This window comes from Peromyscus eremicus, chromosome 18 (genome assembly GCF_949786415.1).
Source record: "Peromyscus eremicus chromosome 18, PerEre_H2_v1, whole genome shotgun sequence".
Taxonomy (NCBI): Eukaryota; Metazoa; Chordata; class Mammalia; order Rodentia; family Cricetidae; genus Peromyscus; species Peromyscus eremicus.
In genome coordinates this window covers 283,977-356,065 of record NC_081434.1, presented here as the reverse complement: position 1 = coordinate 356,065, position 72,089 = coordinate 283,977, and the positions used below count along the sequence as shown (strand labels likewise).

At 37.5% G+C, this 72,089-nt stretch overlaps 3 protein-coding genes across 3 annotated transcripts; all 3 read right to left on the bottom strand.

Moving 5' to 3' along the window:
- Positions 1-16,237: 16,237 nt before the first annotated feature.
- On the bottom strand, positions 16,238-17,221 carry LOC131895322 (olfactory receptor 9K2). Its single transcript, XM_059245766.1, has one exon. The coding sequence runs from the start codon at positions 17,177-17,179 to the stop codon at positions 16,238-16,240; it is 942 nt and encodes a 313-aa protein (XP_059101749.1). The 5' UTR covers positions 17,180-17,221.
- A 25,231-nt stretch (positions 17,222-42,452) lies between these two features.
- LOC131895313 (olfactory receptor 9K2-like) lies at positions 42,453-43,418 on the bottom strand. Its single transcript, XM_059245762.1, has one exon. It carries the CDS (start codon positions 43,392-43,394, stop codon positions 42,453-42,455), a length of 942 nt encoding a protein of 313 aa, XP_059101745.1. The 5' UTR covers positions 43,395-43,418.
- An 18,939-nt stretch (positions 43,419-62,357) lies between these two features.
- LOC131895301 (olfactory receptor 9K2-like) lies at positions 62,358-63,326 on the bottom strand. The gene has a single exon (XM_059245742.1). The coding sequence runs from the start codon at positions 63,324-63,326 to the stop codon at positions 62,358-62,360; it is 969 nt and encodes a 322-aa protein (XP_059101725.1).
- Between the last annotated feature and the right edge of the window lie 8,763 nt (positions 63,327-72,089).

Genomic DNA, 72,089 nt, shown 5'->3' with positions numbered 1-72,089 from the left:
TTAATATTCCATTGTGATCAAATGAAATACAGAACATTATTTCAGTTTTCTTTTGTTTGTAGAGACTTGCCTTGTGTCCTGGTATGTGATCAATTTTGGAGAAAGATTCATAGAATACTGAGAAGAATCTGTATCTGTTTGGGTGGAAAATTCCAGAGATATCTGTTAGGTCCATTGATACACGATATCAGTTATTCAGTGTTTATTTAATTTTTGTCTGGCTGCACTGTCTATTGATGATAGTGCTGTCCTTAAGTCACTCAATATTACTATTTTGTGTTTAATATGTTGTTTCATTCTGTTACAAGTTTTTATGAAGTTTGATACGCCTGTGTTTGGTGATTCTGTGTTAGATTTATAGTATCCTCTTGGTGTATTGTTCCTTTGATGAGTATGAAATGACTTTGTTTAGCTCTTTTGACTAGTTTTGGTTGAATGTACATTATATGATATATTAGAATAGTTATATTTAGTTATTATTCAAAAAGATTAATTTCCTTGGAACACATTTCTCAGTCATTTTACCATATCTAAAACTATCTTTTATGGAAGATGTGTTTCTAAATGATAGAAAATTGATGGATCCTGGTTTTTGCTTAGATTTGTTTCTAATTGGCTAGCTTGTATATTTTCATTGTACTATTGAGACTATTAATCAGAATTATTATTGAAAAATATGTGTTAGTTCCTAAAATTTTGTTGATTTGTGATGTTTTCTTTGCTCACTTGTGATTAATAATTCTGGCAGTGTTTTTTTTTTTTTGTTCCAATGACCCTTTGGCTATATGTATTCTTCTATACACTAAAGTACTTCTTTCAGTATCTATGTGGAGTCCACTCACCACTCATTAATAACTTTGATTTGCTTTTATTTGAAAGGTTTTTATTTCTCCTCTATTTTTAATGGATTGTTTTACTGGGCATAATAGTCTGGGTTGACAGGTGTAATCTTCCAGGACTTGGAATTAATCTTTTTAGTCCTTCTGACTTTACATTTTTCTGTTGAGTACTCCCATGTTGTTCTAATAGGCCTGCCCTGTAAGTGATTTTTTCTGTTGCAACTTTCAGTGTACTTTATTCTGCATTTTTCATGTTTTGTCTATAGCGTGTCATGGAGAGTATCTTTTCTCATTCTGTCTATTTAGACTTTTTTGACCTCTTATAGCTGCAAGGGGATCTTTTTATCTAGGCATAGAAAAATTTCTAATATAACTTTAACGAAAATATTTTCTACTCCTTTGGTATTGTCATTCTAGGCCCATAATTCTAAGGTTGGGTCTTTTTATGTCATTGCAAAGCTTTCCAATGTTCCCTTCATGGATGTTTGTAAATGTATCACTGTATTTTACTGAGTAGTATAATTCCTCTGCCTGTCTTCCAGTCTTGTTACTCTATTTTCCACATGATCCATTCTATTGGTGAGGATTTTTATTGAGGTGTTATCTTTATTTTATTATTTTTAAATTATATGTGCATATGTGTGTGTCACTATCAGTGCCTGTACAGACAAGAGGCTTCAGATACCCATGAAGCTAGGGTGGGTGTGAGGTGCTTGGCTTGGGTGTGAGGTGCTTGGCTTGGGTGCTGAGAGATGGATTGTGTTCACTCCAACAGCAGTATATGCTTCTAACTTCTTAGCCATCTTTCCAGCTCTCCATTGAGTTTTTATTTTCATTTATATTTCATTTTTCATTTGCAGCATTATTTCAGCTTGTGTGTTTCTTCTAAAGTTTTTTTGTTTGACTTTCTGACATTTTTATTTTGAATTTTATTTCTGTTTAACTTTTTTCATTTGTCTTTTTATTTATTGTTCTGTCATTCAATACATCCCAACAGCATCCTCCCTTCCCTCTACTGTGGAGACTCACAAAGATTTCCTAGTGAGAACTTACTCAGGGTCTGAGAATCTGAGCTTGCTTTACCCAACAGGGCTGTATAAAGGGATGATTTGACCATGGGCATGGTTACCAGGTGTTTGGAAGGGTCTATACTTGGCTGTGTAGTGTGCTTTGATCTTGCAAGGGAGAGGTCTTTTGCCCCACCCTTGGCTTTTTTATAAAAGGTCCTTGAGAATAAACAGAAGAGGCCATTGGGTATTGATCCAGGCCCTCCTGAAGCTATCCTGTGTTTCTGTCTTTCTTCTCGTTGACTAGGCGTCTCTTCCATCTAATATTTTCTTATCCCTCTCTCATAAGAACCCTTCAAAAAGGTGGGAGCAGGCCTCTCACACTCTACTCCTTTCAGCTCTTCCCACCAACTTCCCCTCTCCCCCAGATCCACTGCTATTCTGTTTCCCTTTCAAAAACAGCAGGCCTCCCAGAGATATCAACATAACATGGCATAACAAGATGCAATAAGACTGGGCACAAACCTCGCATCAAGGCTGGACAAGTAGGGAGAAAAGGGTCCGAAGATCAGAGAAAAGAGCAGAGATGGCCCCACCTCCACAAAACACCAAAGTAACAGCTGTAACATATATGCAGACTTCCTATCTCAAACCTATACAGTCTCTGTGATTGTCACTTCAGTTTCTGTAAGCCCTTATGAGCCCTGCTTAGTTGATTCTGTGGGCCTTTTTTCTGGTGTCCTTGAGCCCTCTGGTGCCTATAATCTTTGCCCTTCTGTAGCAGGAGGCTTTTCTGTGTCTCCCCTGGTCCTGCAGCCACTTATAAAATAATCCTTCTGAGAGTAATATTAATTATAATTGTTTGGCCTATGGCTCAAACTTATTACTAGCTACTTACAACTTAAATTAACCCATTTCTATTAATCTAGGTATTGCCATGTATCCATGGTGTTACCAGTCTGCTGGCATCTTGCTCCTTGGGTGGCTGGATGACATCTCTCTTGACTCTACCCTTCTTTTCTCCCTGTTTTCAGTTTGGCTTTCCCATCTAGCTATATTTTGCCCTGCCATAGGCCAAAGCAGCTTTATTAATAAACCAGTAAAAGCAACACATATTCACAGCATACAGAAGGACATCCCACATCACCTTTCTTCTGTGGGACTCCCCAAGCTCCACTTAATGTTTGCCTATTGGTCCCTTCATCTGCCCCCATCAGCTGCCAGAGAAGGCCTCTCTGATAATGATTAGATTAGGCACTGATCCATGAGTATTACAGAATACCATTAGGAATTATTTCATTTTTTTTTGCCAGTTGTGTTTGGTTCTACCTTAGGTTTATGGACCATCCAGCTATTGGTTCCTGGCCATCCAGACAGTAATGAGCATGGGCTCCCTCTCACATGGACCTCAGGTTAGACCAGTTACTAGTTGGTCACTCTCACAAGCTCTGGGTCACCATAGCCCCAGTACATTTTGCACGAAGGACAGATTGTAGGTTGTAGGTTTTGTGGTTGGGTTGGTGTCCCTGTCCCACCACTGCAAATCTTTCCTGCTTTCAGAACATGGACAGTTCATGCTCCAAATTCTCCATTACTAGGAGTCCTTGCTAGGGTTATCCACATAGGTTCCAGGGACTAAGTTTCCATATCATCCCACAAATGCCCCCAGTTCCAGTCATCTCTCCCTGTACTCTCCTTCAGTCCCTCCCTATCCAACTTGATCCCTCCCATTCCCACCCACCCCAAATCAACTCACAAAATCTATTCTATTTCTCCTTCCCAGGGAGATCCATGCATTCCCTCTAGAACCCTCTGTTGTTTTTCCATCAACACAGTGGCTACAACTGAATCTACTGATGTTTCAGCCAGTAATTGTGGTCCACAGTTACTGGCCCACTTCTCAGGTAGAGACCTGGTGGGACTTTTATGTCTCACCAGATCAGTTTCCTGCCATTGCCACCAAATGTAGTTTTTAACTAAATCTCTATAATACTATTTATGAATAAGACTCAGGAGTCAAAGGCTGGGGTGAAAAACCTGCTAGCTCAGAGAGATTGAGGAGCAACTAGCTGACCTTCCCTCTTCACCCAGCATCTCAGAAAGACAGCATCATTCTTCTCTGCCAAACCAAAATAGACCACCACACTCAAAGTCCCTCCCTACTACATCCTTTGCTTCTCTCTATCCATCTTCCAGACTCCCTCTGACTCTTTATGATTTCTTTATGTTAACAAGTTTCTGGTTCTGCCTCCTGACCCAATGCTGATTTTATTGAATTAATGCAAATACAAACTCGGGGTTCACAATGTGATCAAATGTCCTGCAACATTTCCCCCTTTTGTCTAAATAAAAAGGAAATCTTTTAATTCTAACCCCAGTAAAACTATGCACAATAAGAACAATTATCAGGTAAGAATTACATTCACAATGTCCAGTCTATTTGTATTTGGCAAATTCAGGGAAAGTACTCTATTATCTCTCCTATCTTAATGAGTCTAAAGCTTTATACCTAAACCACTTTCTATCATAATTTGTATTACCAACCTAAAAACATCTTTTTAGACTTTAAAACATTTTCTTAGATTAAAAACTTAAGCTTTTATGTTTCTCAACATTATATGCTTTATATTTCTTTTGGAAGTTTTTTTTCTGAATTTGGTAACAAGGAAAACTGTAAAACTACAACTATCTAGTCTTCAGCCCCATCAGAAACCTGAGAACTATAAATATTACCTGAGTAACAGTAAGTGCAGAGAAAACAACTTCCAAAACTATAGAAATGACAGAAACAGTTGGCTGCCTGGACAGTCACCCAAGGTTCCTCTGCAACATTGGGGCCAACCATCTTCCACCTACAGACCTAGAATATCTGACAGACTTTTCTGTGAAGCAGGAATTTTGAAGGACTAGCCTACCTTGTCTTGGCAAAGTTTGGCAGTTGACCTCTTTTTTGTCCTGCTTGTCCAATTTGGACAGTATACTGTCAGCAGCCAAAGCAGGACAGTTTCTTGCCCAGTGGCTAGCTTTGGCACATTTAAAATAAACTCCATCTAGAGGTTCATCAACGCCCATCATCTTCTCTGTACAGAGGTACAGTTCTTAGAAATGCCTGCTACCCCAATGGTTCTGGGCTGTAGCTGCTGCTTGCCCTTCTGTGAGAACCAAGCCTCATGCCCACAGGCACTGGCTGGGAGCCCAACCTACCCACCCCAGCTCTGGGAAGTTACTGCGCCTGCACTATGGCAGATATTTCTACCTAGTCTTCCATCCCACTCAAGTGCTCAGCTGCACAGCAGGGCTTCTTAAAAGAGCTGCACCTCTGTACACTGAGAGCACCAGGCATGTCTGAGATACTGCAGTTGCTAGGAATCACCTCCAGCTCCATGTCCAGAACTTTTCTTAGCTTTCTCAAGCCCTATGTTTGGATATATGTACCTTCACATTGGATGTCAAACGCAGCAGGTTTTTCTTTGGACTGCCAGCTCCCAAATGACATGTAGACTTCTTATTAATTATGAAAGCTTAGCCTTAGCTTAGGCTTGTTTCCAACTAGCTCTTAAAACTTAAATTAACCAGTTTATATTAATCTATGTTCTGCCACATGGCTCATTACATCTCCTTAACACTGTTTACTTGACTTCCTTTGTGTCTGGCTGGTGACTCTCCTGACTCTCTTCTTTTCCAGAGTTTCTATCTCTACCTGGAAATCCAGCCTATCCTCTCCTGCCTAGCTATTGGTCTTTCAGCTCTTTATTAAACCAATCAGAAGGTGCCTTGGGCAGATAGGTAAAACAGAGACACATCTTCACACAGTGTACAAGAAGATTATCCCAACACTAAAGTTCTGCTTGAAACTTTTGATTTATATCCTAAATAGTCTCATACTGGCATAATTGGTGATGGGAGTGATAAGATAGAAGGCAAGAGAAGGCGACTGACTCTGAAAGTATTAAGTAAGCTTCAGGATCTGGCTTCATGCAGAGCAGAGGCAGAATTATTAGGTGTATCCTGGATCCAAGCTATGTGTGTTGAAGAGTCCCAGAGCAATGTAGATGGACTGTGCAGAGTGGTTTTTGTCTTCTTTAAGTTGCTTGAATATACATAATCTTTTATTAACTTTTTTGTTTAGAAATCCTTTGAAGTTGTTATAATTGGGTCTATTATTATGGGAGAGCTGAAATTTTTTAGAAGAGATATGTTGGATTTTTTAATTGTTTCTGTTTTTCTTGAGATTTGTGCCCTTGGAGTAAGTTGATTGACTAGAAATGTGGACTCAGGATTGATGGTCAAGCAGCACTGGCCTGTTAGCTTCAAAACCTAAGGGAAATGAGGAAGTATTGATAGTGGCAGAGTTTGGCAGTCCCTTTAGGGGTCAGCATCAGGAGACAGACAGACCAAGAAGTCTGGTGTTGTTTTGGGGCTCTCAGTGTTCTTACCTTTATGTGGTGGACAAGTGACAAGAAAGTGGAGACTGAGTGGTTGGGACTTGGAGTGACCTTACTTATCAGCACTGGGGAATGGGCAGACCAGGAACTGTTTGTCACTGATAACCTTTTGAGAGTTATTTTATCTATCACAAGTTACCTTTCTTTTGCTGCTCTCAAAGCTGATTTCTTTGATTTTGACAATTTTATTGTATTTATATGATGATGGATAGATTTCTTTGTGGTTACCTGATTTAGAGGGCAGTCAGATCCTTGAATTTAAATGTCTAGTTTCCTCTTCCAAGTTGTTACCTATTTAGGCATTATTTATTTAAACAAGCTTCTTGCTAATTTTTTGTGTTTTTAAATTTCAAAAATACACATCTTTTTTTATAGTACCATATAAGTTTGGGATACTTTTTTTTACTTTTTAATTACTTTTTAAATGGTTCTTCTGACAAAATAATTTCAAAAGGTATCTTTCAATTTTATTTTAAAATCTTAATTCCAGTTAAAGTCTATTGTTTGACTCCTCTAGTGATTTTTTTTTTCATTTCAGTTATTGCAATTTTTATTTCTAAATTTCTTGTTTTGCTCCCCTTTATACTTCTACTTCTGTTGGTTTATTTTATTTTACTTTCATTTTCCCCTATGTTTGTTCCTTGTTCCTCTGTTTCTTTGTGTGTTTCATAATTTTGTGATGGAATTGTTGTAGTACTTTCTTGTCGGTACCACCAGCTTTCAAATAATGACATGGAGTCTTATTATTAATTACAAAAGCTTGGCCTTGGTTTAGGCTTGTTACTAACTAGTTCTTATAACTTAAATTAACCCATATCTTTAATCTATGTCCTTCTACGAGCTCATTACCTCATCAGTGTACTGCCCATCCTGCTTCCTCCACATCTGGCTGAGGACTCTGCCTGTCTTCTTTCCAGAGTCCTAGCTGTCCCCAGAAGTCCTGCCTAACCTCTTCCTGCCTAGATATTGGCCATTAAGCTCTTTATTAACTCAATTAGAAGGCACCTTATTCACATAGTATAAACAAATATTCTGCAACATGGCAACTTTTTGCATCCTCTGGCATATATACACTGGCTTTGTAAAAGGAACAGACTACCCAATCAATCCAACCAGTTCCTAAATGTTTTTAGGAGAATATGAAATCTCTAAGCCTTTGTACATAATATCACCAAGAAGTATGGTGCATTATTTCTCTGTCTTCTCTTAGCAGCACATAATAACCTGCTGTTGACAGTATCTGAAATAATGGAAGTTCTCTAATTCTACAACATCAGCTTGTAGCTAGCGTTTTCCTGCCTGGCCCACGGTCAGGGCAAATCTCTCTCACCCGCCAGTCCCACAGCCACTCAGACCCGACCAAGTAAACACAGAGACTTATATTGCTTACAAACTGTATGGCCGTGGCAGGCTTCTTGCTAACTGTTCTTACAGCTTAAATTAATCCATTTCTATTCATCTATACCTTGCCACGTGGCTTGTGGCTTACCGGTACTTTACATCTTCCTTGTCCTGATGGCGGCTGGCAGTGTCTCTTTCTCAGCCTTCCACTTCCCAGAATTCTTCTCCTTGTCCCGCCTATACTTCCTGCCTAGCCAATGGCCAATCAGTGATTTATTTACTGACCAATCAGCAACACACTTGACATACAGACCATCCCACAGCACTTCCCCTTTTCTTTTCTTAAAAAGGAAGGTTTTAACCTTTATATATCTCCAAAGTCAGCTTGGTATATTTGGGAATTTGGGCGTAGCTTCTCTTACTACTTCCTGCTGGAGGGGGGCACTGTATCTTATGGGGATACAAAGAAAATTTTTAGGATTATGGAATAGTCCATGAGAGTGTATCGTCTGAGCCAGTTGCCTTCAAACCATTCTGGATGTTGGATCATCTCAGCCATGGGGTCATCGGAGACCTTTCAGGGGGTCTTGGCTGGTCAAACTGGATGTATCTTAATCTGGAACAAATCCATAGCCTCTGGCTTTCTGTGGAAACAAAAGAGACTCTTTTCCAAAGCAACATATCCTTACATCCAAACTTTGAAGTCAAGGTACCTTTAAAATATACATTTTGGCATAACTCAACAGCTTTTGTAATCAAATGTTTTTCTTCAGTTACGAATATCAAAGAGAACATAATCCAAATTCTCTGTGTGGTAGCCATCTTTACGTGGCTTATTTTTTTTTTTTTTTTTTGCATTTTGTCATCATGTACATTAATTCTTTTTTTTTTATTTTGCAATATAATTCAGTTCTACATATCAGCCACAGATTCCCTTGTTCTCCCCCCTCCCGCCCCCCTCACCTTCCCCCCAGCCCACCCCCCATTCCAATCTCCTCCAGGGCAAAGCCTTCCCCACAGACTGAGATCAACCTGGTGGACTCAGTCCAGGTAGGTCCAGTCCCCTCCTCCCATGCCGAGCCAAGGGACCCTGCATAGGCCCCAGGTTTCAAACAGCCAACTCATGCAATGAGCACAGGACCCGGTGCCACTGCCTGGATGCCTCCCAAACAGATCAGGCCAATCAACTGTCTCACCCACTCAGAGGGCCTGATCCAGTTGGTGACCCCTCAGCCATTGGTTCAGATTTCATGTGTTTCCGTTTGTTTGGCTATTTGTCTCTGTGCTTTACCCAACCTTGGTCTCAACAATTCTCGCTCATATAAACCCTCCTCATTCTCGCTAATTGGACTCCCAGAGATCCACCTGGGGCCTAGTCATGGATCTCTGCATCCAGATCCCTCAGTAGTTGGATGAGGTTTCTAGCACGACAATTAGGGTGTTTGGCCATCCCATCACCAGAGTAGGTCAGTTCGGACTGTCTCTCGACCATTGCCAGCAGTCTGTTGTGGGGGTATCTTTGTGGATTTCTGTGGGCCTCTCTAGCACTTTGTTTCTTCCTATTCTCATGTGGTCTTCATTTACCATGGTCTCCTATTCCTTGTTCTCCCTCTCTGTTGTTGATCCAGCTGGGATCTCCCACTCACCCAAGCTCTCTTTCCCTCGACCCTCAACCTTCACTACCCCCACTCATGTCCAGGCTGTTCATGTAGATCTCATTCCATTTCTCTGTCGTTGGGCGATCCCTGTGTCTTTCTTGGGGTCCTGTTTTCCAGGTAGCCTGCCTGGTGATGTGAGTAGCAGTCCAGTCATCCTTGTTCCACATCTAGTATCCTGTTATGAGTGAGTACATACCATGTTTGTCTTTCTGAGTCTGGGATACCTCACTCAGGATGATTTTTTCTAGATCCATCCATTTGTCTGCAAACCTCATGATGTCATTGTTTTTCTCTGCTGAGTAGTATTCCATTGTGTATATGTACCACATTTTGTTTATCCATTCTTCAATTGAAGGGCATCTAGGTTGTTTCCATGTTCTGGCTATTACAAACAACGCTGATATGAACATAGCTGAACAAGTGCTCTTGTGGTGTGGTTGAGCATTCCTTGGGTATATGCCCAAGAGTGGTATAGCTGGATCTTGGGGGAGATGGATTCCCAATTTTCTAAGAAATCGCCATATTGATTTCCAAAGTGGTTGTACAAGCTTGCATTCCCACCAGCAGTGGAGGAGAGTTCCCCTAGCTCCACATCCTCTCCAGCATAAGGTGTCTTGAGTGTTTTTGATCTTAGCCATTCTGACAGGCATAAGGTGGTATCTCAGAGTTGTTTTGATTTGCATTTCCCTGATGATTAGGGATGTTGAGCAATTCCTTAAATGTCTTTCAGCCATTTGAGTTTCCTCTGTTGAGAATTCTCTGTTTAGTTCTATAGCCCATTTCTTAATTGGACTGTTGGGCATTTTGATGTCTAATTTCTTGAGTTCCTTATATATTCTGGATATCAGTCCTCTGTCAGATGTGGGATTGGTGAAGATCTTTTCCCATTCTGTAGGCTGTCGCTTTGCTTTGTTGACCGTATCCTTTGCCCTACAAAAGCTTCTCAGTTTCAAGAGGTCCCATTGATTGATTGTTTCTCTCAGTGTCTGTGCTACTGGTGTTCTATTTAGAAAGTGGTCTCCTATGCCAATGTGTTCAAGACTACTTCCTACTTTCTCTTCTAGCAGGTTCAGAGTAGCTGTATTTATGTTGAGGTCCTTGATCCACTTCGACTTAAGTTTTGTGCACGGTGATAGATATGGATCTATTTGCAGCCTTCTACATGTTGATATCCAGTTTTGCCAGCACCATTTGTTGAAGATGCTTTCTTTTTTCCATTGTGCACTTTTGGCTTCTTTGTCAAAAATTATTTGTTCATAGGTGTGCAGATTAATGTCAGGGTCTTCAATTCGATTCCATTGGTCCACATGTCGGTTTTTATGCCAGTACCAAGCTGTTTTTATTACTGTAGCTCTATAGTAGAGCTTGAAGTCAGGGATCGTGATGCCTCCAGAGGTTGTTTTATTGTACAGGATTCTTTTGGCTATCCTGGGTTTTTTGTTTTTCCATATGAAGTTGAGTATTATTCTTTCCAGGTCTGTGAAGAATTGTGTTGGTATTTTGATGGGGATTGCATTGAATCTGTAGATTGCTTTTGGTAAGATTGCCATTTTTACTATGTTAGTTCTGCCTATCCATGAGCATGGGAGATCTTTCCATTTTCTGACATCTTCTTCAATTTCTTTTTTCAGGGACTTAAAGTTCTTGTCATATAGGTCCTTCACTTGCTTGGTTAGTATTACCCCAAGGTATTTTATGTCATTTGTGGCTATAGTAAAGGGTGATGTATCTCTGATTTCCTTCTCCGCTTTTTTGTCCATTGTATATAGGAGGGCTACTGATTTTTTGGAGTTGATCTTGTATCCTGCTATGTTGCTGAAGGTGTTTATAAGTTGTATCAGTTCCTTGGTGGAATCTTTGGGGTCACTCAAGTATACTATCATGTCATCTGCAAATAGGGAAAGCTTGACTTCTTCCTTTCCAATTTGTATCCCCTTAATCTCCTTATGTTGTCTTATTGCTCTGGCTAGAACTTCAAGTACTATATTGAATAAGTATGGGGAGAGCGGACAGCCTTGCCTCGTTCCTGATTTTAGTGGAATTGCTTTGAGTTTCTCTTCATTTAATTTGATGTTGGCTGTTGGCTTGCTGTAAATTGCCTTTATTATGTTTAGGTATGTTCCCTGTATTCCTGATCGCTCCAAGACCTTTATCATGAAGGGGTGTTGGATTTTGTCAAATGCCTTTTCAGCATCTAGTGAGATGATCATGTGGTTTTTTTCTTTGAGTTTGTTTATATGGTGTATCACATTGACCGACTTTCGTACGTTGAACCATCCTTGCATCCCTGGAATGAATCCTACTTGATCATGGTGGATAATTGTTTTGATGTGGTCTTGGAGTCTGTTTACGTGGCTTATTTTTTTATATTAGCTTGAGCCTATTGCTTTAAACTGCACCCTTCTAAGCCTGAAACGGCGCTGGTGCTATGGCTGCTGGCTCCGCCCACTTCAGCTTCCCAACATGGCGGCGGCACTCTACCACCAGCTCTGGGAGCTATTGTGGGTCTATGCTTCCATCCAAGCAGCGCGTAACCCAGAAACCTCTTTTTGTTTTGTTTTGTACTAGCAAAGGCTAAATCCACCATGCAGCTTAATGTGCCACTTGCAGAGGCCTTATTCCTGCCATACTGCAGGTCGAGTGCACACACTAGGAACCCGCCAGTAGCTCAAACCCGCAGCTGCTGCTCATTTGAGAGAGACAATTAGGAAGCTGTTTTTAGCTGCATTTTAGAATCTTTTTTTTTTTCAGTTTTTAGGTGGAAACTCTTGCCCCACGTTGGGCGCCATTTGTAGCTAGAGTTTTCCTGCCTGGCCCACGGTCAGGGCAAATCTCTCTCACCCGCCAGTCCCACAGCCACTCAGACCCGACCAAGTAAACACAGAGACTTATATTGCTTACAAACTGTATGGCCGTGGCAGGCTTCTTGCTAACTGTTCTTACAGCTTAAATTAATCCATTTCTATTCATCTATACCTTGCCACGTGGCTTGTGGCTTACCGGTACTTTACATCTTCCTTGTCCTGATGGCGGCTGGCAGTGTCTCTTTCTCAGCCTTCCACTTCCCAGAATTCTTCTCCTTGTCCCGCCTATACTTCCTGCCTAGCCAATGGCCAATCAGTGATTTATTTACTGACCAATCAGCAACACACTTGACATACAGACCATCCCACAGCATCAGCTATCTCAGTTTTTCATTGATTCAGAAACATTCAGACATTGCTTCCGACATAAGACACCATTCTTTCTGAGACTCTTCAAAATAACCAGGGTTCTGCAATTCTATATCCTCTCCTTTTCTCCAGATATATAAAACTCAAGCTGTATGCTTTTCCCCAACCGTGACTAGCTATGTGGATGCAGAAAGCCACCCCTACTGTTGTTACTCTGTTTTCTCAACAGTTCCTTAACATCCAAACTATCTTGATTTCATTTGAGCTTCAAATGACTCAAGGAAAAAAAACAATTATTTACTTAATCTTCTGAGAAGTCAGTGTGTTGGTTCTGGTATCCAGTCTAATATTTTCCTGCAAAGTAGAAAGCATGAATAAAGGTATTTTCTAGATACTTAACTAAGCCATCTGAGTCTGAATATATATTCCACATAGATAAAATTACTCATTTTGATGAAGTTACTTTTGACTTCATGGTTTCCTAGGGCTTCTACAACATTTTAACTGTATTCTAGAATTCTCACAAATGTATTTTGTTCTGCATTGTTGTTAAATTTGTGTTTACATAAAGGAACTAGAAATGGAAATTTTTATTCTATTGTCTTGGTGTTTTCAATTCCACAGCATGTTTTACATTGCAAATTGTTCTTTTTGATAGCATATAGAAAATAAATTGACTTTTGAATATTAACCATATTCTAGGAAACTTACTATAACTAATTATTAGTTGCAGGAAGTTTTGTTGTTGCTACTGCTGAGACACTTGAATTTTCTCCATATTTTGTATGCAAGCAAGTGTATTTGTTTGTCTATCATCAATCATCTAATCACATGAGTTTTCTCAGGCTGTCATAACAAAATGCAGCTATATAGGAATAGTTATCACAAAAATATTTTCTTACAGCCATGAAGGCTGATGCCCAAGATGAAGCTACTATTAGAGTGATCTCATCTTAGATCTTTTTCTTGGTTTAAAAGTGGCAATTTTCTTGGTGTCTCTGCCTATGTTCAACTCTATGCACCTATAACTCTGGAGATTCTCTATGTTCTTGTAATTTCTTCCCACAAACATCCTGATATACTATAAATTGTGGCCCACTTGTTGTCCAGCTATAACTTTATTTCACCTTTGAGGACACTATACAAGTTATAGTCTCATTACAAGACATTAGAGATTTGAGAGTTGTCTTAGTCACTGTTCTATTGCTGTGAAAAGACACCATGACTAAGGCTACTCTTATAAAAGGAACATTTAGTTGGGGGCTTTCTTACAGTTTTGGAAAGTAAGTCCATGCTCATCATGGTGGAAAACAGACAAGCATGACAATGGATCAGTAGCTAAGAGCTACATCCTGATCCACAAGAAGCCGGCAGAGAGAAACTGAGACTGCTGTAGCATTTTGAAACCTCAAAGCCCACTCCCAGTGACACAATTCCTGAAACAGGGCCACATCTACTCCCTCATGGCTGCACCTCCTAAACAATTCTACTCCCTGGTGACAACATAAAAATTTTAAGTTATACGCTGCAAAACATTTGTTTCCAGTTCTTATCTTATTGTATCATGTAGAACTTTTAGTACAAGCTTAAAGAGATGTGTTAAAATTTGACATTGTAGCATTGTTACTAATAACATCAGGAGAGCTTCAAGTTTCTTTTAGAGAGGTCCCCAGAAATCCACATAGATACCTCCACTGTAGACTACTGGCAATGGTTGACAGAGTGCCTGAGCTGACATGCTCTGGTGATTAGATGGCTGAACACCTTGGCTGTCGTGATAGAACTCTCATCCAGTGTCTGATGGAAGCAGATGCAGAGATCCACGGCCAAGCCTCAGGTGGAGCTCCAGGAGCCCAATCGGCACAAGAGAGGAGGGATTGTATGAGCGAGAGATATTGAGACCATGATTGTAAAAAGCACAGGGACAAATAGCCAAACTAGTGGAAGCGCATGAACTGTGAACCAATGGCGGAGGAACCCCCATGGAATTGGACCGGGCCTTCTGGATAAATGGGACAGTTGATTAGCTTGAACTGTTTGGGAGGCCCCCAGGCAGTGGAGCCAGGACCTGTCCTTGGTTCATGGGCTGGCTTTTTGGAGCCTGGGGCCTATACTGGGACACTTTGTTCAGCCTTGGTGTAGGGAGGAGGGGACTGGACCTGCCTTGGCTCAGTCTACCAGGCTGGGCTGACTCCCCAGGGGAGACCTTGCCTGGGAGGAGGTGGGAATGGGGGGTGGGTTGAGGGGAAGGCTGGGGGTTGGGAGGAGATAGGATGGGGGAATCCGTGGCTGATATGTGAAATTAAGTTAAGTATAAAATAATATATATATATATATGAATAATACTAGTTATCTTATTTAAAAATGCTAATTGTAAAATTGAGGCATTCTCTTATGTTAGTATACTGAAGGCTTTTTAATTTATTTTTATTACTGATGCTGAAGACCAGAGGGTCTGATGGATTGGGCAGGTACATCTTTAACTTAGTTCTTCTCACTGGCTTTTCTGCTTAGACAATCTCTACAAACATCGATGCTGGTTTTAAAAATGGAGAGCATCTTTTTTCACATAGTTTTGGCTGACTTGTCCTTTTAACTTTTGTTTTTATCTGCTAATTGTGATTTTTTTTTAAATGTTCCTTTTCCTTGGGAAAATGAGTAAACTTTAAGCCCACAGCACCAACATTAGCCCAATCAATCTCCTTACTTTCAATCTTATTCTTTTTAAATACATTTTCCTCACAGACCAAAAAAAGTATCCATGCTTACCAACCATAAGCTCCCAGTTAACTTACAATATGATCTCAAAGAGTACTTTGGCACACCGCCTTTGATATGAAATTGATTGCACAAAGATTTGACTCATATACTACATTGTGAATTTTTTAAAGAGTGAAGTGATCTATTCCTATGCCTATCATGATACCAAGACATGTTGAAATCTATTGAATAAAAATTAATCAAATAAATAAATATACACAGAGAGCTAGAGGAGTACATTTTAGAAAACATTCTATTTGGTGGTTCATCTACTTTACATATTTAAAAATACCCCCATTAATAATTAACACAAGGCATTATTATGAAGGATCAGAGGTAATGAGTACTCAAAACTTGCCTATGCTTCATCTTCCAAGTTAGTTCTTCGTATTCAGATTTGTATTTTGTGTGGCCCAAAGAACTCCACAATGCATCCTGGCATTCTCAAGAAAATTTCAAGTTGGTGTATGTAGTGAGGTTACTTACAGCTTCTTCATTATTATTATTATTATTATTACTTCCTTGTAGAATACATGTAAAATACTTATCAAGCTGAAGTTTGATGAGCACTTAATATGTTAATAAAGTGAAAAACAGAAAGCCAATATATTTTAAACAGTAAAATTTGTCACCTTGTGGATTATCCAGATTCTATGTAGGGGGGACAGAAGAATATTTGATAAGGTCAACATTAGATTAAAAGTTATTTAATAAATACAGTAAAGATTAAAACATTTTAAACACCATGAAACACACAATGATTATGTGAAATAAAATGTTATTAGAGATGAGAAGAAGGGATGATGTATAAAAAGCTTCTGCTATTTCCAGAACATCCACATGTCCAAGAATTTAAGAATTACTGGAGGGGCAAATGTGTCGTAATTCAGGAAGATGCACCATATATGGCAGACTACTAATAGCATTGTTATAATAGTTAGAAGAAAGACTCGTGTTGGCCACAAAAAGTATGAAATCAGTATTCAAAATACTACAGGTGAAGGAGAAGAAAAATCAAAAAATGAATTTTTTCTTGTCAAGAAGTTTGCTTAGAGCATCTTTAACATCTTTGTTTCTCAGAGAGTAAATCAGAGGGTTCAGCATAGGTGTGACTAGGGAGTAGCACAAGGAAGCCAGTTTACTCAGTTCAGGAAATCTGTCAGGGGTGAGATACATGAAGAAGACAGCACCATACAGCACACTCACAACACCCAAGTGGGAGCTACAAGTGGAGAAGGCTTTCTTCCTTCCCTCTGTGGAGTGTATCTTTAGAACAGTGGACACAATATACATGTAAGAAACGACAATGACTAGGGCAGTTGGTAAGATAATGATGCCAGCTAGAGTAAAAGACACTATTTTGTGTATGGAAAGGTCAGAACAGGAGAGTCTCTGAAGGGGACGACTATCGCAGTAAAAGTGGTCAACAGCCCGAGAAGCACAAAAGGACAAAGTAAATGTCATGCTGGTCTGGAGAACAGAGCTGATGCAACCACAGAAATAACAGCCTGCCACCAGCTGAGCACAGAGACGCGTGGACATGTGAACAGAGTACAGGAGCGGGTTGCAGATGGCAATGAAACGGTCATAAGCCATGGCTGCCAGGAGAAATCCTTCAGCCACAATGAAGAGTGCAAAGAGAAAGATCTGGGCCACACAACCTGCAAATGAGATGGACTTGCTCTCAGTCCAAAAGTTGCTCATAGCCTTCGGTGCAATAACAGATGAATAGAAGAGGTCGATGAAGGAGAGGTTGCCTAGGAAGAAATACATTGGTGTGTTGAGCTGGGGATCAGTCATAATAATGGTCATCATCCCAATGTTTCCTAGAAGGATCATGGCATACACAAGCAGAAACAGCAGGAAGAGGAGGATATGGAGCTCAGGGCCAACCCTGAAGCCTACAAGGATGAAGTCAGTCACTCCTGAGTGATTGCTTGTTCCCCTGTCACCCATGGAGGAGACCTGATGAGAGGCACAAGGCAAAATGAACACTTTCAGCTTGACCTTCAGTGTTACAAATAGCTGCTACAGTACTGTTCTATCATCATTTTTAATGTTAGCCTCATAGAAATACTGTGACAAGTTGAATTCAAACAAGTGATACAGAATTCCAAGTACTACATTTATTTCCAGTTCCCAAAGTGGCAGAATTAGGCCTTTACCCTGTCCATTTGGTGACTTTTGTGTTTTCATTATCACCGTATGTTTTTCTTCCTATTTACATACTGACTTCAATATTATGAAGTGATATTGAGATGAAAGTATCCATATTTTAAGAAGTGGCATTCAGGAAGAAGTTTAAGTGTTGTTTTAGAGATATTGTAGGCTTTAGTATTTAAATTTGGGAAAGCTTGGAGTTTTAACTTAAGAGTTTCAGTAGATATCAAAAATGTGATTTATTTTTTTAATAGCTTGCACTATCCATTGTCCATTTGGGGTCCTAAAAATAAATAGTAGTTACGAATATATAACTAACTGTAGAAATGTTTAACACATATCCTAGGATTTGTCTACCAGAAAAAAGACTAGTACATTTTTTGATGATATTGGAAATTGAACTTAGCATCTCATGGGTCATCCATATGCACTCTACCAGGAAGGCCAATGCCTTCCCATTTTGCTTGCATTTTGTATTGAGATCTTGCTAACTTCCTACTCTTCTCTTGAACCTGCTGTAGAGTCTAGAAAACCTTGTACTTACCTTACCTCTGCCTCTTGATTTGTGTCTCCAGGCTCAACAAATATTTTAATTAATATTTTTTCCTGTATTTTGTGATTCCAAGATAAAAAGGGACCTATAGCATATATACATGGTACTTTAGGATTAAAAATAGAAAAAAATGATGCATAAGTGTGAGTGATTATTTGCCTTTTTTATTTCCCTGTATATGAATAATGCTAGTTCATTTCTTAGAGACCTCAAGTAGATTTTTTATATTCTTCTATTAATAAAGCAATCTACCCCTTTTTTCAGTTTGGACTTTGCATTTTTAGTTGGGTAATTAAAATTATTACAAAGATTAATGTAGCATTTTATTATGCCAGACATTTTCCTAAATGCTTCACTCATATTCTTTTAATCTATAAGGCAATTAAATTAGAAGATAATATATATTTCATGTTTACAAATGAGGTACAAAATATATTAAATCTTGAAATTCATCTACTGTGGTCAGAATTGTAATTTGATATGAAAAAATATAGTTGTAGAATCCATGTTATTGGTCATTCTTAGGACTTAGAGTATACTGTACTTGTATTTCGATGAATGCTTCCTCATAATTAATTACCTGGCTCCATGTTCTTGAATATTAAGTTAAACTTACTTATCTTTAATATGAATTTCCATAATTCTTCATCTGGGGTCAAAATGTGTTTTCTAAAATTATCTTCACATTTTTCTCACCTAACAGTAACCTCCTTAAGACCCTCTATGACTCTTACTCCACATATTGTAAGTATAATATATAGCATCTGGGAAATGGGAACTAATTAGTAAATGTGAATCATATAGACATATTATGAATGATTATTGAATATGTAGACTCAGAGAAATTGGAAGTCTGTGTAATATCACAGTGAATAACAGGGGTTTTGTGTGAAATACACACAGGTTCTGGATCAGTTTCTCCCTCTTTTTAGCTGGAACCTTGGGCCACAGAGTCTTTGTATGTAAAGGGAAGATAAGTCCTTTTGTGGACATAGAATGACATAGATAGATAAATCACATTGACAAATTATAGAAAAGTATTCAATAAATGATAACTGTTATTCCTTCCATCAGACTTTTCAGTATTCCTAAGAAACAACAAAACAATTGGTGATTATTAGGCTGGAAATTCATAACATGTACACAGCTCCTTATGATAAGCCATTCTAAATTAAGTACAGTAATCACTGAAACTATTAAAAGTTTATAGAAAGTGAAGACCACTTTAAGAAATTTATTTACTTTAACTGAGAATAAAATATGAGTATAAAAACAGTAGCATTATAAGTTATTTCCACGGTTATTTTAAATGTTGAAAGTAGAATATTAATTAACTTAGTAAGCAATTAGTTATGCAGATAATTACAAGCTAGATTATACTTCTCAGGCCAAAGAAAAGTAAGATATCTAAATAGAGAAAGAGCCTGAAGTAGTCACAAAATAATTTAAAAACCAATATATTTTTTTCACTTTTCTTTAATATTGTCTACAGGTAAGAATGAATACTATTTTAATTTTCAAGATTTATTGCTATAAATTGATAATATTTATTGCTATAGCTCATTCTACATTGTGCTTTAATATTAATTTTTTAATATTACTCCCTCTTTGGCAATAGCTTTCTTGAGATCAAGTTCAGGTGTTCTCTGTATATTTACTATCACCATGGCTTTCTGTAATAGAAATTAATCATCGGAACACATATCTATTATGACTAATTGGTAATAGCTGAATGATATGAGGATTCAGAATGAGGGCAATATTCAATAAGCTTATGCTATGAATTAGATAGTTTATAACAACAGAAACATTAGTAAATTCTACCTTGTGAAAGGAATCCTTTCCAGAGCACCTAACAAACAAGAGTCAGTTTGTGGCATCTATAATTTGTCAAATCGCAAATATGTAAAAGTTACTTTTACCTTGTGTAGGATGGTAGTTTGACAGATTCTGTTAAAGATGAAACAGAATTATGATGCTTCCCTTTTTGATGTTGCTTGTTTAATTCCACAAATGGCAAACAAAAAGTTAATTATCTGTGAAAAATTACTTTGAGATTAAGATTAATCCACCCTACAAATGCATATTCATTATCTTATTTTTAGAGTAGCACCTTCTCAGAGAAAAAGGTCACGTATGTTCCTTGTAACTTTATGAACTAAACTGCCCTTTAGCTGTTGAATTCTTGAAAAATTTCTGAAGTCTATTTCAGAAGAGAATAAAGTGAATTTTCTGTCAGAGTTGAGCTAATCCGGGGAATTGTGTTATGAAACTGCAGAAGGCAATGCAGCCTCCCTCTGCATCTTTGGATTATTGCACACTTATAAGGAAGGGAGATTGGCTGTCATGTGTAGATAAGTAAAGACCCTGACCATATGGTTTCTCTAATAAGTCTGCCAAAGCATAAAGCACAGTTATTCATGAGGGCTTTGGACTTGGAATAACAGGGCAATGTTTTCAAACAATTACAATGGTAAGATTTCTCTCACCCTCTGGGAGACAGAACTCCAGAGAGAGAAGGAATTAGGTCAATTATTAAAACATCTGTGATCCAGAACAAAAAGTTAAGAGGAGTACAGAGGATCTAGAAGATTAAGTAATACAAAATTTGTAACAGATGTAAAATACAGAATTTTATCTTTCCTTCTGTGAATCCTTTTAGGCTGACAAACAGGATCTTCTGGAAGGAAATTCTACAAAGAAAAGAAAACATTTTCAGTTTACCTTTATGACATAAGTTTTATAAGGAAGGGAAAACAGATAATAAAGTAACAAAATCTTGATCAGACACACAAAACTAATTTCTGTCCTATTCTGGAATTCCATTCACTAAAATGTCTCCCTATTTTCAATTAAATCTTGTGATAAAAATTGATGATAAAATATATAAAAATAGAGAATAGTGTATGGACAATATCTAGCAAAGGCTGTCTAGCTCATCAGTGGAATTTAATAATGGCTATCTACATTTAAACTTGGGTTTACTTCTAAATTTAGTGGCCTGAAAGGTGTTTCTTCAGCTATCATGTTGTCACATATCAGTTTAATGATTCTCATCAATTGTATATTTTAAATAATTTCAGGATCTCTTCTAGCATTGGCAAAAATTTCATAATTTGTGTTTTAAAAATTAAAGGACAATCTAGATGTTATAAATATATTAAATATAAACCAGGAAAATGAATAAGCAAACTGGAGAACATATTGGTACTCAGGGAGTCCTAACATGTGCAGCTAGTCAAAAGCTCCTTCACATACAGAGGCCATAAGTTGACATCTGGTATCTTCAATCACTCTCTAAATTCTTTCTTTTTTTTATTTTTTACTTTTTTTTTATTAAGAAATTTTTGTTCATTTTAAATACCAATCACAGATCTCCCTCTCGCTCCTCCTCCCACGTCCACCGAGCCTTCTCCCCCAGACCACTCCCTAGCCCCTCCTCCAAAAATATAAGGCCCCCCATGGGGAGTCAGTAAAGCCTGGTACATTCAGTTGAGGCAGGTCCAAGCCTCTCCTCCTTCATCAAAGCTGTGCAAGATGTTCCACCTTAGGTAATGGGCTCCAAAAAGCCAGTTCATGCAACAGGTTTAGATCCTATTCCCACTGCCAGGGGGGCCCTTAAACAGACCAAGCTACACAACTGTCTCACTTATGCAGAGGACCTAGTCCAGTCCCATATATGCTCCACAGCTCTTGGTCTAAATTTCATGAGTTCCCACTAGCTTAGTTCCTTTATATCTGTAAGTTTCCCCATTGTGATCTTGATGCCTCTTGCTAATAGAATCCCTCTTCCTTTTCTTCAACTGGACTTCTGGAGCTCAGCCTGATGCTTGGCTGTGGATCTCTACATCTGTTTCCATCAGTTACTGGATGAAGGCACTGTAATGATCGTTAAGGTATTCACCAATCTAATTACTGGGGTAGACTAGCTCAGGCACCCTCTCCACTGTTGTTAGTAGTCTAAGCTGGGGTCATGCTTGTGGATTCCTGGGAACTTCCCTAGCACCAGGTTTCTCCCTTTTCCCATGATGTCTCCATCACGATATCTCTTTCATTGCCCTCCCACTCTATCCCTGTTCCAGGTTAATCATCCTGTTCCCTTATGTTCTCATCCCCCATCCTCTATCCTCAATTGGCCCCCCTCACTCCCAGTTTCCTCAGGAGGTATCATCTATTTCCCCTTCCCAGGGTGATCCATGCATCCCTCTTAGAGTCTTCCTTGTTACCTAGCTTCTCTGGAGCTGTGGGTTGTAGTCTGGTTATCCTTTGCTTTACATCTAGTAACCACTTATGAGTGAGTGAGTACTTCCTATGTTTGTCTTTCTGAGTCTGGGCTACCTCACTCAAAATGATATTTTCTAGTTCCATCCATTTGCCTGCAAATTTCATGATGTTATTGTTTTTTTACTGCTGAGTAGTACTCCATTGTGTATATGTACCACATTTTCTTTATTCATTCTTCAGTTGAGGGGCATCTAGGTTGTTTCCAGGTTCTGGCTATTATGAATAATGCTGCTATGAACATAGTTGAGCAAGTGTCCTTGTGGTAGGATTGAGCATTCCTTGGGTATATGCCCAAGAGTGGTATCATCAGGTCTTCAGATAGATTAATTTCCAATTTTCTGAGAAACTGCCATACTGATTTCCAAAGTGGCTGTACAAGTTTGCACTCCCATCAACAGTGGAGGAGTGTTCCCCTTGCTCCACATTCTCTTAACATAAGCTGTCATCAGAGTTTTTGATCTTAGCCATTCTGATAGGTATAAGATGGTATCTCAGTGTCATTTTGATTTTCATTTCCCTAATGACTAAGGATGTTGAGCAATTCCTTAAATGTCTTTCAGCCATTTGAGATTCTTCTGTTGAGAATTCTCTATTTAGATCTGTAGCCCATTTTTCAATTTGGATTGTTTGGTATTTTGATGACTAGTTTCTTGAGTTCTTTATATATTTTGGAGATCAGCCTCTGCCAGATGTGGGGTTGGTGAAGACATTTTCCCATTCTGTAGGCTATTGTTTTGTCTTATTTACCATGTCCTTTGCTCTAGAAAAGCTTCTCAGTTTCAGGACCTCCCATTTATTAATCTTTACTCTCAATGTCTGTGCTACTGGGTGTTATATTTAAGAAGTGGTCTCCTGTGCCAATGTGTTCAAGGCTGCTTCCTACTTTCTCTTCTATCAGGTTCAATGTAACTGGATTTATGTTCAGGTCTTTGATCCACTTGAGTTTTGTGCATGGTGACAGATATGGATCTATTTGCAATTCTTTTACATGTTGACGTCCCGTTATGCCAGCACCATTTGTTGAAGTTGCTTTCTTTTTTTCATTGTACAGTCTTGGCTTCTTTGTCAAAAATCAGGTTTTCATAGGTATGTGGATTAATGTCAGGGTTTTCAGTTCGATTCCATTGGTCCACATGTCAATTTTTATGCCAGTAACAAGTTGTTTTTACTGCTATAACTCTATAGCAGAGCTTGAGTTTAAGGATGGTGATGCCTCCAGAGGTTACTTTATTGTACAGGATTGTTTTAGCTATCCTGAGTTTTTTGTTTTTCCATATGAAATTGAACATTGTTCTTTCAATGTCTGTGCAGAGTTATGTTGGGATTTTGATGAGGATTGCATTGAATCTGTAGATTGCTTTTGGTAAGATTGCCATTTTTACTATGTTAATCCCTACCTATCCATGATCTTTCCATTTTCTGATATTTTCTTCAATTTCTTTCTTCAAAGACTTAAAGTTATTGTCATACAAGTCTTTCACTTGCTTAGAGTTATCCCAACGTAACTGGAAGTTTTTCTGTGTCCCGTCCAGTCCACAGCTGCTCAGACTCAAGTAAACACACAGAGGCTTATATTAATTAAAACTGCTCAGCCATTAGCTCAGGCTAACTATTGACTAGCTCTTCCACTTAAACTTAGCCCATTTCTGTTAATCTATATGTCACCATGTATTCTATGACTTTACCTGTGTGCCCTTACATGCTGCTTCCTGGACGGCGGGGCTGGCATCTCCTCACTCTGCTCTTCTTCTTCCCAGCATTCCTTGTCTGCTTATCCCACCTATACTTCCTGCCTGACTACTGGCCAATCAGTGTTTTATTAAACCAGTATATAAAAGTATTATCCCATTGCACCCCAAGATATTTTATTTTATTTGTGGCTATTGTGAAGGTGATGTTCCTCTGATTTCTTTCTCAGCCCATTTATCATTTCTATGTAAGAGAGGTACTGATTTTTTTGAGTTAATCTTGTATCCTGCCACATTGCTGAAGGTGCTGAAGTTCCCTGGTAGAATTTTTGGAGTCACTTATGTATACTATTATATCCTCTGAAAATAATGAAAGTTTGACTTCTTCCTTTCCAATTTGCATCCCCTTGATCTCCTTTTGTTGTCTTATTCCCTAGCTAAAATTTCAAGTACTATATTGAATAAGTATGGGGAGAGTAGACAGCCTTGTCTTGTTCCTGATTTTAGTGGAGTAGCTTTGAGTTTTTCTCCATTTAATTTGATGTTGGCTGTTGGCTTGCTGTAAATTGCCTTTATTATGTTTAGGTATGTTCCTTGTATTCCTGATCTCTCCAAGACCTTTATCATGAAGGGGTGTTGGATTTTGTCAAAGGCTTTTTCAGCATCTAATGAGATGATTATGTGGGTTTTTTTTCTTTCAGTTTGTTTATATGGTAGATTATATTGACAGATTTTCATATGTTGAGCCATCCATGCATCTCTGGGATGAAGCCTACTTAGTCATGGTGGATGATTTTTTTAGTGTGTTCTTGGATTTGGTTTGCCAGTATTTTATTGGGTATTTTTACATCAATGTTGATGAGGGAGATTGGTCTGTAATTCTCTTTCTTTGTTGCATCTTTGTGTGGTTTGGGTATCAGGGTAAATGTAGCCTCATAAAAAGTTTGGCTGTGTTCCTTCTGTTTCTATTGTTCAAAACAGTTTGAAGAGATTGGTACTAGCTCTTCTTTGAAATTCTGGTAGAATTCTGTGCTGAAACCATCTGTTCCTGGAGGTTTTTTTTTTTTTTTGGATCGGGAGAATTTTAATGACTTTTTCTATTTCCTTAGGTGTTATAGGTTGCTTTAAATTGTTTATCTCATCTTGATTAATTTTAGTATGTGATACTTATCCATAAAATTATCCATTTCTTTTAGATTTTCCAATTTTGTAAATACAGATGTTGCACAAATCCTAAATTGTCTTATAATAAAAAATCCGGAACCAGATATTTAAGTAAAAGCTGAAAGATCAGAGACTTTTGTCTCTCTTTTGTTCTTTTGAACAAGCCACTAGAGAAACTTCTCACCTTGCCAACTTTATGAATCCTCTGACTGAATGCCTTTGAATCTTCAGCTGAAAAAGCTCTCAGCCGAAAGGCTTCAACCAAAAGGCCCTCTAGTTCTTTTCTCCTCATGCTCTATATGCCTTACAAAGATCCAGATGGATCTCTGCCTCCTGAGTGCTAAGATTAAAGGTGTGTCCCACCACTGCCTGGCTTCTGTGTTTAATCTAGTGGCTGGCTCTGACCTCTGATCCTCAGGCTAGCTTTATTTGATACACAATGAATCACCACATACAGGTTTTTGAAGTATGACCTGATGGTTCTCTGGATTTCTTTCCTCATTATCTGTTGTTATGTCTTCCTTTCAGTTTCTGATTTTGTTAATTTGGATTTTTTTTCTCTGCCTTTTGGTTAGTTTGGATAAGGGCTTGTCTATCTTGTTAATTTCCTCAAAGAACCAACTTTTTATTTCATTGATTCTTTGTATTGTTCTCTTTGTTTCTATTTTATTGATTTCAGCTCTCAATTTGATTATTTCCTGGTGTTTATACCTCCTGGGTGAGTCTGCTTCTTTTTGTTCTAGAGATTTCAGGTGTGCTGTTAAGTCGCTAGTGTGAGATTTCTCCAACTTCTTTGTGTGGGCATTTTGTGCTATGTCCCATAAGTTTGAGTATGTTGTACATTCATTTTCATTATCTCTAGGAAGTCTTTAATTTCTTGCTTTATTTCTTCCTTGACCCATTGGTGAGTCAGTTGAGCATTATTCAGTTTCCATGAGTTTGTAGGCTGTCTATAATTTGTGTTGTTGTTGAAATCTAACTTTAAGCCATGATGGTCTGATAAAATACAGGATGTTATCCCAATTGTTTTGAATCTGGGGAGATTTTCTTTGTGACTGAGTATGTGATCAATTTTAGAGAAGGGTCCATGGGGTGCTGAGAAGAAGGTATATTCTTTGGTGTTATGGTGGAATGTTCTGTAGATATCTATTAAGTCCATTTGAGTCATAACATCTGTTAGATCTCTTATTTCTCTGTTAAGTTTCTGTTTGGCAGACCAGTCCATTGGTGAGAGTGGGGTGTTGAAGTCTCCTACTATTAGTGTGTGGGGTTTGATGTGCGATTTAAGCTTTAGTAATGTTTCTTTTACATATGTGGGTGTCCTTGTATTTGGGGCATAAATGTTCAGAATTGAGACTTCATCTTAATGGATTTTTCCTGTGATAAATATATAATGTCCTTCCCAATCTCTTTTGGTTTATTTTAGTTTGAAGTCTATTTTGTTAGATATTAGGATAGCTACACCAACTTCTTAAGTCCATTTGATTGGAAAGCCTTTTCCCAACCTTTTAGTCTTCAGTAGTATCTGTCTTTGAAGTTGAGGTGTGTTTCTTGTATGCAGCAGAAGGATGGATCCTATTTTCGTATCCATTCTGTTAGCCTGTGTCTTTTTATAGGCAAATTGAGTCCAGTGATATTAATGACCAGTGATTGTTAATTCTTGTTATTTCTTTGATAGTAATGTGTGTGTATTTCCCTTATTTGAGATTTGCTGTAGTGGGATTATCTATTGCCAGTGTTTTCATGGGTGCATCTAGCTTCCTTAGGTTGGAGTTTTCTTTCTAATGATTTCTGTAGGGCTGGATTTGTGGATAGGTATTGTTTAAATCTGGTTTTGTCTTGGAATATTTTGTGTACTCCATCTATGGTGATTGAAAGTTTTGCTGGGTGTAGTAGTTTGGGCTGGCATCCATGGTCTCTTAGTGTCTGCCAAACGTCTATCCAGGACCTTCTGGCTTTTAGAGTCTCCATTGAGGAATTGAGTGTTATTCTGATGGGTCTGCCTTTATAAGTCACTTGGCCTTTTTCTTTTGCTACTCTTAATATTTTTTCTTTATTCTGTATGTTTAATGGTTTGATTATTATGTGGCAAGGGGACTTTTTTGGGAGTCCAGTCTATTTGGTATTCTGTAAGCTTCTTGTATCTTCATAGGCATTTCTTTCTTTAGGTTGGGAAAGTTTTCTCCTATGATTTTGTTGAATATATTTTCTGTGCCTTTGTGTTGGTATTCTTCTCCTTCTTCTATCCCTATTATTCTTAGGTTTTGCTTACTCATGGTGTCCCAGATTTCCTGGACATTTTGTGTTATGACTTTTTTGGCTTTAGTGTTTTCTTTGATTGATGAATCTATTTCCTCTATCATATCCTCCACTCCAGAGATTTTCTCTTCCATTTCTTTTATTCTATTGGTTATGCTTGCATCTGAAGTTCCTGTTCATTTACTCATATTTTTCATTTCTAGTATTCCCTCAGTTTGTGTCTTCTTCATTGCTTCTATTTCAATTTTTAGGTCTTGAAATGTTTCCTTTGCCTGTTTGATTGGTTTTTTTTTCTTGGTTTTCTTGGCTTTCTTCAATGTATTTATTGATTTCTTCCAATTTTTTTGTTTGTCTTTCCTCAATTTTTTAAGGGATTTTTCATTTCCTCTTTAAAGGCCTCTATCATCTGGATAAAGTTTTTGTTGTTGTTGTTGTTTTGTTTTGTTTTTCGAGACAGGGTTTCTCTGTGTAGTTTTGGTGCCTGTCCTGGATCTCACTCTGTAGACTATGCTGGCCTCGAACTCAACAGAGATCTGTCTGGCTCTGTCTCCTGAATGCTGGGATCTAAAGTTATTTTTAAAGTCGCTTTCTTCTGCTTCTTCTATGCTGTGATGTTCAGGCCTTGCTGTTGAAGAACCACTAGGTTCTGGTGGTACCATATTACTCTTTATGTTGTTGTATTATTTTTGCACTGGCATCTACTTATCTCTTCCTCCAATTGGAGGGGTCTGTGTCTGAGGGAGTTGCTTTTGGTTCAGTCTGTGCTGGCTGTGTTTATGTCTCAGGGAGCCACTCTTAGTTCAATCAGCACTCTTGGTCCAATAGGAGGAGCTCTTGATTTAATTAGAGCTGGCAGATTCTGTGTCTCAGGGAGCCACTGAGGTTGCAGGAGGAATGGTAGGTTTATGACAGGGAGAGAGTCTTATAGATTGCAGGGTCCAATGGTGGGTGTTGGTGGGGATGCCTGCCCACAGGAGCCTTCCCTGCTGGCCTGCACCTGGGGCAGTGATCGGTGGAGATGGGGGGGCATGAGTTGTGCCCCTGGAGGCCTAGGTCCTAGAGACAGCTCTAAATTATTTCTTGAAACAGGGTAACCCTGCCTAACATACGACATTGCCACCCCATAGTTGTTTTCCTATCTGAATAGGATCAGATGAAATCTCTTGCAGTTTGCATTTCTCTGATGGATGTTGTATTAAAAAAATTTATTGCTGTGATAAAATGCTAGAAAAGATTGGTTTACTTTAGCTCACATTTCAAAGTTAAAATTATACCTTTGGGAAGAAGGAATGATAGCAGAAGCTAGAGGTAATTAGGAACATTGCATCCACAGTCAAAAAGCAGAGAAAGATTATTGTTATCAGTAGCATTCTTTCTCCTTTTTATTCAGAAAAAGACCTCAGACCATGGGGTACTGCTACTGCAATAAGGTGAATCTTCTTATCTTATTAATTATAATCTAAATAGTCCCTCTTTCATAGACTGTCTTAATCTAGATAATCTGTTACTGGAATGCACATGGCTTGTCTTATACATGATTATAGATCTAAGTTGGGAATTAATAGAAAACATTACAGCTAGTGTGGTTAAAATATTTTTTCATATGTTTTTGGCCATCTGTACTTCATATCTTGAGATGTCTATTCTTTTTATTATCCCACTTAGTGGCTATGTTTTTTGATTTCTCAATGGGGTTATTTTTATTTTTGCATAGACTAGATATAAACTCTCTGTCAGATGTGTAGATATCGAAGAATTTCCCCCACTCTATAAGCTGTCTGTTCACTTGATTGTTTTTTTTTTAAATTTTTATTTTGCAATACAATTCAGTTCTACATATCAGCCACAGATTCCCTTGTTCTTCCCCCTCCCGCCCCCCTCACCTTCCCCCCAGTCCGCCCCCCCCCCATTCCAATCTCCTCCAGGGCAAAGCCTTCCCCACAGACTGAGATCAACCTGGTAGACTCAGTCCAGGGAGGTCCAGTCCCCTCCTCCCAGGCCGAGCCAAGGGACTCTGCATAGGCCCCAGGTTTCAAACAGCCGACTCATGCAATGAGCACAGGACCCGGTCCCACTGCCTGGATGCCTCCCAAACAGATCAAGCCAATCAACTGTCTCACACACTCAGAGGGCCTGATCTAGTTGGTGACCCCTCAGCCATTGGTTCATAGTTCATGTGTTTTGGTTCGCTTGGCTATTTGTCTCTGTGCTTTATCCAACCTTGGTCTCAACAATTCTCGCTCATATAAACCCTCCCCATTCTCGCTAATTGGACTCCCAGAGATCCACCCGGGGCCTAGTCATGGATCTCTGCATCCAGATCCCTCAGTAGTTGGATGAGGTTTCTAGCACGACAATTAGGGTGTTTGGCCATCCCATCACCAGAGTAGGTCAGTTCGGACTGTCTCTCGACCATTGCCAGCAGTCTGTTGTGGGGGTATCTTTGTGGATTTCTGTGGGCCTCTCTAGCACTTTGTTTCTTCCTATTCTCATGTGGTCTTCATTTACCATGGTCTCCTATTCCTTGTTCTCCCTCTCTGTTGTTGATCCAGCTGGGATCTCCCACTCACCCAAGCTCTCTTTCCCTCGACCCTCGACCTTCACTACCCCCACTCATGTCCAGGCTGTTCATGTAGATCTCATTCTATTTCTCTGTCATTGGGCGATCCCTGTGTCTTTCTTGGGGTCCTGTTTTCCAGGTAACCTCCCTGGTGATGTGAGTAGCAGTCCAATCATCCTTGTCCCACATCTAGTATCCTCCTATGAGTGAGTACATACCATGTTTGTCTTTCTGAGTCTGGGATACCTCACTCAGGATGATTTTTTCTAGATCCATCCATTTGTCTGCAAACCTCATGATGTCATTGTTTTTCTCTGCTGAGTAGTATTCCATTTTGTATATGTACCACATTTTGTTTATCCATTCTTCAGTTGAAGGGCATCTAGGTTGTTTCCATGTTCTGGCTATTACAAACAATGCTGATATGAACATAGCTGAACAAGTGCTCTTGTGGTGTGGTTGAGCATTCCTTGGGTATATGCCCAAGAGTGGTATAGCCGGATCTTGGGGGAGATGGATTCCCAATTTTCTAAGAAAGTGCCATATTGATTTCCAAAGTGGTTGTACAAGCTTGCATTCCCACCAGCAGTGGAGGAGAGTTCCCCTAGCTCTACATCCTCTCCAGCATAAGGTGTCTTCAGTGTTTTTGATCTTAGCCATTCTGACAGGCGTAAGGTGGTATCTCAGAGTTGTTTTGATTTGCATTTCCCTGATGATTAGGGATGTTGAGCAATTCCTTAAATGTCTTTCAGCCATTTGAGTTTCCTCTGTTGAGAATTCTCTGTTTAGTTCTATAGCCCATTTCTTAATTGGACTGTTGGGCATTTTGATGTCTAATTTCTTGAGTTCCTTATATATTCTGGATATCAGTCCTCTGTCAGATGTGGGATTGGTGAAGATCTTTTCCCATTCTGTAGGCTGTCACTTTGCTTTGTTGACCATATCCTTTGCCCTACAAAAGCTTCTCAGTTTCAAGAGGTCCCATTGATTGATTGTTTCTCTCAGTGTCTGTGCTACTGGTGTTCTATTTAGAAAGTGGTCTCCTATGCCAATGTGTTCAAGACTACTTCCTACTTTCTCTTCTAGCAGGTTCAGAGTAGCTGTATTTATGTTGAGGTCCTTGATCCACTTCGACTTAAGTTTTGTGCACGGTGATAGATATGGATCTATTTGCAGCCTTCTACATGTTGATATCCAGTTTTGCCAGCACCATTTGTTGAAGATGCTTTCTTTTTTCCATTGTGCACTTTTGGCTTCTTTGTCAAAAATTATTTGTTCATAGGTGTGCGGATTAATGTCAGGGTCTTCAATTCGATTCCATTGGTCCACATGTCGGTTTTTATGCCAGTACCAAGCTGTTTTTATTACTGTAGCTCTATAGTAGAGCTTGAAGTCAGGGATCGTGATGCCTCCAGAGGTTGTGTTATTGTACAGGATTCTTTTGGCTATCCTGGGTTTTTTGTTTTTCCATATGAAGTTGAGTATTATTCTTTCCAGGTCTGTGAAGAATAGTGTTGGTATTTTGATGGGGATTGCATTGAATCTGTAGATTGCTTTTGGTAAGATTGCCATTTTTACTATGTTAGTTCTGCCTATCCATGAGCATGGGAGATCTTTCCATTTTCTGACATCTTCTTCAATTTCTTTTTTCAGGGACTTAAAGTTCTTGTCATATAGGTCCTTCACTTGCTTGGTTAGTGTTACCCCAAGGTATTTTATGTCATTTGTGGCTATAGTAAAGGGTGATGTAGCTCTGATTTCCTTCTCTGCTTCTTTGTCCATTGTATATAGGAAGGCTACTGATTTTTTTGAGTTGATCTTGTATCCTGCTATGTTGCTGAAGGTGTTTATAAGCTGTATCAGTTCCTTGGTGGAATCTTTGGGGTCACTCAAGTATACTATCATGTCATCTGCAAATAGGGAAAGCTTGACTTCTTCCTTTCCAATTTGTATCCCCTTAATCTCCTTATGTTGTCTTATTGCTCTGGCTAGAACTTCAAGTACTATATTGAATAAGTATGGGGAGAGCGGACAGCCTTGCCTCGTTCCTGATTTTGGTGGAATTGCTTTGAGTTTCTCTCCATTTAATTTGATGTTGGCTGTTGGCTTGCTGTAAATTGCCTTTATTATGTTTAGGTATGTTCCCTGTATTCCTGATCGCTCCAAGACCTTTATCATGAAGGGGTGTTGGATTTTGTCAAATGCCTTTTCAGCATCTACTGAGATGATCATGTGGTTTTTTACTTTGAGTTTGTTTATATGGTGTATCATATTGACAGACTTTCGTATGTTGAACCATCCTTGCATCCCTGGAATGAATCCTACTTGATCATGGTGGATAATTGTTTTGATGTGTTCTTGGAGTCTGTTTGCCAGTATTTTATTGAGTATTTTTGCATCAATGTTCATGAGGGAGATCGGTCTGTAGTTCTCTTTCTTTGTTGTATCCTTGTTTGGTTTAGGAATCAGGGTAATTGTAGCCTCATAGAAGGAGTTTGGTAATGTTCCTTCTGTTTCTATTGTATGGAACAATTTAGAGAGTATTGGTATTAACTCTTCTTTGAAGATCTGGTAGAATTCTGCACTGAAACCATCTGGTCCTGGGCTTTTTTTGGTTGGGAGACTTTTAATGACTGTTTCTATTTCGTTAGGGGTTATTGGACTATTTAAATAGTTTATCTGGTCTTGATTTAATTTAGGTATGTGGTACCTATCCAGAAAATTATCCATTTCTTTTAGGTTTTCCAGTTTTGTGGAATAGAGGTTTTTGAAGTATGACCTGATGATTCTCTGGATTTCCTCAATGTCTGTTGTTATGTCCCCCTTTTCATTTCTGATTTTGTTGATTTGGATGCTCTCTCTCTGTCTTTTGGTTAGTTTGGATAAGAGCTTGTCTATCTTGTTGATTTTCTCAAAGAACCAACTCTTTGTTTCATTAATTTTTTGTATTGTTCTCTTTGTTTCTATTTTATTGATTTCAGCTCTCACTTTGATAATTTCCTGGCATCTATTTTTCCTGGGAGACTTTGCTTCTTCCTGTTCTAGAACTTTCAGGTGTGCTGTTAAGTCACTAGTGTGAGATTTCTCCAGCTTATTTATGTGGGCGTTTAGTGCTATGAATTTCCCTCTTAGTACTGCTTTCATAGTGTCCCATAGGTTTGGATATGTGGGTTCTTCATTTTCGTTGATCTCTAGGAAGTCTTTAATTTCTTTCTTTATTTCTTCCTTAACCCATTGGTGATTCAGTAGGGTATTATTCAGTTTCCATGAGATTGTAGGTTTTCTGTAGTTTTTGTTGTTGTTGAAATCCAACTTTAGACCATGGTGGTCTGATAGAACACAGGAGGTTATTCCAATTGTTTTGTATCTGTTTAGATTTGTTTTGTGACTAAGTATGTGGTCGATTTTAGAGAAGGTTCCATGGGGTGCTGAGAAGAAGGTATATTCTTTTTTGTTAGGATGGAATGTTCTGTAGATGTCGATTAAGTCCATTTGAGTCATGACATCAATTAAGTCCTTTATTTCTCTGTTAAGTTTCGATTTGGGGGATCTGTCCAGTGGTGAAAGTGGGGTGTTGAGGTCTCCCACTATTAATGTGTGGGGTTTTATATGTGATTTAAGCTTTAATAATGTTTCTTTTACATATGTGGGTGCCCTTGTGTTTGGGGCATAAATGTTCAGAATTGAGACTTCATCTTGGTGGATCTTTCCTGTGATGAGTATGTAATGCCCTTCTTGATCTCTTTTGATTGATTTTAGTTTGAAGTCTATTTTGCTCGATGTCAGGATGGCTACACCCGCTTGTTTCTTAAGACCGTTTGATTGGAAAGTCTTTTCCCAGCCTTTTATTTTTAGGTAGTGTCTATCTTTGAATTTGAGATGTGTTTCTTGTATGCAGCAGAAAGATGGGTCCTGCTTTCATATCCATTCTGTAAGCCTATGTCTTTTTATAGGTGAATTAAGTCCATTGATATTGAGGGATATTAATGTCCAGTGATTGTTCATTCCTGTTATTTTTTGGTGGTGATGTGTGTGTACTTTTCTTCGTTGGGGTTTACTGCTGTGGCTTTATCTATTGCCTGTGTTTTCGAGGGTGTATCTGACTTCCTTAGGTTGGAATTTTCCTTCTAGTGCTTTCTGTAGGGCTGGGTTTGTGGATAAATATTGTTTAAATCTGGCTTTGTCATGGAATGTCTTATTCACTCCATCTATGATGATTGAAAGTTTTGCTGGGTATATTAGTCTAGGCTGACATCCATGGTCTCTTAGTGTCTGCATTACATCTGTCCAGGTCCTTCTGGCTTTCAAAGTCTCCATTGAGAAATCGGGTGTTATTCTGATAGGTTTGCCTTTATATGTCACTTGGCCTTTTTCCTTTGCTGCTCTTAATATTCTTTCTTTATTCTGTACGTTTAACTGTTTAATTATTATGTGGTGAGGGGACTTTTTTGGGGGGTCTAGTCTATTTGGTGTTCTATAGGCTTCCTGTATCTTCATAGGCATTTCCTTCTTTAAGTTGGGAAAGTTTTCTTCTATGATCTTGTTGATATATTTTCTGTGCCCTTGAGTTGGTATTCTTCTCCTTCTTCTACCCCTATTATTCGTAGGTTTGGTCTTTTCATGGTGTCCCAAATTTCTTGGACATTTTGGTTCATGACTTTGTTGGCTTTAGTGTTTTCTTTGACTGATGAATCTATTTCTTCTATTGTATCTTCAACGCTACAGATCCTCTCTTCCATCTCTTGCATTCTGTTGATTATACTTGCATCTGAGGTTCCCAATCATTTTCTCAGATTTTCTATTTCCAGCATTCCCTCTGTTTGTGTCTTCTTCATTTTTTTTCTATTTCCCTTTTCAGGTCTTGGACTGTTTCCTTCATTTGTTTCCTTGATTTTTCTTGATTTTCTTTCAGTATTTTATTGTTCTCTTCCAGGACTTTTTTGATTTCTTCTAATTTGTTTGCCCTTTCCTCTAGTTGTTTACAATGTTCTTCACATTTTTTTGTCTTTTCCTCTACACGAGCCTCTAGCTTCTTCATGATGACATTCATAAGGCTATTTTCTTCTGCTTCTTCCAATTTCTGATGTTCAAGTCTAGGTGTTGGAGGAGGGCTAGGGCCTGGTGATGCTGTATTGCTATTCATTTTGTTGTATGTGTTTCTGCCTTGACATCTGCCCATCTCCTTGTGGTTCGTTCTTGGCCTTATCCGCACACTTGGTTCAGACAGAGCTGACAGATTCAGGAAGTCTCTCTCTCTTGTCCAGATGGGAGCTCTCTTGTCCAAATTGGAAGTGTGGGGCAGGATGGGAGCTCTTGTCCAGAAGGGAAGTCCGGGGGAGGATGGGAGCTCTTTTCTCTCTCTCTCTCTCTCTCTCTCTCTCTCTCTCTCTCTCTCTCTCTCTCCTCCAGATGGGAAGTCCGGGGCAAGATGGGAGCTGGGGGCTGGCCTCTAAGTCTCAGGAAGAGGCTTGGGGCTCGGGCGGATGGGCGTGGGGGCAGGGCGTGGAGACTGCAGGGTCTGCCCGGGGTCTTGGAGAAGGGGATCCTTCCCGGTGGGGCTAGAAGGGAACCTGCCCGGTGGCCAGAACCTGGGACCAAGTTGGACAGGTCTTCCCTGGAGTGGCTGGTGCCCAGGGATGGGGTCAGGGGCAGGTTAGGGGACTCACCTGTGCTTCAGAAGGGAAGTCCGGGGCAAGATGGGAGCTGGGGGCCAGCCTCTAAGTCTCAGGAAGAGGCTTGGGGCCCACTTGATTGTTTTAGGCACTCTGTAGAAGCTTCTTAATTTCATGAAGTCCTATTTGCCAAATGTGCACTAGCTTTGTTTTCTATGCAACTGGTTTCACTTTCCTGACACTAATTTATGGGTATAACAATAAGCCACCAGGTCTTGGTTTAATATTGTGTTCATTCAGCAGAATAATTATACCAGGTTCTTCCTTAGAGCATATGACTTTTCTAGGCACAGATTCTTGGCCTGATCATGATGCCAGGTATGGATTTCATCTTGTGGGCCAGGTCTTAAATCTAATCTGAAAATTTACAAGGTTCACAGATGTATAAGAGTATTAAACAGTCTCCCCCTTGGTAACATGCATAGCACCTTCCGGCACAATGAAAGCTAGCTAATAGGCATGAAGTTTCCATGTGAGTGCCAGTTCTATTTCTCCATGTTTTATGACTCAAGTATGTACTCTCTTCAGCAATGAGGTCTTACTGTTAAGTTATGAAATGGAACCAAGATAATTAGCGTAATGTTTAGGGGCCTTTGGGACCTCTCTGGCCAAGAATTCTTAAGACATAACCCCTTTCTGGCATTATGATATTTCTATATACATATGTTTATATTTTAGGTCACTCTATAGTAGTAGAATTTCTTAAGATTTTTTTTTAAAAGGACTTCAGTGGTAGTTGTCCCTTCCTGTATTCCCTCTTCTACCCTACCCTTCTATCCCCTTTAACACTTTCTGTTCTTTTGTTCTTTTTTTACCCTTTATTTCCACTGTTTTCTATCTTACCTCCCTTGAGTATCATCCTTGCTATAGCCACTTATCTTTTCCCAGTCTTGATGGGTATGCCAAATAAAACAAAACGATCTAAATATTCAAAGCTAACTTTCACAGATTAAAAAAAAATGTGATGTGTTGTCTTTCTGGGTCTTGAATACCTCACTAAGAATTATTGTTTCCAGCTCCATTCATTTATCCATTAATTTCATGATTTTGTTTTTCTTAATATACAAGATCATAAAAGAAATTATTTGGCTTTCATAAAAAGACCTCACCTTTGAATTATAAGTATAGCAGGAGAAGATTACTACATACAAAGCATGTAGTAATGTATTTGATAGTTTAATGGGAATAGTTTTAATAAAATCATAGAATAAAATTTCCCAAACCTAGAGAAAGAGATGCCCAGAGTGGCACAAACACCTACATAACACTATATAGATGAGACCAGGAAAGAAACTCCATATGACATAATGTAATTAAAACATTAAAAACACGGGGGTAGTGAAGGGCGAGGGTCGAGGGAAAGAGAGCTTGGGTGAGTGGGAGATCCCAGCTGGATCAACAACAGAGAGGGAGAACAAGGAATAGGAGACCATGGTAAATGAAGACCACATGAGAATAGGAAGAAGCAAAGTGCTAGAGAGGCCCACAGAAATCCACAAAGATACCCCCACAATAGACTGCTGGCAATGGTCGAGAGACAGTCCGAACTGACCTACTCTGGTGATGGGATGGCCAAACACCCTAATTGTCGTGCTAGAAACCTCATCCAACTACTGAGGGATCTGGATGCAGAGATCCATGACTAGGCCCCGGGTGGATCTCTGGGAGTCCAATTAGCGAGAATGAGGAGGGTTTATATGAGCGAGAATTGTTGAGACCAAGGTTGGATAAAGCACAGGGACAAATAGCCAAACGAATGGAAACACATGAACTATGAACCAATGGCTGAGGGGTCACCAACTAGATCAGGCCCTCTGAATGGATGAGACAGTTGATTGGCTTGATCTGTTTGGGAGGCATCCAGGCAGTGGGACCGGGTCCTGTGCTCATTGCATGAGTCGGCTGTTTGAAACCTGGGGCCTATGCAGAGTCCCTTGGCTCGGCCTGGGAGGAGGGGACTGGACCTACCTGGACTGAGTCTACCAGGTTGATTTCAGTCCGCGGGGAAGGCTTTGCCCTGGAGGAGATGGGAATGGGGGGCGGGCTGGGGGGAAGGTGAGTGGGGCGGGAGGGGGGAGAACAAGGGAATCCGTGGCTGATATGTAGAACTGAATTGTATTGCAAAATAAAAATTTTTTAAAAAAATTAAAAAAAATTTAATCAAAAAAAAAAAAACATTAAAAACACAAAATAAAGAAAGGCTATTGAAAGCTGCAAGAGAGAAAGAGCAAGTCACTTATAAAAATAGGCCCATCAGAATAATTATTGATTATTCAGCAGAAAACTTTTAAGGCAAAAGGGCCTAGAAAGGGCCTAAGTCATGAAAAGACAATAGTTATCAACTCAGACTATTATACCCAGCAAAAAATCTATTAAAATTAGAGGAAAAAATATAAATATAAATATCAAAAACAGGTCAAGGGATTTGTGACAACTAAGCTATCTTTACAGAGTATACCAGAAGGAATACTTCTATATGAAGATAAGAATAAACACATCTAAGAGGTCACAGGGCAACAAATAAACAATATCAAGACAGGTAATCAAAGGGATCTGAGTAAAAATCACAAAATCAACAAAATGAAAGGAGTTAATATACGTTTTCCCATAATACCTCTAATATTAATAGTTACAGTTCCATAATGAAAAAAAAAGACAAACTAACAGATTATATTAGAAAATAAAATTCTCCTATTTTATCTATTTATTCTTTGTTGATTATCTTTTTTGTAAGTGAAATAATATTGTAAACCTTTATAATATATATTTTTGTACAAATTAAAGATTTCAATATAAATTTTTCATGCATCTATTATAAACTTTGATGAAATTCATTTCCCCACATTATCCTTTCTTGTTCACCCCACTGGTCTATTTCCTCTTCCTAAACAACCATTCTGTTTTCATGTTGTGGATTTTTTTAGACACAGATTTTGTTATTTTTATGTGTCTGTTTGTTTCCCTTTATGTGACAATCTTCTAATTCTACCATTTTCCTGCCAATAGTTTATACTCTCAATAAATCTGAAAAGAAAGAATCTGGGATACAGATAGAGTTTTTAAATTATGAATGCTAAAAGTATTGATAATTAAGAAGTAAAAAGGAAAGGGTGGTTAGGAAGGGTAAAGAAGTTAGAGGAACATAAGAATGAGAGGAAAAGTATATGGGAGAGGGGAAGAAGAAATAACATTTAGGGCAAAAACAATAAAATCAGCACGGAGAAAGAAAAAAATCAATCATAAGGCCAAATCAAAGAAATTGAAAGCAACAACAAAATTAATAAAAGAATCAAAGTAATTTTAAAAATATAAATGGATTCTTATTTCCTTCCAATTGTCTCTTGTAGCTTACTCTGGATAGATAATGGCTGCTTGTCTTTTTGAGTCTAACATGTTAGAGCATAAAATGTACTTGCAGTCTCTGGTCTCTGCTCAGTCTGCTTTGAGTTGAGTGGAATTCTTATGTAGATGTCCTACACATGGAGGTCCCACCCCACCCCACCTCACCCCCTGTCTCGTGCCCCCCTCCCCTGCCAAGCACTCCTAGTAGTTAAAAGAGTGTTATCTGGGGCCCTGAGGAACCTCCTTTAGTATTGACATTCAGTGCTATCCAGAGTTCATTTCAGCACGCCTCTGCACATAGGCATTTTCTGAGTTTCCAATGCTGCATGCTTTTTACTATATTCTCAAGTTTATCTACATTTGAAAGTTTAAATCCTCATTGTCTGCCAATCTCTTAAGCCCACACTAGCTCTTGTGGTGGTCACTGGCCTAATGAATGGTGCTTAGCAAGAGATACTTTGGGGTAGACATAAGAAAGAAGAGTCTTTTGCCATCCCTCTACAATATTTCAGTTACAAAGCTTCTCACAAAATGGTCTCATGCCACCAAACTGTTTTGTAGGTTTGAGAAGTAGCGAACCCATTCTACAGGGTCTGCTTGGCTTGCAACTTTACTTCTGCAAAGTGCCAGATAGTACACCTAAACACTTCCTTGGACCTTCTGTCAAATAAAAATAGTATATAACATAATATGAATTTTTGTAGATGTATTATTAAAGAAATGTCAGTAAAAACTACTGTACATGTTCATGTCAGATACAATTCCATCCTCACTTATCTTCTTTTCTCTCTGCCTCTTCTTCCCTAGAGGTACCCTTTTCCCCACAGTAATTCCCTTTCTCCCTCATTCGTATTTTCTTGTCCTTTCAATTACCAATTGTTAAATCTTCTTTTCCTCTGACACATGAATTCCTTTCTGATTTTCCATCTACATTCATTCTCATTTAAGTATACACAATTAACATTTAGACACTAGGATCTATATATGAAAGAAAATGTTTAATGCTTGTCTTTCTAAGCCTGGGTTACTAGAATACTTTTCAATTCCATACATTTTTCCATAATTCAATTTTTCTTTATAGTTGAGGAAAATTCCATTTGTACTTGTACTAGATTTTAATTAACCAGCCATCTGTTGATGGACATCATGGTTGATTCTATTTTCTTGCTATTCTGAAGAACAGCAAATACAATGGATGTGCTAGGATGAAGAGTCATCCTTTTCTTTTTGCTGTGGTAGAGATTGTAGCCCTCTCTATCATTTCCCTCAGTGTTCTATTTTAAAATTTGTTTCCCCTAAAACTCAAGTTCAGTAATTATTTATTTAATTTGATCTCTATTATTTATTATTGCCTAATATTACTGACTCCTTTGTCTTTTGATATATCCCATGTCTTGTGCAGCCATAAATCTGATTGATTTGAGATTTGTGGAGATATAGAGTGCTTGATATAAGTAATTTAACATCTTCCCCTGTCTCTGAATTGATGTATCTTGATGCCATTCTCATAGTCAAGGGTCTTCTGTAGCTATTTACTTTGTAGTTACCAGGGAGTTTACATGAAATATCCTACATAAATAACCAATTTTAGTTGATGATAACTGAATACATAAAAATAATTTATAATTCACTATCCCTTATATATACATATTCTATACTATTATTATAAACTATATCATCTTATAATATATTTGTTATTATATTCATAGTACATTTTATTGAAATTTTATGCTTTGGGTTTTTTAACTTCTGTCATAGTATAGTTTTTGCAGCAGCAACTGTGGTATTTATAATATCCTGTTTTCCAAATTCGATTCTTTGAATGTGATCTCTACTCATTCCTCCCAAGGCAGAAGTCATGAAAAAATGTAATTTCTCAAAACTGAGCTGAACCTATCTGGAGATGTATCACACCTAGAAAAAAAATGAAACTTCTCTTTCTACTCATTGAATGACTATATTCAAAAGTATCCTGTTATACTTTGTGTAGTCACATTCATGGTATTGGAAGATAAATCTTGAGCATACAAATGTGAAAATATCACCATTTATTTCTTTGTCTTATGTTGTTACAGAAATTAGTGCTAGAAATACAAGATTAAAAAGGTATACCAAGGTGGGACATCCTTCCTTTGGCCCTAATTTCTCATCATTAAAGGTGACATTAAGTATAGGGTATACACACACTCATGTGCTTACTATTGTCAAACCGAGGAATACACCCTTTGCTGACTTATGAGAGATAATTTGTGTTTAATGTTGTTACTAGGTTTTGTGTTTGCTTTGTAGCACAGAAGTTCAAGCTCAGAGCCTCCTTCATGCCAGACAGGCATTCTACTACTGAGCTGAAACCTCAGTTCCACTCACTTACTTTGTAACTGTTCACTTTATCACCATTAACACTCCTGCAAGTTCAAAAACTAGAAGACACAATTCTTTTTGGAGTCCTGTCTTATTAACCAGTTAGTTTTTCTATATATAATCCATGTAGCTTTTAAAATATACTATTTTCAAAACAGACATGTTTTCAATACAAGTAAATATTGGGACTCCTGACCAGGCAAAATTCCTGGCCATTTAAATTCTTCTAATGTATTATCTAAGAGGATTTTTACTGATACCAACCACTGATCTTGGTGTTTTCTTAGAATACTGTTGGCACAGTTATATGGTTATTAATTATTTGTCTAAGGATTTAATTCATGAATTAATTTATAAACTTTCTAAAAAAGTAGAGTGACTTACTCCTGTGTCTGCCATGATGCCAAAATATTAACGAGTGTTCCCAAAATTTATGAAATAAACAATTATGTCTATGTAGATTAAAGAGTAAATTTTAGAATATGTTCTATTTTAATGGCTCAACTACTTCTAAACCTTCATTAAGTATTCTCTGGCAATAATAAAAAAATTGAATTGTAAACAATAAGATGGAGAGAAGGGTCACTCAAAAGTATTTTCAGCTTTTTAATCTTCTAATTTAGTTCATTGAGATAGAATTGAGCAAATAGCACTGTCTCAGAGCTCACAATACCTGCAGTGCTTAGGGACAATATCCCAAGTAAATGTGTATAGAAAAGGATATTTATATTTTGTTTCTTCTTATTATAAGTTCTTTCCTGAGTATAAACTATTTGATAAAGCTGAAATATAATAACTAATTAAAAGTACTAATGAAACTATAAAATATAAAAAAGTTTTATTTTAAAATAACCGTTACCATTATAAGTTTTCTACAGATGGAAAGACAATGAAAAAGATAAATACTAGATAAATTGTTGTTAAGGGATTAGAATGAAACATTAAAATATTGTTCAATACTATAATATATATACTGATTCTGCGAAGTAAGTTGTCATTGGAGATGTGAGAAGGGAGCATAATCAAGAATGATTCTCCAATGTCCAGGATGTCTAAGATTTCAGAGAAGAAAATATGTAATATTTAATAAGGGTTTGCTGCATACTAATAGCATAGGAGAAGAAAATATTGATTATAAGAGGTATAAAATAACACTCAAAACACTACTGGTAGAGGGGAAGAACAATTAAAGACTGAATTTTTTCTTGTCTAGAAGTTTGCTTAGAGCATCTTTAACATCTTTGTTTCTCAGAGAGTAAATCAGAGGGTTCAGCATAGGTGTGACTAGGGAGTAGCACAAGGAAGCCAGTTTACTCAGTTCAGGAAATCTGTCAGGGGTGAGATACATGAAGAAGACAGCACCATACAGCACACTCACAACACCCAAGTGGGAGCTACAAGTGGAGAAGGCTTTCTTCCTTCCCTCTGTGGAGTGTATCTTTAGAACAGTGGACACAATATACATGTAAGAAACGACAATGACTAGGACTGTTGGTAAGATAATGATGCTGGACAAGGAAAAAGATATTATTTTATGGACAAAGAGGTTAGTACAAGATAATCTCTGAATTGGTCGAGTATCGCAGTAAAAGTGGTCAACAGCCCGAGAAGCACAAAAGGACAAAGTAAATGTCATGCTGGTCTGGAGAACAGAGCTGATGCAACCACAGAAATAACAGCCTGCCACCAGCTGAGCACAGAGACGCGTGGACATGTGAACAGAGTACAGGAGCGGGTTGCAGATGGCAATGAAACGGTCATAAGCCATGGCTGCCAGGAGAAATCCTTCAGCCACAATGAAGAGTGTAAAGAGAAAAAACTGAGCCACACAGCCTGCAAATGAGATAGACTTGCTCTCGGTCCAAAAGTTGCTCATAGCCTTCGGTGCAATAACAGATGAATAGAAGAGGTCGATGAAGGAGAGGTTGCCTAGGAAGAAATACATTGGTGTGTTGAGCCGGGGATCAGTCATAATAATGATCATCATCCCAATGTTTCCTAGAAGGATCATGGCATACACAAGCAGAAACAGCAGGAAGAGGAGGATATGGAGCTCAGGGCCGACCCTGAAGCCTACAAGGATGAAGTCAGTCACTCCTGAGTGATTGCTTGTTCCCCTGTCACCCATGGAGGAGACCTGATGAGAGGCACAAGGCAAATGAACACTTTCAGCTTGACCTTCAGTGTTACAAATAGTTGATATAGCAGGGTTTAAAAGGCTGTCAGTAATTTTAGCTTCAAAATACTCCAACTTAAACTGAATTCAACCAGCTAGTGTGGACTCTACATATTATTTTCAATTTAAATTTCTGAAATTGGTATAATTTAGCATTTCCCTTAAATATATAATACAATGCCTTCTTCCTAAAATATCTGTCATATTTACTGTACCACTGATCCAAACATTCTTTTGCTATTGTATACATTAGTTTCAATATTATGAAGCAGTAACAGGAAGTGAGCATAGATATTTAAGAAATGCCATTCAGATAATAGTTTATATAGTTTGGGTTTAGAGGTACAATCACCTTGGTATTCAAATTTATAAGAAGTTATAAGTACTTAGAGTATCCAGTGAATAATTCCAAAACTGTGTTCTTAAAGTCTTTACAGACGCATAAGTCCATATGTATGTTCATATACATATATGTACATTTATATGAAGAAAAACAGAAATGACAAGGAAAGAGACTATTAGGAGGAAGAAATAGGGAGACGGTACTAAAGGAAGGGAATAGGAAGATCTGAACATGGTCAATGTGATATACATGACAGAATTTGTACGTTAAACCAAGCACTATATATAATGAACATATGCCAATAAAAAGTGACTGATTTATTTTAAATTACCTAATACGTTTAATTGCCTTTTGTGAGTCATTAAAGCTTTGAATTCTGATTGAAATTATGTACAACTGAAAAAGATATGTATACTGAATTTCAAAAAAAAAAAAAGTTTAACATCCATTGTAGGACTTTTTTTCTCTCTCAAATGGACCATACAATTTCATAAAGAAAAAAATCCTTGTTTCTTTAAGCTCACAATTCAACATTCTGTAAGAAAAATGTACAGAAGTAATAAATATTATTTGGTAATAGCTACTGAACAAAATATCTATATGTGTGAGAGAACTGATTACCTTCCAATTAACCTTAACATGACTTTATATCTGTCATTGATTCCCTTGTGAGTCATCACAGACTTTGAAGTGCCTGTGTTAAAAAGAGGACTCACCCTTTTCCTTCTCTTTTGAACTAGGAGTCATCCAATATGGTCGATTATAATTTTAGCTAACATTTATGTGAGATTTTTTATGTCAACACTTTCTAAATGCATTCATGGTAGTTCGTTTAGTATATATAACAATAATACCACACAGATACTGTTATATTTCCATGTTTCCTGAAAAGTTGTAGAGAACTAATCTTGTTGAAATTTACTAAGTAGGATCAGAATTATAAATTAAAGCAAAGACAATGTCCCCAGTATCTATGCTCCTGATAAATTATGTTGTATTACCATTAGGCATCACTCTTCAATAAAAACTTCCTGTTACTTTAATTGACTTACTTGGACTTTAGCATTATTTCTTACCTTTAATAAAATTTAATAAAATTTCTTAATTCTTCAACCTGGGCAAAACATATTTTCCAAGAATAGTAGCAATTATTAACAAACATTAATGTTAATATTGAATACTGATTATTTTTCACATAATAATAGCTCTCTTAAGATCACAAATAATTTCTTTTCATATATAGTCAGCATATCATTTGTGTATTGCAAATATCAATTAATCAATATACACTTGTTTTAGAAATTAAAGTAGACTAATAATAGAGCATGCAGACTCAGGCTGCTGAAGGCTGCATAGTTATGCTGTTGTGCAGCATCACAAGTGCTTTAGGTTGAAGTAGACTTCTACTTTCTAATTCAGACCTTAGGTACAGTTCATCACCATATTTTAACTCCAGTGGCAAATATCCATTATCCCTTCCACAGCAATAGCTTCTTTAAGGTGAAACTCAATTTGTTCTCTGTGTATTTGTTAGCTTACTATTTTTTAATCAGGCCAATAGTTTTTAGTTATTATAGTGCACATTTACTATATGGGTAATAACTGAGTGGTGATGAGCATGCAAAATCAGAGCAATGTTTTGTAAACATATAATAAATGTAATAGAGCTTAACACATAAATATCAGCAAATTTAAAGCAAAGTCATTCATATCTTGAGAAAGGAATACTTCCCTCAGTACCAACCAAGAAACTAGTCATGACTTATAAGTTGTTAAATCTCAAATATTTTTAAAGTTACTTTTACCTTTTATGATGTGGTGGTTTGTCAGATTCTGTTTAAAATGAAACAGTAGAATTCCAAGGTTCCTTCTTTTTGGCGTTACTATTTTAGTTAATTTTAACTAAGTTTTTAGTTTGAAGTTTAAATATAACTTAATTTATTATTCTATCACAAGTGTAAGTATTTTAAATTTATTTTAAAATAAAATAAACCCAGTCCTTCAAGCATTCATTCACGGTCTAAGTTTCAGAGTCTCCCACAGAGAAGCATAACATATACTCATCAATGCTTTCTGTTTAAAAACTTCTGCTTTATTATTTGCTTTCTCGAAAAATTCTAGTCTTAGGAGAGAGTCAAGATGAACTTTATGAATGGTCGACAGCTAAAGCTTAAATGATGTTAGGAACTATAATTTGTAGTCATGCAATGTGAACCCGAAGAATCAAGCAGCAGAATAGTCTCTGGATATATTCTTAGATTCTTGTATGCTTTAAGGAAGGAGATAGGTTACACTGGATATATACATCCAGGCCCTGAGCCATCTGGAACCTCTAATGATATACAAAGCATCAGAGAAAGCTATTCACAAGGGCTTTAGACTTGGTATAACATTGTAGCTTTTACAAATAAGTGTAGCACTGAGATTTCCCTCACCCTTCTGGGAGACAGCCCACTAGGGATAAAAGGAAATACAACTTAATTATTAAAATATCTATGTTCCAAAATCAAGTAGATGAGGGCCATGGAGAATCTAGATATTTTTAAAAATCACAGTAGGAATTAAGTACATGCTGGAGGACATTTCTTTCCTTAAATGAACCTGTGAGATAAGCTAAAAGAATTTTTTAATTTAATTTCTGCACAAAAGAAGTAGCACCTGAAGCTTTGACTGGAAAACCCTTTGTTAAACAGGCAATATAGATATTAAAGGGATTAATGCTCTCTGTAATATAGGCATGGCCTAATTTTTCTTAATTATTTTTAGCTATGTTTTGTTATTTGTGATTGAGAAGATAAAACACAATACTAAGATGATATAGACAGGCACAAAAATACATCTAGTTTATTAAGTCATAACTAAATTATGACTGGTCTTAAAGTCAGGTTCATTTCTACTTTTTAATATATTTTATATATTCCTTGATTATTTCATGCATGCATATATTTGGCATATTAATCCTCCACTCTTTCATATAACCCTTCCTAAATTTCCCCTAAAAATACTCAATTTAATCTCCTTTTTTTTATTATAACCCACCTATACCAATTTTTGATTTCCACATACTCATAAGACACGAGGCTATGGAGTGACATTTACCTTCTAGGATCCACATTAATAAAGAAAAGTGACCCTTCCACACCAAGAAGCCATCAACAGGTGAGGAATCATACCCCCCTACCCTTCTGTATTAGCCAAGGTTATCTACAGGAACAGAACTAACTGAAAACTAAGCAATTGTTCTATTGGGTCTGCTTAGCATCATTCTATGAATAAATTTCATAAGATACCCTTTTTTATTTAAAACTTTTATACAATGTATTTCTTTTTAGTTTCAGAGCTTTATTAGGAGGAAGGGGAGTGAGGGGGGTACAAGAGAACCAGGCCTGGGAAGGAGCATGTGTGAAGAGCGGAGATAAAGATGGTGGGGTGGGAGGAGAGAGAGCAGATCAGAGAGAGCTGTACAATGTATTTTGATGATGTTTTTCACATTCCACAACTCCTCCCCAACTCTCTACCCGCATACCCTTATGTTCTCTCTTTAAAAAAGAAATAATGTGGGCCAATGGCTTCTGATGTGCAGTGGAACAGCAGCTGAAACAGTTATTCTTGAAGAGTAACTAAGCTCACACCTCTCAATGGTAGACCGGCATTTAATAGAGGGATGTGGAGAAGAATGAGATGTCAAGATGAAGCCACACACACACACACAACCAAGAACAATGGACAGCTGAATTCAAAAAACATCAACAATTTCCAGAATTTAAAATCCTGAATCATGACATGACACTAATGGAATTCAGGTGTTTCTGGTACATGGACTGCTCTCACCAAATGTGAGGTTGAACTGTTGACCTTGTATACATCCTAGTTCACAAATGAGTCTGTCAGATACGCTAAGCCTATAGGCTGAAGATGATGCCCCAACACTGCAGAGAAACCTCAGGTGATTGTCCAGGCAGCTGGCTGTTTCTGTCAACTCACATTTTTTTTTTTTTTGGAAGCTGCTTGCATGCACTTCCTGCACTTCCTGTTTTTATTTTTTTTATTAGGTAATATTATTTCCTTCTTGGGTCTCTGAAGGAGTTGAAGATTAATTACTTATAGTAAAAAATAAATAAATAAACAAATAAATAAATAAGAAATAATGGGAAGAAGGAAGAAAGAAAAAACACAAGCTACAAAAATGAAAAACAAAACAAACAAAAAAAGTCAAAATAAACAAATGAAACCAAAATCAGACACACACACACACACAAACACACACACACAAATCATTGGGTTTGTTTTGTGTTGGCCATCTATTCCTGGGTGTAGGGCCTACCCAGGAGTGTAGTTGATATACCCAGTGACCCTCCATCAATTGCAAATAGCTTCTTGGTTAGGGGTGTGACTTTGTGTCTACAATATTTTCTCAGTGCTGAGATTTTGTTTGGCTTGAACCTGTGAAGGTTTTGTGTGCACTGCTAATGGCCAAGATCAATAAAACAAATGACAGCACATGCTGGTGGGAGACTGGGGACACTATTCGTTGCTAGTGAGAGGGCAAATTAGTTAGTGTAGACACTTTGGAAATCAGTGTGATAATTCCTCATGAAACTGAGACTCATTCTACCTCAAGATTCAACTATACGACTCTTGGGTATATACCCAAAGGACTCTACATCTTCCTACACTGATACTTACTCATCCTTGTTTATTGCTGCTCTATTAATGATAGCCAGAAATTGGAAACAGCCTAAATGTTCATCAGATGATGAATGAATAATGAAAATGTGGTAAATTTACACAATGGACTTTTTTTTTAAGCTCAAGGACAATTTTATTAGTGTTAAAAAAAAAAACAGGACAAGTAAACTGTGGATCGTAGCAGCTACCTGAGAGATCATAGCAGAGAGGGGAACAAAGCCATGTGGTTTGAGTTAAGTCAGCATTAGAGATCAGCCACATATCAGACAAGCAGCCACATGGTGGGAAGGAGGGTTAAAAGAAAGAGCGAAGTCCAAAGTGTTAGGAAAAGGATGCTTCAAAAAGAGATAAGAGGTGGGGAAAGGGAAATTATGCTTTTCTGAGTAATTAGAGAAGCAGGCAGACTTACTCTGTAATGGACTCTGCTAGAGGTTCTGTGAAGGAAAAATACATTATCTCATTAAAAGGCTAATTACTGCTCCTATCTCTTTAGTTTAGCTTCCAATGAACTGAAGGGTTGTCCTTTGGCCAGGTGATTGGCTGATCCAACTGGATTGACTCTTTTAACATTTTATTTTATTATTTTATGTGTATGCATGTTTTGTCTCCACAAAGTCTGTGAACCACATGTGTGCCTATTGCCCAGGGAGGCTAGAAGAGGACACAGATCCCATGGAACTGGAGCTACTACAGATGATTGTGAACTGCCTTATGGATACTGGGAACCAAACTTGGTTCCTCTGCAAAAGTAGTAAATACTGCTGAGCCATTTCTCTAGACCCTGTTTTGTTTGTTTGTTTGTTTGTTTGTTTTCCGAGACAGGGTTTCTCTATGTAGTTTTGGTGCCTATCCTGGATCTCGCTATGTAGACCAGGCTGGCCTTGAACTCACAGAGATCTGCCTGGCTCTGCCTTCTGAGTGCTGGGTTTAAAGGTATGCACCACCACTGCCCGGCCTCTCTAGACCCCTTTTTAATGAGAGACAGAAAGAGGTTGGATCTGTGGGGAAGGAGAACTGGGGAGGAACTGGCAGGAGTAGAGTGGGGGGAAATTGTAATCAGGATATATTGTATGAGAAAACAATCTATGTTCAAAAAAAGGAAAAAAATTTAAAAGGAGGAAGAATTCCATGCCAGGGTAAAGGGCATAACCAATCAAACTAGCACAGTGGTCCCATACCTGTCAGGCTTAGGTTCAAGGTTCCCATGTTCACAGAATCCTCATTAAAGGCAGAGTAATTGCTATTTGCCTCTCTGTTGTTTGAGACATTTAAGATGAGGTGCAGACCCTGAGATCCATGTGCCATATGAGACATGAAGTGTAATCATCATTTACATAAGGAAGAGGGTTTTTTCTGTTTTGATCTATATGGCTAGAGCTGGTCAGGCCTAAATAGCCCAAGGTAGTCAAGTCTATGCAGTTAAAGGCAGGAGGCAACTTCTGGCAGGTCTTATTTTTCCATGCATCTTTGTCCTGTAATAATGAGGCTAGCATGGAACTTACTCTGGTGGGATGGTACTCCACCCCAGGGAACTTCTTGAGCATAGGAACTTTTCACCATGCAAATATATTGTAAATTTTACTCAAGTATTCAATATTTTATAACCAATTTTTAAAATATATCTGATTTTCAATATTCTTTTTACCTTAAACAAACTTTAATTTTACTTTTAACTTGTTTTGCTTTATTTGCTTTAGGCTTAATTTTGACAACACATACAGAATACTATATAATGAGAGGTAAAAATTGGTCTCTTCTAACTTGCCAAACTAATGGAAACACATGAACTGTGGATCAATAGCTGAGGACCCCCCATGGTACTGGACTAGACCCTCTGGGTAAGTGAGACAGTTGTGTAGCTTGAACAGTTTAGAGGCCCCCAGCCAGTGTGATTGGGACCTGTTCTTAGTGCATGAGCCGGTTTTTTGGAACCTAATGCCTATGCTGAGACATTTTGCTCAGTCTTGGTGTAGGGAGGAGGAGCTCAGACCAGCCTCAGCTAAATGTACCAGGCTCTGCTGACTCCACATGGGAGACCTTGCCTTGGAGGAGGCAGGAAAGGGGGGCGATTTGGGGGGGGGGGGAATGCTGGGGAGGGAGCAGGAGGGAGGACAGAGGAATCTGTGGTTGGTATATAAAATAAATAGAAAATTTCTTAATTAAAAAAAAAAGAAAAAATTGGTCTCTTCCTCCAAGCTTGTCTCTGTAAATAAATTACATTTGTACTTAGCATAGCTGACTATTAACTTGCATATCTTAATCATATTTTACAGTTTACAGTTAAATTAGTAACTTTTTATAGGATTAGGATGTTATAATTTTATTCTGTTAAGTTTGTGCCTTAGAAAATATAATTCTTGAATTAAAGATCCTTTAGTACAAAGTAAACTTTAAATCATAAATACTAAATATTATCTACAGAGAGGCTGGGAAACTCATAGTTTTGATCCTTTTATAGTATACTTTTGCAAAATACCACAGTTTTTTTTATAAGACTCGGTTTCTCTAATTAGCTATTGCTTAACAAATATAGCAAAAAATCACAGTTTTTTGTATGATCTAGTTTTAAAACAAACCATTTTGGAAGCCTGGTGTTGCTTCCTTAGTCTAAAAAGAAGAACACAATGGTAAGTAGAGATAAGGATACCATAGATCACCTTAACCAAGATGGTGGTAAAGTCACATGGCATACTTCCATTCTAATGAGGTCACCAGCCAAGTTGGAGGCAAGCCATGTGGTACTCCCAGGTGAGCCCATCAGGCATTATTCTCAGGTGCAAAGTATCTTTTCCTGGGATGTTCTATTTTGCTTTCTTTCTTCCTGTCACAGAGTCAAGTGGCCAGCCTTTGGACTTTGGAGGAAGCTTTTCAACAAACTTGCTTGGGCCTCCAGCAAATGATCCACTTTGCTAGCAGCTGCTCTCCGCTTCATTAGCCAGTTCTCATGCAAAGCAGGTGACTTCTCATTACCTTTTGGAGTGAGATCTTGCTTGTTTTCTTCATTCTTAACACATTCCCTTCTTCTTTATTTATATAATAGTGCAATTCTTCAGCAAACTTACCTGCAAGCTCTAATATTCTTTCTGTTGTCTCATCTAAACAGTTGTTGATATTTTCAACTGCTTATATGAATTTCTAATATTTCTGTTAGATTTTTATCAAGATATCTATCTCCTTCTGAACCTACTTTTAGTAGTTCAGGCTAAGCTGGTAACATGAAGAAATACCGTCACTGACAAATATACTGATAAGAGCCAGCACAAGTGTGCCCAATCTTCCAAGGAACTTATGTCACCATGGCACACAACTGTCTAAGAAGAAAAGTAAACAAACACTATTGGAGACTGTCAGATTCTGGCCCCTAATTGCTACAAACTCTTGAAAGTGCCACCTTTTACATATACACACATGTTTTCCTCTTCAATGAGATTTATACTAGTGCAGTGATTAATGATATTTTTGCTCATGTTTATTTTGTTTTCAACCAGAACTTAAAATTAATGATTCATTCTCTACAGTCACTATGGTAATAAAAGGAAATTTTACTGATAGAAAAGCAACACATTCTTAGCCTGGCCCTCCTGGAACATTACTTTTATCCTTACAGTTTTTTGGGGTTTTTTTTTGTTTGTTTGTTTGTTTTTTGTTTTTTTCGTTTTTATTTTTTTGAAACAGGGTTTCTCCGTGTAGTTTGGTGCCTGTCCTGGATCTCACTCTGTAGACCAGGCTGGCCTTGAACTCACAGAGATCTGCCTGGCTGTACCTCCTGAGTGCTGGGATTACAGGAGTGTAATCTTGGCACCTATACAAAAATACTTGTGGCTGGGTATGCTGTAACCCCACTTTAGGATATCAGAGACAGGTGGATTTTAGGAACTCACTGGCCAACCAGATTTCCTGAATAGATAAAGTTCTGTTTAGTTAGAAACTCTGCCATGCAGGAATAAGGCAGAGAGTGATGAAGAGAACACCTGACCTTCACTTCTGGCTTCTGGCTTCTGGCTCCTACCTACATACACACATGCATGCACCACATACAAACATACACCATCATTACCACCACCACCATAATGACCATCACTACTTCCATCGAGAGAGAGAGAGAGAGAGAGAGAGAGAGAGAGAGAGAGAGAGAGAGAGAGAGAGAGAGATTGTCCTCAGCACAAGAACTAGGATATCAACAAGTTCTACAGGTAGCCTGAATAGTCTTTATTCTAATGCCAACAGAGCCCCCACTTCCATCTGAAACCTCTTGTCAGTCTTTACTATGCATGCCCTTAGCAGCATGCTGTTCCTCGGACCCCTGCCTTAAACTCTGCTTATAGCATTCCAGCTCTGGTTATCTTACAGCCCACACCTCCAAACTTTTCTAAATTTTCCACAAACGAGTTTCATAGGTTTCCGAACTGCATTGTTACAGACACAATCTCATGTTTGGTTTTCTGTGATAGACATATTGTTGCTGTGACAAAAATACCTGAGCATAATAATTGAAGAGACAGAGAGTTTATTTTGGTTTGGTTTCAGGGGAATTTGTCATGGCAAAGAGTGCACAGCAAACTCATGTGGACGAGGAAAGAGAGAGCAAATACCTGCATTGGGGTATTTCATTTTTGCTTCTTCTCAGTCCATCCTGGCCTCAAGTCTATGGTTCTCTGCACATTTAGGCTATCTTTCCACTACTTTCCAGAATAGTGTTTCTAAATCCAAGTTGACAATAAAGATTGACTGTTACAGTTGTGTTCTCCACATAGATGAATTTACATACAACCCAACAACTTGGAGAAAACACAATTCTGAATCCAAGATGAGCAAACAAGGATGACCTAAGACCAAGAGATGAATTTAGTTATACTTAATAAATTTGTCTTAAGTGAGAATATAAGAAACACCCCTCTCTTTTTGTAAGTCTGTCTTCCTATAAGCTCAAAAAGCTATGTTCACATAAATGGAAATGAGATATTGCAAAAAAAATTCTTATTTTAACTAGGCCTTCAGAATTTAGGAAAATAATTTCTCTGAAAGGTCTTCATATATATATATATATATATATATATATATATATATATATAATTGTCTGACATTTTCAGAAAAAATATAAAATAGCAGTTCTTCAGATGATTGACATTGTTTAAAGAACTAGAAAAAACATTTAAGAGTAAAATGTATACTTTATAACAATACAATTGGTTACATAGAATTATCAAAGATCTCTGTTCTACTGACCTGAATACAATTGATTAATAGACTTAATAACCATGATCATACCCTGAATGTTACTTTAAAATCATATTTCACTAGATATGACAAAGTCACTATGAAAGAAACAGTACTGCACTACATATCTGGATTAGTGAATGTAAACTGTCCCAGAAGAGGAGACTGACCCTGATTTATAGAATACCAAAAGAACATTATGTTTCTAGGCATTTTGGGTCTTTGAATTTGCGTTACATCAGTGTATTGAGGATATGAGTGACTATGAGTCTAAAATGCTAGGTGTGTCTTCAGAGAAGGATGATATTACTTTCCCACATACGAGGCTAGATGACTAGCATGAAGACTCTTCTAGTTCATGTAGAAGCTATGGCTGTTTCACGCTGTTTTTCTCCATCTATGCAAAGCTTCTTTACTTTCTATCCCACGTGTTTATATTATCCTTCCTTTACTGGTGATCTGATTATTTCACAACTCTGAAGAAGAGAGCAGAAACATGCCCTTATTCTTATCTTGTCCTCATTCCTTTGTCTTCTCTTCCTTCTGTTATCATCCGTCTCCTTCTTTGCCTTCCTTTCTCTCCCCTTCTTCTCTTTAGTTTATGAAGAGTATCATGCTGTAGCTATTCGGTGGGGGCTGGGTATGGTTTGGATGGTGATGAGAATCAACAATTAAGAGTGAGAAGTGGAACCCAAACATGGTGAAATGTATGGTCATACGTAGATGTGACAGCCCAGCCTAGGATGTCAGGCCTGCATTTGTGTGGAAATGAGTATAGCCATCTGGAAGAGATGGGTACTATATCAAGGTGAGTTCAGGGTCAAGCAAGAATCCATGATTCATGGGCAGTTGATGGGTCCTGGCATGTGATGTTATAGCTCAGTTGAGTTGAGCATAATCTCTAAACAGCTGATAAACCCAGAACAGGATGCTGTATCACTGACAGAATAGGAAAGCATTTACACTTGATTTGTTAGCAATGGCCAAGCAGAGGTTGGAATCTAGATTGAGATTTTTTAAAAGCTCATTCAGAGAAAAGAGTAGGTAACAGTAATAAGAGAGTTGAAAATATCAAAAGCATAAGGAAGAATTTGCTAAGGAGAGACATAGGAACAGCCACACCCAATAGCAATAAGCACATATATCACCTATCTATTGATTTATAAATACGTTCCTTTATCACAATGAACTGTAGATAGCCAAATTCATATGAAAGATAGGCAAAGGACAAAAAGGGTTTTCATATATCATTGTGGTATTAGAAAGCAGAGAGGGCTCTTAAAAATGAGAATAAATATCAAAAGAGCACAGAAGGTATCACAAAGAAACCCTTTCTGGAAAAGCTAGGATAATTTGAGTATCAAAATAAATAATGAGGATAATATAACACAATAAATGAAGTAGAGCTCTGGGAGACCATGTTTCCCGGTCATACCACCCTCCCCATCTTTCACCCTCCTTGCTCTATCATTAGTCCATCTTCCCACAGACAAGTCTTGCTTTTACTTTCATGTCACATCGTATATATAATTATGATTTTATTAATCTGCAGAAAATGTAGAACACACAGATTAGTGAAACCATGGATATTTGTTTTTCTTAGTTTGCTTGATATAATAATTTCAAATTGTGTCCATTTTCCTCAAATGATGTAATTCATTCTTCTTTGCAACTGAATAAAATTTTCCTGTATAAGAAATTTCATGAGTATAAATTTGTAAGTATGCAGGATGATACTATTACCCAAAGTCAACATGCTATGCAAAAAATCTCCATAATTTGTCCATTTTGTCACACAGAAAGTTTACACCTATGCCCAACATCTCCCTGCTCCCTCATCCCCTGCAACGATATCTGCCTGCCAGAGCTAACAATATAGTTATTAAATATATCAAATACGGCTATGAAAATAAGTTACAGTTTTTTATTTATGGGTTTTCTGATATGGATGTCTTTTTATGTAATGGGATAAAATAAAGTCTTATTACTTAAAGTGAAAAATCTCAGAAAATTGCAAAATACATTGTAAATACTATAAAAACCAATGCTTTGAGTCATGTTATCAAATCTTCCCCTCTAACTCTCCTATTTCCCCTTCACTCCCTCTGAGATTTATGAACTCTTCTTCTATAATTGCAGTTCTCTCTCTGTCTCTGTCTCTGTCTCTGTCTCTGTCTCTGTCTCTCTCTCTCTCACACACACACACATGCATATGCACATGCATACACACTGTATTTTCAATATATTCTTTTCTCATACAATATATCCTGATTACAATTTTCCCACCTTCTACTTCCCCTGGTCCTTTCCCATCCAGATCCATTTCCTTTCTGTCTCTCATTAGAAAAAAAAAAACAGGCTTCTAAGAGATAATAACAAAACATAACAAAATAAAATATAGTAAGATAAAACAGAAAATATCACATGGAAGTTGGACAAGACAAACTAAGAGAAGGAAAAAAACTCAAGAGAAGGCATAATAATCAGAGACCCATTCATTCACACACTTGAAGTCTCACAAAAATCCTAAACTGAAAGCTATAATATATAATAGAGGACCTGGTGCAGACCATTGTCGGCCCTGTACTTGCTGTTTCAGACTCTGTGAGTTTATATAAGCTTTGCTCATGTTGATACTGAGGACCTTGCTCTCTTAGTGTCCTCCATCCCCTCTGGCTCTTACACTATTTCTCCCTCCTTTTCTGCAAGGTTCCCTGAGCTCTGGTGGGGGGATTTGATGGAGATATCCCGTTTAGGGCTGTTTTCTAAAGTTTCTCTCACTGTGTGCAATGTTTGGCTGTGGGTCTCTGTTTTTGTTTTCATTTGTCACAGGAGGAAGTTTCTATGATGATGACTGAATAAGTCACCAATCTATGAATATAGTAGAATATCATTAGGAGTCTTTTTATTGTGACCTTTTTTCTGACTAGTATTTGGTTTTACTGTAGGTCTCTGGAATACCTAGTCTCTGATTCTTGGTCATCCAGGCAATAATAGGTATGAGTTCCAGCTTTTGGAGTGGGTCTTAAGTCAAATTAGACATTGATTGGTTACTCCCATAAGCTTGTGCCACCATTGCCCTATCATATTTTTCAGGCAGGACAGATTGTAGATTAAAGGGTTTGTGACTGACATAGTGTTTCTTTCCTATTTTGGTAGTACGCATAGTACCTTTCTGTACCAAACATGCTAGCATAAAGGGATGAAGGCTATATATAGTCACTATCTTGACATCTCCATGCACAATGAGGTGTGTGGGTGTTGTCTTCAGCAATGAGGCACCTTGCTGCCAGTTTATGGAGAGCAACCTACAGTCTTGTCAACAGACTGGCTGTTTAGGGACTTCCATGGAACCCCTTTGGCCAAAACTCAATTAGATATAACCCAATCCCAGTACTGGATGCTTCATTTGGTGACAAGAGATGAGCATTCGAGACTCCATCTCCCTCATTATTTGGAGACTTCATTAGGATTGCCTTCATATATTTTATCAAGTTTCCACTTCACTGGGTTTCTGTATCACCTCTCAAATGCACCCCAATTCTAGCTGTCTCTCCCCACATTTCCTCCCTTAACTCCATCTCTCCTCCCTCTCCCCACCTGATCCTCCCATTCCTGCTCCCAACTCCAGTCTATCCACAAAATCTATTCTATTTTCCCCTACCACACACTGTATTTTAAACAAGCTTATAAAATAGTGCTTCCCTATAGTTTTCTAAAGCGTACTCAGTATTATTTATCTCTCATTATTTTCTTCCTTCTGTACCTCCCCTCTTCAGTTACATATACCTCATTTTCCCTTCTCCCCCTGTTATAGTACCTATACAGCATGATGAAATAAACAGAGAGAGAAAGAGAGAAAGAGAGAAAGAGAGAGAGATTTTCTAAGAACATGACTTAAGAAATGTTAAATAGCTAATATCAAATGCTATAGAAATTTGAGGAGAAAAAAAGCCCTTCCCCCCTCTTTCTTTCTTTCTTCTTTTCTTTCTTTCTTTCTTCCTTTCTTTCTTTCTGAGATAGAGTACTTTACTTGGTGTTGATTGAATGGAAATAAGAATACTGAACAAAACACATGAATGTTTTAGCATTTGATGTTTACTCCAAATAAATAAAGATGAAACAGAATGTTGGGTTAGTAAACACAAACCACTAATCCTAAAACATCTCAGATCTGCTGTGATGTATCTCTGTAAGAATATTGATAAGATACAATAGAGTGAAAATTTTGTCTCTGATATTAGTAGCAATAGTGGGGCAACAGACTGAAAATTATTGCATTTGACTGAGTGGACTAAGGAAACAAAGGTTTATATGATAGTAGTCAAAAGCCCAGATGCTATCACCACTTTATTCTTAGTAAATTGTTGAGATAGCCAATAATAAATAAATGAAATAATGAGAGGGTCAGCACAGCCCTGTCTTGATTTGCTTTATATTGCTGTGATAAAGATCATGACCAAAAGCAACCTGCAGAAGAAAGATTTTATTTGGCTTACAGGTTACAGTCCATCATCAGGAATCAAGGCGGAAATCTGGAGGCAGAAGCTGAAGCAGGGACCAGGAAAGAACATTGCTAATGGATTGCTTGGCCTATTTTTTCCCCTCAAAATTTATTTTATTCAAACTATGTTTTCCAAAAGAGAGGGTTTCTGTGCGAATCATCTTTGAAAGTCTTCATGCCATTTCAGTTCCTAGTGTTTTGTTTGTGTGCTTGTTTTAATTCTGGTTTGCTTGGGTTCTGTTTGTTTGTTTTGAGCCTGCTTTTTAAATATCATCCAGGCTCACCTGATGTCCAATCGACTAGCCTACAGGCCCATCTGATGCAGGTATATTTTTTTCATGTTTGTTTAACTCTTCTCAGATGACTCCAGCCTGTCAAGTTGACAAAACAAGTATGACAAGCCTTGTCTTGGTCCACTCTGGTTCAGACCAGGGTTTCCCCCCTTTCTTGGAAGTCTGGTTTGCAGTCATTAGAATGAAGGGACTGCTAGATACCTGAGTCACATACTCTAACACTAAAGGTGTGAGGTAAAATATTTCTAATTATCCTTATTTATGTATTTTGGAGGCTGATTTATGGATGGCCAAATACTAAAGAAAAGTAAATACACAAATGTTTTATTGACTTTAAGTGATGTTAATAGAATTCTTTATACTGTATTTAATATACTTTCTCATTCTTAAACTAGTTACCACTAACAGATAAAAAGAGAAGCATAATGAGAGCAGAATAAAAGTTATTTCCTAATGATAAGAACTTTTTTATTCAGGGCTTGCCCAGAAGAATGGACTGTAATTGTTCAATAAGCTGATAAGGCGCTGAAATGACAAGCATCTGATTTACCAGAATTTCCAGTGGTGGAAGAAAAGCATGAGATGTCTTGAAGTACCACCAACACTGCTGTATGATAGTTTGGATTTGTTTGGAAATTACTTCCTTGTTTTCCATTTTCTAGTTTTCTGGGATGTGGATTAGGACTCCACCTCACCCTGTGTGTGTGCTGCCTGGAGCAAAAGAAGAGACATTCTCCAAGTCTACTTCATGCTAAAGTCACCCCATGTTAATTTATTCAGTTCATAACAAAGAAATCTAACCACAAGACCTTCGGCTGAGGAAACTAACAACAACTATTATCCTGAAAAAGGAGTACATAAAGGATGCTTTTAAATGTTGAGTTAAAAAAAAGAAGAAAATGCTTCCAAAAAAAATTGCAAACCAAGTTTTACTACAATAGAAAGAAATATGGACATCAGTCTTTGCTTATAGTTTTACAATGGATTTCCTTAATCAGATTGGTCTTGGTTCTTGAAATTAACTATTTTTAAAATTTTTTCCCATTTATTCCCTTTTCATTCCCTCCACCTCACACCACCATTATTTTTCCTCCACTGAAATCACTAGGACAATAATTTTGAAATGCAATATTTTGTTGATTTGATGACCTATCCTAGCATCACGGAGTTGGGCAAAGTGATATCTCATACAAAACTCATAAGAACAACTGTCTAATATCATAATTAGATAGTATGGTTTTTCTTGCAACACCATGTCACTTTAGCTATGTCAACCTTCAAAATGTAAAAAGATCCCATAATGAGTTTAAACCATCCTAAGATGACACAAATGTAGCGCAGTCTGGATACCACTGTATACTGTTTAATTTAATACTTTTAATCTATAGTGTAAAGTTTGGATTGACATGTAACTAGCCTTTGGAACCCTCTGAACAGAACTTTGAAATCTTGGTAAACACATGAAATAATTAAAATACTAAAATAATAATAGTAGTATAGTTGTTAGGTAGGTAGCCATCAGTAATATGCAAAATTTGTATCAAATGGTCTTATAATACAATAAATGTACTTGCATGTCCAAAAGTTCTACCCAGTGAGGGTGAAGAATGTAGTACAGATCAGAGTTTTGAGAGCCTTAATGTCATCAGCAGCTTCTCAAGGTCCCTCAAGGTCATAATATCATATCTTCTTGAGGATTCTGTGTGTAATTATAAGGTCACCTCTAAACAATGATGTACACTCTTTAATGTCTCTTGGATGTTGTAGCATTTAATCAATGCATCATTAACACAAAATTAAACACAAAATACTTTGTTAATGAAACCCAGCAACATATTGGTATGAGTGTGGGATGTTGTGATAAAATCATAATGGCACAAGTAGCAAGAAAGTAATGCACAGCTTGAAAACCCAGAGAAAGATTTACCAAGGAAGGATACTACATAACAGAAATCAGGAGACAGCTATAGCTATCTGAATTTAACACTTTTAGAGACATCTTGGTTTTTGACTTTTCCAAATTGCTTTGGACATTTGCAGTAAATTAAGAGAAGCAGCTTGTGATGTTATTAAGCACTGAAATTCTATAATCTGCTGCAGCTGTGGGAAATATATTTCATTCTGTTGAAAAATGAAACCAAGTGAGTCTAGGTATAATCTTACCCAACATTTGGTTGGCTTTTCTGAATGATCCTCAATAACCTATACTTGGTAGATACCAAGAAAAGCAAAACTCTAAGCTAATGAGGATACAATGGAAATAAGTAATACCTATATTGGAAAGTGAATCTTCTAGACTAATAATAACCCATTCTAAAAAATCATTTCCCAAGTGATTTGGATTTCTATTTGTTCTCAAATGGTATCTGTCTAAACTCAAACATCAGGACAAATAAATTAACAAGTTTGAAAGGAGAGAGATAAATAGAATCTTGATTTATTTAGTCATATAGCTTCCCTTTTACTTAATTAATTAAGAATAATTACTAGACGAATTATTTGACCCAGCCAACAATAACCTGCTAAGATATATGCCTTTATGTATTCAACAAAGGAAACCCTGCTATCTAAACAAAAGGAAAAGAAAGACTGAATCAAGGGTCTGTCTTTTAGGTTACATGGTGTTGAGTCTGTGGCTGAATATGAGCAAGTGTGCTCTATTTTTTGGACTTAGTTTTTGTCTCCAGTGATAACTCCTAGATGTAGGCACTGTTTACCTGAGCATTACTTAAATTATTTGCAAAACAGTGACTTCAGCATGGTTTTCTTTCACACCTGACTTCCCTTGGCATTTACCAAGTCTGTGAGATGCTGTCAGAGTAACCCTGTCTCAACTGATGCATGCTGTTTATTCACTTTTTCCTATATCCCAGAACAAAACAATTGTGCACATATATACACAAATATAAACACATCCATATATACACATACACACAGGGAATCTAACTTCTCATATGTGTAAATTTAAAGTCTTATATTAGTTTTAATTATGATTTCCAAACTAGATTTATTTCAATTACAATAGTATGTCCTATTGTGTTATCCTAAAGTCACTTTGAATTAAAAAATATAATAAAACTTATCTTTTTGTTATATTAGAGGAAATCAGAGATGACTTATACTACTCAAAGAATGCTATTTAAAATTTCTTGACTTACGTGTTTAGTTTTTTGTTTGTTTGAGTTTTTGTTTGTTTAGTTGGTTGGCTGGTTTTTCTAGACAGGGTTTCTCTGTGTAGCCCTGGCTGTCCCAGAACTCACTCTTTAGACCAGGCTGACCTCAAATGCAGAACCTGCCTCTGCCTCCCAAATGCTGAGATTAAAAGCATGTGCCACTGCTGCCTGGCTCAAAGTTATTTTCTATGTTCTTTAATTCAGCATAGGTCCTTCTTGGAATGTTTCCTTTCCATTTTCTTTTCATAACATACACATGCTCTAACACTGTCACATGCTATCAAATAAAAAACACAACACTGGAATTATACCAAGTGTCATTTGTATATAAGCCAATGTGAAGGCACAGTTTCCAAGTTAATTAGGGTGTGAAGTACTTTATCCATCTAAATTCTACTTGTGGATATAAAGTACTTTACTTCTCTATTCACATAGCATAGTGTTATTGGCAGAGTAAGAAACATAATTGTTTATAGGAAATGCAGCCAATCTTCATCAATATCCAGATCTCTCATATTTAAAAGAAATTTATTTGGAATGTTGTTTACAGGAAATTACTAATGCTGTGTATTCGAAAAGTTGAGTATCTGTCATCTCCTTTTTAAAGTACATTTGAATTTTAAATGCCTAAATGGAGAGGATCAGAAAGGCAACAATCAACTAATACAAGAATCAATGAAAGGAGTGCAGGTTCTTTTACAGTAAAACATCTTTCTTGCACAAGACTTTTTTCACAGCCTCTTTTACATCCTTATTTCGTAAAGAGTAGATTAGGGGATTCAGCATAGGTGTGAACAGAATATAACATACCGAAGCTATTTTACGAAGTTCAGGGTTGTTGGGAGGTGTGAGGTACACAAAGGAAACAGTCCCATAAAGTAAACTTACAACCCCCAGGTGGGAGCTGCAGGTGGAGAAGGCTTTTTTTCTCCCTTCACTGGAACGAATCTTTAAAACTGTGGATACAATATACATGTAAGATACTACAATAACAATTATTGTGGGCAAAATAATGAGCACAGCCAAACTAAGTGATACCATCTTATTGATAAAAGTATTAGAACAGGAGATCTTTTCAATTGGATTTGAATCACAGTAGAAGTGATCTATGACCCTAGAGGCACAAAAAGACATGGAGAATGTTACACTTATTTGGAGAATGGAACTGACCCAGCCACAGAGATAGGAACCAGCCACCAACTGGACACAGACACTCCTTGACATGCGGACACTATAAAGGAGAGGATTGCAGATGGCAGTGAAGCGGTCATAGGCCATGGCTGCTAGTACAAAGGCTTCTGTTACCATGAAAAGTGCATAAAGGAAAAGCTGAGCCACACAACCCACAAAGGATATGGTCTTTTTCTGAGATAAGATGTTAACCATGGCTTTAGGTACAATAACAGTGGAGTAGGAGAGGTCAATGACAGAGAGGTTGCCTAGGAAGAAATACATTGGTGTATTCAGCCTAGGATCAGTCACTATGATGCCAATCATGCTAAGGTTCCCCAGAAGAACAATCCCATAAATAATCAGAAATAGAAGGAAGAGGACACTGTGGAGCTCTGGGCGGACCCTGATGCCTACAAGAATGAAGTCAGTCACTTCTGAGTCGTGAATGAAGTCAGTAACATCTGAATGGTTGACTCTTTCCTTGTCACCCATGGCAAATTTCTGCTTTGAGTTATAAAAGAAAATCAACATATAAACTCCCCACACTTTGTCAGTTATCACCAATAAAACTTCATATTAAAGAAAACACAGTTGATGTAAGCTTTCGTATCCACTACCCAACTAAATTTACACAGCAGCAAACTACAGATGAAAGATATCTTGCTGCTGCCTAAGGCAACATAATTGGATCAAAATGTAATGATATTCAACAATAGTGTTAAATATAATGTAGTTTGATACTTCTTATATCTGTACTGTCACATGAGAACCTGTGAATTATAATGTATGACTAAGATAATATCAAAATTTTAAAGAGTGATAAACTCATAATACTAAAAATATACTTTTCTAAAATTGTAGTTTATCATTTAATATTTATTTTTCTGTTTAATAACATGTTTTACCTTTCATGTGTAATAGAAAATAAAAAATAGGAAGCTAAGAGTAAAATGCAAGGTAGTATCTTTTTAACAAACTCTTACAACTGTAGTTATTTATCAAGAAGTTATTTTCATTAGAGATCTTTTATAAAGTGGCCAATCTTCAGTTTATGTAACTCACCTATTTGCTCTAAATGCAAATAAAACATCAGTAAGACATTTATATTTTTATCCTATGAAGTTTGACTCTTCCTATTTCTATGTAAATCTGTCAAGAAACACATCTGAAACATTTTTGAATGTGAGAAAAATAGAGGATTAAAGAAAGGAGCCAATAAAAAAATTCTTGACTCCATAAAAAAGAATAGATTATATTAGGCAGGAAATATTAATGAGCTCTTAATCTAATGGTAAGTGCTCAGTAGTTTGAAGAATAAATACATGTTAATTTTCTAAAACATCCAAACTATTCAATTTTCTTGTAGGCTAACTGATAAACAATAAAAACAACTTTGATATCTTGAAGCATTTCTGGTTTTCTTAAATTATGAAAAATACATTCATTATGAATTAAGTTGTCTGATAGCTAAAAATTACTGTAGTTTTCTTCTTTTGTGATATTTAAACCAAACATTATGCATTCTTCCTATTAGTGGCGTGGATAATAAAAACAAATGATCCAGGAAGCTTCTTTGGCAGGGTTGAGATTAATGGTATAGCCACAATAAAAAATGGTGATATGAAGTTTTCTTTTGACTCACCAACCTCCCTAGTTATAAGTGTAGTTAAATGTTTTTCTTTTCTCAGGATTACAAAATTCCTTCAGAACCCAAAGGCTTTATTACTTGATTGATATCTTTTGTTTGCTGCTTCCTTCAATAAATTTCTCATAAAAGTCCATAAAATTAATACATACACGTTTGAATCCATAGAAATAACAACTCTCCATAATAATAATGGCTATTCTTGATCTCCATCCTCACCCTTCTCTACCATATATCTGAAATCCGTTCTGAAAGGTTTATAATAGTTTGATTTCAATGGTGGTAGACATGAATTAAATTTACTGTGTAAGGTGGGTAAATGTTTTTATTTTTATTGCAGAAGAATAGAAAGAGTCTTCTCAAATACACAACTCTGCAGAATACTTTCAAGTATTCTCCCTCTATTGGTTTGGAGTGGGAAATGAATACTCTTATAGGAGACAGGAAGGACTTTTAAGGCAGGTTAAATCATTTCACATGTATCTGCTTTTCACGACCAATCACAAGCTTGTGACTTAATGAGCTTGATTGTGACAATCATTTCAAAATGTATAGTACATTAAAATATCACTAGATATCTTAAGCTATCATGGCTATGTTAAGAAGACTTTTGTGGGGTTGGGGATTTAGCTCAGTGGTAGAGCCCTTGCCTAGCAAGTGCAAGGCCCTGGGTTCAGTCCTGAGCTCTGAAAAAAATAAATAAATAAAATTTTAAAAAAGAAGACTTTTGTGAAAATATCACAAGTTTAATTGGCTTCAAAGTTTAATCTAATTTTAAAATAAAAGGAAGATTTAGTAAGGAAGAAATCTCATTTCTATAACAAATCAAGAGCTACTTTGTTGTTATACCAATGAAAACAACATAATTTTTCAAAGATAATCTGTCTATATCTAACAGACCACTCATTAATGTGTTTGGTCAGTATTTATAAGCATCTAATTTATGACAAGAATTATTTGGCACTGAATATGAAATTTTAAAAAATATTCAATTCAGGACTAGTTTATGGTATGAAATGGTGTATTTCATGAAGTGTTTATTATGATGTGACAGTGATCTTTAGTTTACTGCTAAGTGACCAACAATAACTCACTCAGTACTGGTTTTTTAAAAACATTTTAAAATAGGCTGGAATGACAATGCTATAGTAAGAAGCTGTATAAGCACAGCAGCCTTAGGTGACTTAAAGAGCAAACCTGACTGTAAGTGCTCCAGGGTGTGTCTCAGTCACACTGTAGAGAACTTTGGATTCAGAAAAATTTCCAATCTACCTTCCATGATTTCCAATCTTCTCTGTGAAGAGAAGCTGACTATCATAACCTAAACAAATGGTTGATAAATCAATGTTGTTCATATCTTGCACACAAAAATTACAAAAAATAGGCTTTGAAAGGCTGTCTGCATTAATTAGAAATGACCAATATTGTATATGAAATAACCGAAATACAGAAAATGGATTTTTACGATTGTAAAGTTTATTAAGTAGTGAAATGAAAGCAAATAGGATAACAGTTCATTTAACTCAAACTATACTTTAAATATCAACTACCAGATGCTTGGCTTGATTTAGCCATTATCTTCCTTCAGGCAATAGACTATGACTCTCAAAGCTTATGCTTGCCTAAATAATCACTAAATTATGTCACCACATTTTGAGATTCAATGAAAGTATATTTTAAGTATCTAGATAATGTACTGGGTTTTCTTTTTATAGAACTAAAACATTTAATTATTTGATAAATATTCTTACCTTAATTTATACTTACTTCTCTCTTGTTGCCTCTCTTACATGAAGCTGAAGAATGCCAGTTTTTTATTTTATTCTAAAATGGAAGATAAATTTGTAAAATAAAAATAAAAGATCAAAATTAAACATTCCTGATAATATTTAATTCCCAGGAAAATAACAATCCTCGTAGGCACAGTATGTATATCTTGGTGGCTTTGCCTAACTTCATAATTTCCCATTACCTATTATTAAGGATAGTTCTCTCTTTAGTTTAACCTTGTTAGGAAACCTGTTGAAATTATCTCCCCAGACACAAAGTAAGATGATGGCCTCTGGATTGTCTCAGTTTTCTCATAGAATTCTATTTCTCTGCCAGAACTGTAGAAGTGCCACTGACTGAATCTATGAACTTAGCTGCATGCAGAGATCCAGCCTTCATACTAACAGACCTGGTACTGAAGACTGGAGCAAAATGAGGCAAGAGGTAAGTAACAAAACCTCTGATCCCCAGTGACTGTGAAAAAAGCGACAGCCAGAAACTATGGTAGTCTTAGTACTCCAATCCCATGAAACGATTCCAGAGATTGCAGCATCAAAGTTTTTCAGGACTTTGGAAGACAAAGTCCCTCTGAGAGTGGGCTAGAAAAGAAGTCAATTAAAATTTCATAACAAGGGCAAAGTTCGAGGCTATCCCATGAGGCTACATGAGGAGCAGTCACCAAGTTGAATACTCTTGAGATAATCACAGACTCATCTTGGACGAATCTCCTTATTAAGAAAAGTTTGCTCGTGTTAAGTTGGAGTCTGGTTCTCTGTTAACTTGCCTGATTGCCACAGAGTCTCATGCTCTCTTGGTCTCTGAACCTACTTCTACTTTAGCTACTGATGTCTTTCTAACTTCAACAAGGCTTTGTTGGCTTTCACTCTGTCATTTATGTTGAGTCAAGATGATAGTTAGCCCAGGCTAGTCTGGAGCTCTCTATGTAGCCCAGGCTGTATTGAAATTCATGTCAATCCTTCTAGTTCAGCTTTCTGAGTGCTGGAATGACAGATGTCCTTACTTTCTGTCAGGATCTCTTTTGCAATATTTGGATAATTTTGAACTTGCTTTAAAGATGTCTGATGTCAGAAACTATTTTTCTAAGCAGTAGGAATTATTAAATTCCAGCCTGAATAAGTTAGCCACAAAAATCCTAAATAAAATAATCAATCTATGTAACAAAATGGATAGTGTTAACTTAAAAAGTATAGTCCTGCTCTGAACATTCAAGATAGATATACATCAGTGTGTCAAGAGACTGTGAATTTTAATGAATAGAAAAGACAAAATGGACTTTCAAACATTAGGTCCTTCTCTGGCACACAGTATTTGTGAGCCATTTGTGTAAAAAACAATCCTCAAACCTAATGTTGAGATTATGCAGCTTGACCACTACCTGAAGAAACAGTCCAACAAGAAGATATCTTGCAGTCTATAAATAACTTGAGGTTTGAATAGACACAATACACATGCAAAAAAAAAATGTGTCTTCCAAACACAGGTGCCCCTTTATTTCTGGAAGTTTTTAATATTTGCAACTATAACCCCAAAACTTCTTTCATTATTAATTTTCTCCAACAAGCCCAGGCTCTCCCCACTGGGATTTATTAAACTCCTACTATCTTCATTCAGAAAAGAGTTTACATTAATATTTAACTAGCAAATTTCTTAGCTTACTTTTCTCCCCAGTTTTGCATGGCACCCTGAACACCTAGCCCAGTGTTGATGTCTTGTGTTTTTACCATTGTTATAATTGTTTAATGTCATTATCAAAGAAGAAATAGAGACATGGTGAGACAGGCAAGAGTAGGAAATAGCTTAGAGACACTGGACTTTACTTGGCTCAGGTTATATACACATTTCTCTCCTGAAACATCTAGAAAATTGTTACCCACCTAGGACTCTTGCCTGCAGGTGCTATGCACACATGCTCTTCTTTGAACAATGCACCTAGCAACCTGTTAATCTAAGATCCCCAACTGCATTAAGCTGAATGGACAGTCCACAACCAACATTGGTATAAGTTTCTTCTCCCCTTAAATAGCATCAATCATGGACAGTTTCTATTCAGACTCTTTTAAAAAAAAAAAAAAACAATTTCTGTCTTTGTAACCTGGCTAGCCTAGGATATACAATTTAGACCAGGCCAGTCTTGAACTCACAGATTTCTGCTTGCTTCTGTCTCCCAAATGCTGGCTCTAAAAGTGTGTGCCATCATGCCTTGATATTCAGTCTTTTCCGTTGCATTTCAGTTATACCCAGTTATGAGGTGAGTTCAACTGATCTAACAAAAACTATTTTGAGCACATACACAGCATGATGAACCAGATAGTCTGCATGAACTTGTAGAGAGAATCCCTTATTTGCCATCTTATTTCTATGCACAATTGGGCATCCATATAATTAAAATAAAATGTATTATGGGAGGGGATATGAATAGTAACCAAACAGTTATAAAATCTAAGCCTGTAAATCAAAACAGAAAGCTGTCCTTCTTGTACTCCTTAGCAACAAACTCCTACTTCTCTTGAATATCCTAAAAGGATGTCCCAAACAATGATTGGGACCCTGAGTACTCTCATTTATGTGATCATTTTAATGTTTGTGTATTCATTTCTGGTCTGTGCTGTGTCTATGCCTTTGAATACTATTTTCTTGCTACTTTGTAAGTTGTATGTACTTTTGTCTCAATTGTTTGAATAAGAGGCCCAAAACATGGAAATACTTGGCCATGAATATTCATTCTTATGTCTTAGGTTGTGATTTAGTCCATTGTATTTCATTTCATCAGTTGCCCTAATTTTTCAGTTTTAGCCTTTAGAACCTCCCCTATGTCTTACTTTTTATGATGCTTCGTGTTTTCTTTATTGTTCTTTTCTGAGCACTAGATTCAAATATTTATCTAACTAGTTCATGTTTTAGTCAGTAGAAAATAAAATTAGAAGCCAGGATAAGGATTCTAGGTTCATTTTGCTTCTAGGATATTACTGTTTCTAGCCTCTCAACTGACAGCTAAAACATGTGTCTGCTAACCCATTACACACACACACACACACACACACACACACACACACACACACACATACACACATACACACACACATTTCTAATTATGTCTTTAGTTTCTCAGCTATATTTCCATTAAGCCAAATGTAAGTGTATCCTGATGTGTGCAAGTTATTCCTTGCTGTGTGTTCTAGTCCAGCCTTCTCTTTTTTAATTTTCCACTTTAGCAGTGAGAACCCCTCTGGTCTCCACCATTTCCCAACCCATTACCTGAAAGTTTGGTCACATGCACATACATGCACATCAGTTTCATTCTGGGGAGCCTGTATTCTTCTGAGAAACAACATCACCAAGACAGTGGGTGCAGTCTCTCAGTTTACAGCTTCAAAAAATGTGTTTGCAAAGTTTGCCCACAGACAAAACTGTAGAGAATTTTCTTGTCAATGATTGCTGTGGGAGGTCCCAGCCGCTGTATGTGTGATTGATGTGGGCATATGGTCCAGGATAAGAAAGCAGACTGGGTAAGGCATGGAAGAAAAGCTAGTAAGCAACATTCTTCCACTCGTTACTTTCAAAGTTACTTTTAATGATAGTCTTTATAGCAGCAATAGAAGCAAACTAAAACAGAAAACTGGTACCAGGACAACAGGGTAATGCTGTGACTGATCTGACCATGTTGTTATGGGAGAACTGTGAAACATTTTGAAACTTTGGGCTGGAAAATCCAGAGTGCTCAGAGCTCCACAAGCTGTCATGGGAATTTGGAAGATAATGCTAAGACTAATGCAGCCACTGAAGGGTTGGCTTGTAATGTTTCAGAGGGAAGTTTAAAGTAATCCCAGCACTTGGGAGGCAGAGCCAGGCGGATCTCTGTGAGTTCAAGGCCAGCCTGGTCTACAGAGCAAGATCCAGGACAGGATATTCATATGCTATTTTGTATTGAGAATCTGTGATTTATAGTCATCTGGGGCTGAAGAATCACCTGTAATTAGCAAGAGACCAGAACCACTGAAGTGAAAACTTTGCTTTGCTGGGACAACTGATACTGGTTAGCTGAGACTGAGAAATCAGCTGTGTTAGAGACCAGCATCAGTGGGGTGAAATATTTTGGGAGTATTTCCTAAGGGCCAGCAGAAGAAAGTGTTGTCAAAGAAAGAAAGAAAGAGAGTACCAAGGCCTCATGCTGGCAGCCAAATTTGGTAATGTGTAAGAGTCTCCCACACAGTACTGATTGTGAAGGCCTGTAGATGTTATGGAGATTGGCTGAAGCTTGGCACTGTGAGAGGTCAGGAGAGTTCCTTGGTGAAAGTGTAGCTGCAGTTCAAATCCCAGGAGTAAAGGGGTCATGGACTGAGGGTGAAGCTTGGCACCATGTGTTAGGGTTGGAGACCATGAAGATAGTTTAAGAGAGAAGAGAGGCCATTAATGAAGGTGCTGCCTCGGTTGCAGTGAAAATACCAGATTTATTTGAGATGTCTGAACTGTGGGATGACCACCAAATACACTGACAGCTGTGGAGTAAAGTCAGCTGAGTCCAGGAAACAAACTTTTTGTGCTATGGATGATGGAGCCAGAAGATTGTCAGTGAGTCCCAGATGATGGACTTTGAGATATAAGATTTCATTTACACTTCTGGATTTTGGTTTTGATTTTATTTGACTGTGCTTTTGCCCTGATTCTTCCTTCCCTCTTGGAATAAGAAGTATTTAACTTACATTTATATTTTACAGAATCCCACAGTTGAGAGATTTGAACTTTTAGAGACACTTTGAGTATTTTTAAGATACTTGACTTTGAAATTGTTTTCATTGTTCAAGTCTATGATACTTTTAAAAGTTCATGCTGGTGAGGTTATGGAGAAAGGGAAATATTTATTCATTGTTGGTTGGAGTGCAAACTGGTAAATCCACTGTGGAAGTCCATCACGAAGCTGGGAATGGATCTACCTCAAGATCCAGCAATACTACTCTTGAGCATATAGCCAAAGAATGCTACATTCATAATACACAGATACTGCTCATCCATGTTCATTACTGCTCTACTCATAACTAAAATTTGTAAGCAGCTTACATGTCCATAAACTGATGAATAGATGATGAAAATGTGGTACATTTAATAATGAAATATTACTCAGCTGTTAATAAAAATGAAATTCTAAAATTCACAGGAGCTAGAAGAGATCACCCTGAGTGAAGTAACCTGTATCCAAAAAGGCTAATATTACATGTTTTCTCCTTTATGTGGATGTTATCTTTAAGTCTTTGATGTGCATGTTATAATCTAAATTACCAGAGATATGAGGAATGTAGTATTAAACTAGTGGGGATCTCCCAAGGAAGGAGAAATAGAATATATTGTTTGGAGAGACAGAGGAGACAGGAATGGGAAGACTAAAGGGGAGGGGGAAGGGAGAGAGAGGAAAAGGAGAAATTATGTGGAGAGACAACTAACACTAAGGCTCATTTGAAGGGTCATATGGAAATCAGCTACTGCAGAAGCTTATTAAAACATATGCATATGTGAAAGAAATCTAAATAGAGTCACCAAACACTGGTGGAGACAATGCCCCAAATAAACATCTTATGCCACTAAGTGAAACTTCTAATGCCAGAAATAAGCTGTATCTAATTGAGTCACTGGTAAAAAGGGCACCAAGAAAACCCTGAAATGTATCAGGTTATTGCCAAAGCTATTGGTTGCTCTCTACAAAATAATGGTAAAGACATATTCCCTACCTATGTCATTGAACATGGAGAAGTTGAGCTGGCGCCTAACTAGAGGCTTCACTTCTACTGACCAGCATTCATGGTACTAGAATGTACTCTTTATACTAC

Bases quoted from the DNA above. Each gene is read 5' to 3' on its own strand.
- LOC131895301 (XM_059245742.1), bottom strand. From the start codon at position 63,326: ATGGGTGACAAGGAAAGAGTCAACCATTCAGATGTTACTGACTTCATT.
- LOC131895322 (XM_059245766.1), bottom strand. From the start codon at position 17,179: ATGGGTGACAGGGGAACAAGCAATCACTCAGGAGTGACTGACTTCATC.
- LOC131895313 (XM_059245762.1), bottom strand. From the start codon at position 43,394: ATGGGTGACAGGGGAACAAGCAATCACTCAGGAGTGACTGACTTCATC.